Consider the following 70,051-nt stretch of genomic DNA (forward strand, 5'->3'; position numbering starts at 1 on the left):
CCTCATTAAGTGGACCCATTTAGGACATGCATGCTTTGCTGTCACGAGTCATGGGACCACAGATCTCAGGGAATGGAGTTCTTTCCCATGAAGATGGCAGCATAGGCAGGTCACTTGAGTGGACTTATAATTCCTCAAGACACTGGGTACGGGTCAAAGCTGTGGCTTGCAACCTGAGATTAGAGTGGTGGGGTGTGCTCTAGGAACACAGCTCTTGTGGGACTAGTTTTCCCAGTGAGCCTTGAAGCCCTAATCGGGAAGGGTGTTATGTTAGAGCTCTGCCAAGGAGTCAGTCTGTCTTTGCACTTCAAGGGATACTGAGTGGCATTTCAACCCCGTGAAATGGTAGTGCCTTCCTAAGGAACCAGACTTGGGAAACTTAAACTGCATGATGGATGTCACCTGGCTTGCTACCCTGGTCTGCCCAGAATTAAGGATTTGTGTCACTAATTCAATCCTCTGAGTCTACAGAAGCTGTCTGCAGGCCATTAATAATTAGCATGGCCCCTGGGCACAGTGGCATATGGTTGTAATCCCAGCCACTTGGGAGGCTGAAGCAGGGGGATTGCAAGTTCGAAGCCAGCCTCAGCAATTTAGTGAGACAATGCCTCAAAATTTTAAAAGACTAGCTCAGTGGTAGAGCTCCCCTGGGTTCAGTCCCCAGTACCATGCACACACACACGCACACACACAAAGTAATAGAAAGTGCATACAAGAGACGGTTACCTCTCCAGTTGTTTAAACAGGTAACTATGGGGATGTGGAGTCAAAGTTCAATTTTCTGCAGAATAAGGTGAACGATGTCTATGGGAGGGAGGAGCTGAGGTGTGGACAGCTCACAAAGGACACTGGGACTTGGATTCCTTTCCAGCAAACATTTACTTCCTCCGCAGCCTGGGTCTGCTGCTGCCACTGTTCCCTGACCTCTTAGACTGAGGAAGAGATCCAGTTGATGTGGTGGGTGGGGATGAGACCATACAGCAGAAAACCAAAGCTCCAAAATGAGTTACCAAAACTGCATTGGTTAGGAATGAAAATGGAATGACCGAGGCCAGAGAAGCCCCAGTTAGGATACAAGGGGACCTGTGAACCAGACATTTGAGAGACAGGAGTAGCTTCCTTTGGCCACAGATGGATGGTGGATGAGATGGGAAAGCAGTTCCTTCTCAGTCTTACTATTTGAGTTGGCGAATCTCCTGGTTGGCCCACAAGTTGCATACCAAGACTATCAGGGTCACGCCACCCTCTTGCCTAACCAGGAGCCTGGTTGCCAGACTGTAGGTGTCCCATGACACTGGGGCAATAGTGTGACTTCTGACAAATGTATAGGTGGTGGTCAGGGGAGGGGATGGCTTGTTCACTCAGGAAACTAGCTTTTTATTACAAAGGGCTTGTGATGGGGTGGTAGTGTTCGCTGAGACCCATATGGAAATTATCACTTCTTTGGTGCAATAATGCCTTCCAGTTGGGCCTGAAAAACAAAACAAACCATTAATGCTTGAAGCTTGCAGCCTAACACAAATAGCTGAGAGGTGATAAAGTCTCTGGGAAGAATAATCCAAATGCTGCCACTCCAAGTGTTCTTTTCTCCCTGCTTCATTCTCACTCCATATTTTTAGGATTAGCTGGTTTCTGGCTTGGCGTAGTCTTGTTACACCAGGAGAAACCAGAACTATCCTGGTTTCCATACAGTAATAGCTCAGTGTATAATATAAAGCATTGAAAAGGAAATTGAATAAAAGTTGTTGAAATAGTGGTTTTTTCGTTGCTCAGATTTCAGGCCTGAATGTGTCTGCTCTTTGGTTTAGGATCCTGGGATCTCTGCTGGGACTAGAGGTTTGGGAAGCAGCAAATTATCAGCCACTAAGTCAACTTGACACCCAATTAGAGAAAATTGCTACCAGTGAGTAGGGAGCTGTCCATCTTGTAGGTAAAGCTTAAGACACTTGGGAGTTATTTACCCGGCTTCTCTGGCAGCCGGTACAATAATTTACTATCATGGTATGTGAACAGATCTTTAAGTAGGTCTATCCTGGGGACTGCAAACACTGCTTTATTTGCAGTGCAGCTTTGAGCCAATAAAAGAAACTCACTTCTAAAGAATCCTTCACCCTGGGGATTACAAGGTTGCTCTTGAATGTTAAAAAGATGCTAAGGTATTCAGCTTCAGAGAACCATGGAACTAGGACTTACAACAAAGGAATATGGCGGATAAAGGAAGATGGCAGATAGGGAAGCAGCTTTCAGGGGTAGCTAGGTAAGTGATCACATTGCTGTGAAATTTTCTAGCTTTACCAAGGGTGCGGTGGCGCACACCTGTAATCCCAGTGGCTCAGGAAGCTAAGGCAGGAGGATTAGGAGTTCAAAGCCAGCCTCAGCAACTTAGTGAGGCCCTAGGCAACTCAGGGAGAACCTGTCTCTAAAATACAAAAACCGGCTGGGGATGTGGCTCAGTGGTTAAATGCCTCTGGGTTCAATCTCTGGTACAAAATAATAATAACAATAATAATAAAGAATTCTTGCTTTTCTTTAACTCTTTGGTAACAAGAATCTTTTCTGATGGTGGTTAATACAAAGGCTTCTTTATCACAAATAGCTGGCCTTTTTGGTTTGTGGAGCCAACACACCTGCTGATCTCAAGAATGTAAGCTCTCCTTGCGACTACGGAGGAGGCGGCCAGGGTTGTGGGAGAAGTGGCTCAATGTCAATAGGCTATGCATCTAAGAGAATGCCTAGGGTCTCAGCGGACACCAGGACTTCGGGAGGCCTTGTTGAAGTTTTCTGGTTCAGCAGATGCAGGGGGTGCCCAAACATTTATTTCCACAAGTTGCCCCCGATGAGGATGATGCTAGTCTGGGGGTCAAACCTCTGAAAATCTTTGGCTCAGTCAAGGAGCATAGGGTTGCAGAGGCCTGTGACTAGCCTTCTGTTGGACCAACCTTTCCCACCAGCATGGCTCCCAGCCCCTTATATAGATGGGAGCATGTCACCAGTTCTTGGACCCTAAGTAAGGAAGACCATCTACAGGGGGAGTGCTTGAGACCGAATGCCTGGGGAGGTCCTCAGCTTTTTTTTTTTTTTTTTTTTTTTTGATACCATGGACTGAACTGAGGGGCACTCGACCCCTGAGCCACATCCCCAGCCCTATTTTATATATTATTTAGAGACAGGGTCTGACTGAGTTGTTTAGCGCCTTGCTGTTGCTGAGGCTGGCTTTGAACTTGTGATCCTCCTGCCTCAGGCTCCCAGGCTGGGCATTTCAGGTGTGCGCCATCATGCCTGGAGAGGTCCTCAACTTGAAGTGGCTCTTCCTCCCAGGGGGCTTTCCTTCTCTGTGCACCCACTACCTTGGCCTTCTCTGCTTCTGTCCCAGACATGGAACCCCAGTAGAGGCCAGGAGGACAGCCAGCCCATGAAGGAGAACTCCAGCTTTGAGGGGAGGGCACCTCTACTTTCCGCCATATCCTCCTCTGGGGTTAGGCGACTTTTCCCAGGGCAAAAAGTCTTCTCCTAGAGAATCAGGCTGACGTGTCATGGGGTCAGAGTTGAGAATGGAGCCCGTCCAGAGCCAGAGGGATGGAGGACCCTCGTCATGGGCCTGCCCCACCCCAATGTCAGCTTCCTTTACCCCATGGAAGTGCATGTGGACCAACACATAAAGGTCACGGGGACTGTCCAGCCCATGAGGCTGGGGACCAGTGCTGTGGGAGCACTGTGGCCCAGGCCTCCATCACCTTCAGCTGCTGATTTGTCCGCTTCAGGAACTGAATCTCCTCATTGTGCTTCTTCTCCTCCACCTGTCGCCGCTCGGTCTCCCGCTTCTCAGTGGCCTCGCATTTTGCCTTTTGCTCGTTCACTTGCCTCTCCAAGTCTCTCTTTTCCGTTTCCAGTTCTGCAATCTGAAAGGGCACAATACTCATCCTGGGATGTTGCCCATGGATGGGTGGTGTGAGAGCCTGGGTGGTGAGGACTTGGGACACCACAGCTGTCCAACCTGACATTGCCAGGGTATATACTGCCACCAAGTGGGAGGTCAGTGACTGGCACGGAGCATCCTCAGGGAGACCAGCAAACCAAGATCACATATGTGGCTGGCTGTTACACCCAAGCAAGGGTCCTCCCTGAATGACAGGCCCAGAGTCATGAATGTGAGGAGGGCACCCTAGCAGCCAGAATGCAGCGCGGCAATGACGACAGAGTGGCCCTGGTATCAACAGAAGAGCCTGAGGGCCAGGGGGCATGGTAAACCCGACTCACTTTCTTCTCCATGTCTGACTTCCCCTGCTCAGCCTGCAGCGCCTTCCTCATGCCAAACGCCACGCTGCTCTCGTACAAGGTCTGGTAGGCAGCGATGGTCATGCGAATCTCATCCCGGACTCGCAGTAGCAGCAGCCCCCTCTCTGCACAGTTGATGGTCACCTCCCGGATCAGCTCATCTTCCAATATGCACAGCGCAAGATCAGAGAAGGCAGGGGCGAGGGGACATGCACCTTGCCCATGGCAAGCCACCCTTCCTCTTGGAAGAGCCCTAGGGTGTGTTCTCACTTGGAGCTGAGGTCTCAGGGAAGGCCCTAATGGAGGGCACCTTTACTGGCCCAAGAGTCTGCCATGCAGCCACCCTGTTCCATTTAGCACAAGGAACAGCACCCAGCCAGCAAGAAGGGGTTGGCCAATGCACAGGGAGACTAGGAACCCCAGGTTTGTTTGTGGTAGTGGGTCCCCCTCAGATAGAAACTGGGTACTAATGCAGAAATCTGACTTTTTCAGTGAGAAGATGGTGGCAATTTTAAAGCAGCCCCTTTGGCTGGACTGATCTGTGGCTGAGAACAGCAGGGTCTTAGAGCACACATAATCACCTTTTTTAAAATAAATTTTATTTTTTTAATATTTATTTTTTAGAAGTAGTTGAACACAATACCTTTATTTTTATTTATTTTTATGTGGTGCTGAGGATCGAACCCAGGGCCTCGCATGTGCTAGATGAACACTCTACCGCTGAGCCACAACCCCAGCCCTTATTTTTAGCTCTTTATTTTTATGTGGTGCTGAGAATCAAACCCAGTGCTTCACACATGCTAGGCAAGTGGTCTGCCACTGAGCCACAACCCCAGTCCACATAATCTCCTTTCTAAACATATAAAATCTCCTTTATAAAGCTGGAGGGTCAACCACTGCCTCAAAAGTGTAGAGGCAGGGCTGGGGATGTGGCTCAAGCGGAAGTGCGCTCACCTGGCATGCATGCGGCCTGGGGTCGATCCTCAGCACCATATACAAACAAAGATGTTGTGCCTGCCGATAACTAAAAAATAAATATTAAAAAAAATTTCTCTCTCCCTCTCTCTCTCTCTCTCACACTCTCTCTTTAAAAAAAAAAAAAAAGAGTGTAGAGGCAGTGTGCAGATTAGAATCCAGCCACTGGACACCTCAGGGTGGCAGATTTTAAATCCCTTGTGTCTACTGATGGACAACAGTATTATTTTTGCAACATTTTTCTGGACTGAGTACTGAATGCTGATGGATATAAATACCAAACATTAATTTTTCTGATTAAAAAATTAGCTCAGTGGAACAGCACTTGCATAGCACGCATGAGGGTCTGGGTTTGACCCCCAGCATTATAAACAAAAACAAAACAACAACAACAAAAAAAAACATGTGCTTATTGTGACTATCTTTGAAAAGGCCAAGATTTAAAATGGAAGCTCTTATTTGACTCCAAATGTGTGAGAGATGAGGAAACCAGATCATCAGAGTACAGCGACTGGCAGATGGGGGCCTGTTGGGACAGGTGGTTGGGAGGGGAAAGGAGTTCCACTTAGCAGTTATTGGGTGGGTCAAGAAGGGTGAAAAGAGGTGATTTCAACATGGGATGGGTTTCAGCTCAGAGGTGCTCAGAGTCAGATCTCTGCTGAAGGGAAGGAAGGAGGTGGGGGTTGTGTGGTACCCACCCCCACCTCGCCCACTCACCAAAACACTGTGAGTAGAGCTCCCTACGGACAGGGCAGATGCCCGTCTCCCTGGCTTGCCGCTGCTGCAGCTTCAGGTCCAGCTGCTCCTGGAGGTGCACCACGTCCATCCTGGTGCTGGGGGTGCTGGACACCTGCTGGATCCATAGCTGCGTGTCCTCCACCCACTCCCTGCGGCACAGACACAGCCACACTGAGCAGAATCCACAGGCTTGAGAGAGTTCTCAGGACATCAGCAGAGAGATCTCTGTGTTCTCGGCCTGAGCAGGAGTGAGGGGCAACTCTGCCACCATCCCACCAGAATCCCTCACTCCACTCCTGTGGTGTGGGTTCCAAAACCATACTTACTTTGCTGCCCCACAGAAAAGGATCTGGGGAACAGGGCAACGTCTACTCCCCAGGTGGTCTTCATGAAATCATCACCACTGCTGCAGATTTTACCCTCCTAACATGATTTACATTGTGTTGCCTGATCTGTGTGGAAGGCCCAGTGGAACTCTCCACTGACTTAAGGAGTAAGAGACACAAGATTCCATAAACCTTGTGCAAGCCAGAAAGAGGCAAGTGTGTGTGCAGGGGTTGGGGAGGATCTTGACGGGGTGTGCCTGCATGGGCTCCCCACGGGGAACTTCATGGTGGAGTAACAACCAGGGTCTGGAATCACCACATAGGAGATGTGGCGGAGAGAACTTCGGCGCCACTGGTGGGAGGGGATCAGCTGACACATCACTTCCCTCCATTGACCTCCTTCTCAGAGGAGATCAATCTCTGTTTGCCTGTTTCCTCTTTTCATCAAAGCCTTAAAAACTGCTGTCAATATGTTACATAAGAACAATACATTACATAAGAACAGTTGAGGGGCTGAAGATATAGCTCAGTGGTAGAGTGCTTGCCTCCCATGCACAAGGCCCTGGGTTCAATCCCCAGCACCACAAAAAACAAACAAAAAACAGGAAGGCTTCACCTGGAAGAAATGATATTTCTTCTGAGAGAAGAAATGAAGGGAACCAGATGAATAGAAAAGGAAGAGTCTCCTTGGAAGTGAGAACAGCAATTGTTAAGGCCCTGAGGTGGGAGAGTGATTGAAGTGCTTCAGAAAGGCAAGTGGAGACCCCTGGGGCAGTGAACAGGAGAGAAGATGGGGGATATCATGGGCCAGGCCATTCTACATCTTCGAAGCTACTGTAAGGACTTCGGACTTTACTCTGAGTGAGGTAGGAGGTCATTACAGATGGGGAAGACTTGGCCTGATCTGATTTATGTGGAGAACACTGTAGAAGCAAAGAGTGGAAATAGGGTTTTTAAACAGGCCATCGCAAGTAGTATGGGTGACAGAATCCAGGGACAAGATGGCAGAAAAACTTGGCCCAGGGAGATAAATTGAAGGTGAAGTCAAAAGAATTTCTTGAAGGATAAGACAGGTGGCGTAAGAGACCAAAAGCATTGAAAGGCAACCTGTGTCTCTAGCAGAAAGAAGACTGAGATGGGGCAGTGGAAAGAGGAAGAAACTGTGGTTTCATTTGGACATGCTGAACTTGAGATGCCCATGGGACAACTTGGTGAAGGCACTGAGGAAGAAGTAGACTATAAGGTCTGGAATTTAAGAGAGAGGACAGGGCCGAAAATACACATTTGGGATCCATCAGTATACAGATGGCATCTAAAGCCACCAAACTGGCTGAGAACACTCAGGGTAGATTTAAGATTTCCCACCACCCTCCCAGAATCCAGCCTTGTGCAAGTTCCAGGAGCTCTAAGAGGCAGGAAGGAGATCCCAGCCAGGAACTAAGGCAAAGTGCCTCTCCCTGCATTTCTAAATATTCTGGGATATAAAAGCCTGGGCCTTCTCCCAGTCATTACTCATTTTTTTTTTTTTTTTTTTTACCTTGGGGGCAGGATGGCATTCAAGATTTCTTCTGCCTGCTTTGTAGGATCTGGGATACAGGAAGTTGAGGGGAGCTTGGCCTTGGGCGGCTGTGGGACTGGACCTGAGGGTCCAGGCTGCTGGGGGCTGACTTTCAGAGGCCGAGCCTAAGAGGAAGGAACAGGAGATATTTCAGGGATTCAGCTCCACACAGCCTGGTCCTCTGGATTGCTCCAGGTCTTCTGCCAGTCTCTCCATCCCAGCCTACTTTTCTCATCTGTCTGCTCAGCAGAAATGTCTGAGCTGAAGCCAGCCATGAAGAGTCTCTGGTCCCAGCCCAATGATTGAACTGATGTTTCTGGCTCAAGTGGTCTGTCACTGCTATAGTGATGGGAAATCACTGCCTGATCTACTCTTGAACCCAGCTACCATGAATAAAGCCAGCTTCATCCATTTCCTTGTGACTTCTTTCTCATTCTAATCTCTGCTCTAGGGTCACACCCAACATTTGGGCCTTCTCTAGTGGTACTGGGGATTGAACCCAAGGTCTCCTGTATGCTAGCCAATTGCTCTACCACTGAGCTACATCCCCAGCCCCATGGGGCTTCTTGCACCGCTCTCCCACCCCTCTTCCCTGACCCAATTCCCTTTAACTGCCAATCTCTGCAATTCTTGTCCCTTGGGGTTCCCGACCTTCGGCTCTGAGATCTGTCTTTCCCCGTTGAAGCTTTCAGGTCCCCCATCCCCTGAAACCCGTCCTTACTTTGGGGCTCCGTTTCTCAGTGTTCCGGCTCACCAACACCGGGGTATCATACTTGAGCAGAGAGTCAGCAGGGGGAATCATGCCGGCGGCTGGGACGGCGGCTCAGCAGCTGGCCCTCTAATCCCGGCCTTGTTTACGGTCACCACGGAAACCCCCTGGCCGGGGCGGGGCTTCCGAGTGGGGCGGGGCCATCAGCGCGCGGATTTCATTCCAAACAGCCGGCTTCAAACCTCCTGTTCTTGGCTTCCCAGGCCTCCTGTTCATTGGTTCGTCCTGTACTTTCGGGAGCAGGGAAAACAAGGTTCAAGTTCCTACACTGCGTCTAGTTTGCTATTTGAATGGGATGGAGGGATCACTTTTGCTGAACCTCAGTTTTGACTACTGTAAAATGGGAGTCATCTCCTGACCCCTGAGTAAAGGGTTGGGGACGATTTCCGAAGAAGACATCGAGCATTTCCAGGTTTAAAAAAGTATTTTTTAAAAATTAAATGGAGCCGTGCGTTCGAGGCCAGCCCTACCAAATTAGCGAGGCCTTAAGCAATTTAGACCATGTCTCAAAATAAAGAATAAAAAGTGCTGAGGGGGCGGGGGTTGGGCTCAGTGATAAGCGCCCTTGCCTAGTATGCGTGAGGCACTGGGTTAGATTCTCAGCACCACATACAAATAAATAGAATAAAAGTCCAACAACAACTAAAAAGTATTTTTTTTTTTTAAAAGTGCTGGGGGTGTAACTCAGGGGTAGAATGTTTGCCTTGCATACACGAGGCCCTGAGTTCAGTCCCCAATACTGAAAAAAGTAAATAAATAAATGGAGAAATGACAGTTTCACATAAAGTTGAGGAAATAGAGGGAAAATATGCTCGTGATTTGCCCATGTGCTACCACATATGATTGCATTTCCATCTCTTCATTCCTTCATATTTCCAAATGCCAAAGTAATCGCAGTTTAAGCACAATTTTGTATCCTGCTTTTTCGTCTAAAAGTCAGGTTTTAGGGTTAGGAGCGTAGCTCAGTGGTAGAGCTTCCCCAGTATGCGCAAGATCCTAGTTTCGATCCCCTGTCACAAAATTAATTTTTTTTTATTTGCCATAGTTTGCAAATAGTATACTAATAACCACATTCCATCCAATAATCGACTAAATGATTCACTATTGCCATGCATTTGGGTTATCTCCATTTACAATTACTAATAACGGAGCAACAAAAAGCCTTGGAAAGCTTTATTGATTTATGCATACTATTATAATGAATTTCAAACGTAGAAACAGAAATAATAACAGTGGCCAAAATTTACTAAGCCTTTAAAACTGTGCCAACAATTATATGCTGACAGTTAAGTTTTCGTTATGAAATATAAAGGACTGGGGGTGTAACTTGGAGGTGGAGCGCCAAGGTCTACCTATGAAGTAGTCACAAGTTTGCTTTTGAAACTTAAAATTCCCTCCTCCCGAGATGGGCCAATTGCGGTCCCGCCCAAGAAGGAATCGTCACGTGCTCAGCTTCTCCGCCGCGAGGGCTTCTGGGAGAGTGCGCACCCGGAAGCGGAAGTCCGTTGGCCAAATTCGTCATTTCCTTCAGGGAGAAGAGCTTAACGGACCTATTTTTTCTTTCGCTCAACCAAACTCGCAGAATGAAGGAGGTGAAGAGCGAGAGGGAGCGAGGAAGCCGGCGAAGGCACCGGGATGGGGACGTGGTGGCGGCAGCGACGGTGGTTGTGAAGCAGGAGCGCCTCAGCCCGGAAGCCGCGCCTCCAATCCACCGCCGTTCGGACTTCTCCGGCGGCAGCCCGTCCCCGCCGCCCGGCGAGGCCGGCCGCCCCGGCCACCGTGGGAACCGAGCCCGAGGAGTTAGCCGGTACGTGGGAAGCAGCCCGAGTGGACCTTGGGTCGAGCTGATGGAGAAAGGAAGACAGAGCTAACGTCAGAAATAGGCCTCGAATGCCGAGCGCAGCAGCCTGGGCTTAATGCTGAGATGTTGGGAGTGACCCCGAGGTGCCCGTGTTAAAGAATGTTTACTCCAGCACCGGTCACTTGCATTGTAGCTGGATGTTGAGAGTCTAAAACTTATTACGGGCAGGATCCCGCCCCTTCATTCTTGTGTCCCCAGCCCTTAGTACAGTATGGCCCAGCGGGTAACTGGTCTTCCGAGTTGAATGGCTCCCCATCTGCACAAGAATGGAGGGCAGGTGGTGTCTTTCCAATTACCTGCCCCAAAAGATTGATAGGATTGATCCAGAATCTTGGCAGGGGAAACAACATGGGCAAAGAACCTAAAGTAGAATTGTCATTGTCTTAGAAGCTAGGGGGAAAAATGTATTTGGAGTCTAGTGATTGAAGCAGATAGAGTGTTAAGGAGGAGGCAGAGCACAGGACTTGTGATTATTGGGGAAGGCAGGATGTTGGTGGTGAGGAAAAAACAAAGAGGCCAAGAGCAGCTTCTGGATGGTGGTACCAATTAGAGAGATGACACAGACTCTGAGAAGAAAAGTTTTTGAAGGTTGAGAACCAAGAGTTATGTTACCCAAGTGAGAAAGTTCAGTAGGCAGTTAGTTATATATGAGTGTCTGGAACTCAAGGGAGATATCAGGGCTGGGAAAATGAAGCCTCTGACTCCATTGGAGCTCAGCAGAGATCTTCACAAATGTGGTGTTTGGGTTTAGGTGGTAAGCCTGATATTTAAAGCTAACTTATGTGGGGGAAGGGAAATTGAGATAAAATCCTGTGTGTACCATGCTCCGAAAAGGTCCCCAGCCAAAAAGAAAAACAAGTCTTCAGGGAGAAGAAGCAAGTCTCCTCGGAATAAGAGAAGCCGAAGTCCTCATCACTCAACGGTCAAAGTGAAGCAGGTAAGTGGATTGGGTGTTTGATAATTTGTCCAAATATAGAGTCACTTCACTTGCCATCTAGCTAAAGTGTATATGTGTGTGTTCTGCAGTGGGCTTCTAAAAGCTGGGTGTATTTGCTTTATTTTTTTTTTTTTCTGTTTGTTTTTTTAAATTAGCTTTTTGTTTTGAGTAATTGTTCATTTACATGTGTTGGTTATATTTGTCACAATTAATAGAAAGGTGTACTCCACCTTGTTTTTGCTAATAGTAAAATCTTTCAGAGCTATAATGCAGTATCACAATTGGAATTTTGTTGATACAGTCAAGATACAGCATATTTCTATCACCCTGATATTGTCCTTTTGTAACCACACCCATTTCTTTCACAGTTTTATCTTTATTTAACTCCAGGAGGCTTCTAATCTCTTCTGGAGGCTGCTAATCTGTTTTCCATTTCTATACTTTCGTTATTTCAAGAGTGTTACATAGGAGCTGGGGCCGTTGTTCAGTGGTAGAGCACCGGTGTGTGTGTGTGTGTGTGTGTGTGTGTGTCAGTCACTAGGTTCAATCCTCAGCACCACATAAAAATAAATAAATATGCGGCTGGGGATGTGGCTCAAGAGGTAGCGCACTCGCCTGGCATGCGTGCGGCCGGGGTTCGATCCTCAGCCCACATACAAAGATGTTGTTGTGTCCACCAAAAACTAAAAAATAAATATTAAAAATTCAAAAATAAATAAATAAAGAAAGATAAGATATTGTGTCCATCTACAACTAAAAAATATTTTTTGAAAAAGAGTGTTACATAGATAGAATCATATGGTATGTGACCTTTGAGATTAGCTTTTTTTCATTCAACAAAGTTCTTTGGATTTCATTCAGGTTGTTGCATCCATCAGTAGTTTCTTCATTCCTTTTTACTGCTGAACAGTGTTCAGTGGTATGGATTTAGCCATTTGCCTGTTAAAAAAAAACAGGTGCTTTTCAGTTTGGGGCTGTTAAACATATAGCTGCTGTCTGATCATTTGTGTATAGGTTTTTCTGGGAACATTTCATTTCTCTGGATTAAATGCCTACAAATGAATTATTGAATTGAATGGTAGTTGCATTTTTAATTTCTTAAGAATTGCCAAATAGTTTTTCTGGAGTGATTATTAATTTGCCAAGACTGCCATAAAAATATCATAGACTAGGTGGCTTAAATAATAGATTTATTTTCTCATTTTTCTGCAAACCAGAAGTCCTAGATTAAGGTCAGCAGATTTAGTTTCTTCTGAGACTTTCCTCCTTGGTTTACAGATGGCTGCCTTGATGTGTCCTCACACAACCTTTCTTCTGCACAGACTTACCTGTTGTCTTTTTTTTTTTTTTTCCTTTTTGTGTGTGTGAGTTGCTGGGGATTGAACCCAGGGCCTTGTGCCTGCGAGGCAAGCACTCTACCAGCCGAGGTATATCTCCAGCCCATGTTGTCTATCCTTAAAAAGGACACCAGCCATATTGGATCAGGGACCCACCTGATCCAATTTTTATAACCACACCCACTTCTTTCACAGTTTTATCTTTATTTAACTCATGGATTTAAATAAAGTTTGTTAATTATTATGAAATACAGTTTAACTTAATCATGTATTTCCAGACCTCATCTTCAAAAAATGGTTACAATCTGAGTATTGTGGTCTTGGAACTTTAATATATTAATTTTGTAGGACACCATTTAGTTCATAACCATGGCTGTACCATTTTACATTCCCACCAGCAATGTATGAGTGATCCAATTTCTCTGCCCATGCCCCCTTTTTTAGGGGCAGTTCTGGGGTTGAATCCAGGGCCTTGTTCAAGCCAGGCAAGCATTCTACCACTGAGCTACATGCCAGCCCTTTTTATAATTTTTGAGACAGGATCTCACCAAGTTGCCCAGGCTGGCCTTGAACATGGAGTCAGTCTCCTGAATAGCAGTCTTTTGGACGTGTGGTTTATAAATATTTTCTCTCACTCTGTAGCTTGTCTTTCATTTTCTTAACAGCTTTTTAAATTTTTTTCCAGAGCAAAAGTTTGTTAATTATTATGATACAGTTTATTTTTTTCTCTTATGGATTATGCTTTTGGAGGTCATGACAAATAACTTTTTGCCTAACTCTAGATCCTGAAGATTTTCTACTATATATTTTTTCTTTTTCTTTAAGACATACTAGAAACAGATTTATCAAAAATAAAAACAGTGATTCTTTTATACAACTACACACATGTAGAAAAACAGATTTTGAAAACTGAGAAGCAAATAAAAACTGACCATAAAGGAATAAACGCATCAACCCACAAAGACAGTAGCAGTAAACTAGACATGTCCTTATAATTTACAGTTTCTGCTTTAAGTATTATTAAGGAATGAAAGGTAATAAATAATAACTTGGCATTTTCTTTCAAGGGAGGCTACATTTTAAAACAGTGGCACTTTTTCCAACACACGATAGTGTTTATCACTAGGAGGTCCTTATTAAATAACTTTTAAAGAATGTACTTTCTGGAGTGGGAAATTGAAGCTACCACAAAAGGATGACATGCAAGAAGAATTGTTGTCCAACGATCTGAGTTTACAATATAAGGCCATAAATATTCTCTGGGTTACTTGGTGTACTTGCAGCAACCCAATAACCAGCTGCCCTGAAAAGCAAATAGACTAATGTAAGCCTGCAACATAAAGTTAGATGTCATGGAGAAAGACCATCCATGATAGCTTTTGATTAGGAGCAACATTACCACTTAGATGATTGAAAAATCCATCAGACATATTTGCTATTTAATATAAATGCAGCAATACCACCACTGAGACCCCTAAAGTATGTGTTATCTTCAAAGCTTATCAAGGCTAAGGGTGTCATTTATTGGACTTCAAATAAGGAATAGGAGATAACATTCAAGTTTAAACAGAAGGTATTGTGGACAATAGAACTTAAATACTATTTTTTTTTCCTTTTCAAATTTCCTACATAATCGTGAGAAAATGAAAACAATTCTAAAGTATAATTTTTTTAAGTACTGCAAATATTTAAATTTTCTCATAAATAAATAAACCAATGATTAAATATTCACATTTTATAAGTTTTTTTGCATTGCTGGTGGGATAATAATAAAATTATTTTTCTGGATATATATCCTCTGAGTATTTGAAATATTATTAAAATTATAATTTTTAAGCAATTTCTTTTAGCAGGTCCTGAACACAGGCACTAACTAGATGTTTTTTCTTAAAATTCTATATTTAAGTCCATTATCTATTTTTAGTGTCTGTGTGGCAGGGTGATAGAACCCAGGAGTGCTCTACCATTGAGCTACATTCATAGTCCTTTTTATTTTATTTTTGAGGCAGGGTCTTGCTGAGTTGCCCTAGCTGGCCTCAAATTTGTGATTTTCCTGCCTCTGAGTCCCCAGTTGCTGCGATTACAGGTATATGCCACCACATCTGGTTTAAAATTATATATATATATATATATATATATATATATATATATATATATATATTTTTTTTTTTTTTTTTTTTTTTTTTTTTTTTTTAAAGGAAGTCTTAGGGGCTGGGAATATAGCTCAGTTGGTAGCGCGCTTGCCTTGCATGCACAAAGCCCAGGGTTTGATCTCCAGCACCCCATAAAAAAGCTAAAAAGGAAGTCTTTTTTTTTTTTTTTTTTTTTTAATGCCTCAGCTTCCTGAGCCACTGGGTTACAGGTGTGAACCACTGCAGCCGGCTATAACTTTATTTTTTAAAAAAATTATTCTTATGTGGTGCTGAGGATCAAACCCAGTGCCTCACATGTGCAGGGCAAGTGCTCTACCACTGAGCAACAACCCTAGTCCTTTTTTTTTTTTTTTTTTAATTTTAGTTGTAGATGGACACGGTACCTTTATTTATTTTTATGTGGTGCTGAGGGATTGAACTCAGTGCCTTATGTGTGCTAGGCAAGTGCTGTACCACTGAACTACAACCCCATCCCCTATAGTAATATTCTTGATGGGAGAGAATGAGATCAAGCTCCCTGCTATAGGAATTAGTTTTAGATAGCAGCACAGATAGTTCATTTTTGGTCCCAGGAATGGGGGGAGGGAAGATAGAATATATGTGTGTAGGTACTGTTGGATAGATAGATGAGGGAAGATCTGACTCTTTAAGGAAGGAATGGGGAAGAGTTGTTGGAGACTGAGGAGAGAGAAGGAGTGAAACAGTCATTAAGGGAAATTAATGGATTAGAAAAAGATAGGGTAGTTGCTGAACATCCTTAAAAGAGGCTTGAGTTGGGGGCCGGGAGCAAGATGTATGCATAAGTAAGCAGTCTTGCTTAACTCTGGTCTAGTTGATCATTCTTTCTGTTCTGGTTCTAGGAGGTGGCTCTGGAGAAGTCCTTATCACCTGATAGGGCAGTCTTCATTTTCTGGCTTTGTATGTTTGCCTGTCAGATTTGTGATCCTGAAAGGGGGCATTTTGGTTTCCATTATATGATTGCTCCTGCTTGGTTGGGGGGCAGTCTTATCATGGGACAATGTGTCTGCAAGGCTCCACTGTTCTTAGAAGGTGTAGAGGAATGAATAAGGACTTGTAGATGCTACTACAGGGGTCTGAAACAGCATGCTATATTGTCCCTATAGATCTTGCATCTGTCTTGAAGAAGGACAAGATAGGTAAGGTATAGGGATGATAAACCTTGTATTGTTAGTTTTGGATTGAACACTCCATAAGTGTTTCATATGCCTATGTGCAGAGCAGCAGGAAACTTACTCAAAGTTTAAATTAATAGAGGAGACAGATAATGAAGGTAAAGATGCCAGGCTTTATCCTGCTTTTAGTTACACATTGGGCATCTGCAAGCCTTAGAGTCTCTGCTTTTAGCAAAGGCAGCCTCTCTAAGTCACTCTTATATTTGGATCAGTCAGAGTGATTTTGATTTGATTTTTTATTTGATTTTCAGCCATATTTATTTATTGGTGATGGTTGTGGTTTTGCCAAGAGAGTACAACAGAACGGCATGGGGACAAGAGATTTCAGTGTGCATGCAAAGGAGAGACCATACTGCTTGGCTGTGGAGCTTAATGGTAGGCTAGAAGGGAGTTCAGAGGTGGGAGACTTGTGCATAGGTGATAGAATCAAAGGTTTGGCTTGCTGGGATAAGAGCCATTGGAGTTGGGATAAAATGTGAGCTGGAAAGAATAATGGTGGCCAGAAAGAAGGTTCCTTGAAATTAAGACTATAGTGGGGTTCAAATTGCTAGAAATGAAAAAGGTCTATTGACGAGAGAATAGGTTACTGAGGTGAAGGAGAGACAAATGGCATTCTTGGAAGAGAGGAACTCACTGCCTATGTGTTACCCAAGTCATTGAGGCTAATGTTGGAGAGGGTTAGAGTAGTGGGTGATAATCGTCTGTGAGATTCAGAACGGGGGGTTTGGGACAGGCATGGTAGCATATGCCTGTAATCCAAGCTGCTCCGGAGGCTGAGTCAGGAGGAGCAAGTTCAAAAACCAGCCTCAGCAACAGTGAGGCACTTGGCAACTCAGTGAGACCCTGTTTCTAAATGAAATACAAAATAGGGCTGGGGATTTGGCTCGGTGGTTGAGTGTCCCTGAGTTCAATCCCCAGTACCAAAAGAAAGAAAGAAAGAACTGGGGTTTGGGGGTAGAGAGGAGGGTTTGGATTGTGTATTGCATTGGCAAGGAAGATACCTGACTTATTATATCCAGGCCCAGAGATGGTGTAGGAAGGAGGAGGGGTTGGGTGGGGGGAACTACTGCCATTTGAGAGCTGTAGGGGAGCACTGTCCTTGGAGCTGAGGGAGGGTTCTCTTTGAGCAAAAGGTGAAGGGAACAGAGAAAACATTGAGAATGTAGGTTTTGCTGAGCTTTATGTTCTAGGGAGCATAGTGCAGTGCAGTGGTTTCAGGAGTTAAAAAAGGGTGGGATTTGAACAGAGGAGTATTGGAAGTATAGAGCCTTGTGGGAGTATAGAATGCAAGGAGGTGGGTATATATGTATAATAAGAATTATTAAAAAGAAAAAAGAAAAAAAAAAAGAAGAATGCAAGGAGATGGGGTTGATGCTCTCTCTTTATTTTGTTTGTTTTTTTTATGTGGTGCTGAGGATCCAACCCAGTGCCTCACACATGCAAGGCAAGCGCTCTACCTCTGAGCTACAACCCTAGCCTGCATCCTAGCCCTTTTTATTTGTTAAGTCAAGGTCTTGCTAAATTGCTTAGGCCTTGCTAAGGCTGGCTTTGAACTTGAGATTCTCTTGCATTAGCCTCCTGAGCCACTGGGATTACAGGCATGCACCACCACATCCAGCTAGTGACTGATAGTTGTTAAAATCAGGGATAATGGGGTATTGTGGTGTGTTCCTGTAATCCCAGTGACTTCGGAGGCTGAGATAGAAAGATGGCAAGTTTGAGGTTAGCCTAAGCAATTTAGTGAGACCCTGTCTCAAAAAATTAAACAGGGCTTGGGATGCAGCTCGTTGGTAAAGTGATCATTGGTAAAGATCATCATCATCATCATCATTTAAATGATAAAGAACATAAAAGATTAGTTCTGGTGAACTCAAGGCAGGTACCACCTTGAATAACGTTTGCAGGTATGAGGGGGATCGGTGTTTGGGTATACCTCTGAATACTTATTTTTAGAGGCTAGGAAATCCAGAGAAACTTACTCTGAGCATTCAGGGTACATTTGATCCCTCTTTGTGCTAGAGAGAAGGACTTGGGGTGGGGAGAGACCTTTTGCTGCAGTACTCAGAAGTTCCTCCTCATCCTCTCTTGAGGTTATAGCTTTGCTCACATTGTTCAGGGTTCTGTCCCTCTTGACTCTGGACATGTTTAACATCGGGGGAAAACAGGACATCAGAATGATTATGCCCATGCCTTCCCTACCCTCCTTGTTCCCTGATGGTAGGGAGACTTCTTTTTATTCCTTTGCTTCCAAAAAACTCCCTGACCCCCCCCCCCCCAAAAGGGTCTTTTTGCTTTGATGTTTTGCAGCGTGGTTACCATGTACTTAAACAGCAATTTTTTTTCCCTTTTGGTACTGGGAATTAAACCCTGGGTGCTTTACCATTGAGCTATATTCACAGTCCTATTTATTTATTATTTTGAGTCAGGGTCTTAGTTGCTTAGTTGCTGAGGCTGGCCTTGAACTTGTGATCCTTCCACCTCTGCTTCCCAGGTCATTGGGATTATAAACAGTATCGCCATCCTAGAGGCAAATTTCTTTTTGTTTACCCACTTCAGGATTTTAAAATCTCTGCTTGCTGCTTTTTCCTTTTTTTTTTTTTTTCCTTTGGAGTTGGAGGTACAAGATTTTGAACATGTGTAGGCAAATGCTCTGCCACTGAGTTACATCCCCAGCCCTTATCTGGGTATTTTTGTTTAACTTTTTATTGAGAAAAATATAAAGCATATTTGATGAACCTTCATGTATCTGTCACTTAGCTTAAATAATTATAATTAGTCAGCATACCGTGTCTATTCCTATCCACTTCCTTCTTTGCCCTGGATTGATTTAAAGCAAGTTCTGGATGTACCATTCTATCTGTAAATATTTTAAGCACATGTCCCTAAAAGATGAGGATTGAAAAAAAAAATAATGATAACCACAAATCCATTATCCCACCTAATGTTTTATTTGCTTGCTTATTTTTCACTATTGGGGTTTGAACGCAGGAGTGCTGTACCACTGAGCTACAACCCTCACCCCATTTTATTTTGGTTTGAGAAGAGGTCTTGCTAATTTGCCCACACTGGCCTCAAATTTGCAATCCTCCTGCATCAGCCACTTGAGTCACTGGGATTACAGATGTGTACCATTCTGCCCAGTTTAAGTATTCTAATTTTGGGAAAAATATAAAATTCACTCTTAACTTTTTAAAGTATACAATTAATAGTAATAAATACATTCCCATTGTTGTGTAGCCATCAGCATCATCCATCTCTAGAACTCTGTACCAACTAAACAATAATTCCTCTCTCTCCCCAGCCCCTGGTAACCACCATTCTACTTTGTCTTTATAAATGTAGCTACTTCAGGCAACTCTCATAAGGAGACTGATGTATTGTTTGTCGTTCTGGGTCTGGCTTATTTTACTTATTCTATCCTCATGATTCGTCCATCTTGTAGCATGTGTCAGAATTTCCTTTTTAGGGTTAAATAATCTTACATTGTATGTATATACCATATTTTGTTTATTCATTCATTTATGAATGGTGTGGGTTACTTTTACTTTTAGGCTATTGTGAATTATGTTGCTGAGTTCAAAAGGATTGAACCACATGTACAAATAACATTTTTTTTTTTTTTTTGTACCCCCTGGTTCAATCCTTTTGAACTCAGAGGCACTCGACCACTGAGCCACATCCCTAGCCCTGTTTTTATTTTATTTAGAGACAGCGTCTCACTGAGTTGCTTAGCACCTTGCTTTTGCTGAGGCTGGCTATGAACTCCTGATCCTCCTGCCTCAGCCTCCCAAGCTGCTGGGATTACAGACGTGCCCCACCACGCCTGCCTACCAATAATTGTTTGAGATCCTGTTTTCTTTTTTTTTAATACCGGCGATTGAACCCAGGGGCGCTTAACCACTGAGCCATATCCTCAGCACTTTTTTATTTTTGGTTTTGAGACACTTTTTTATTTTTGGTTAACAAGACAGGGTCTTGTTAAGTTGCTTAGGGCCTCCCTAAGTTGCTGAGGCTGTCTTTGAATTTGAGATCATCCTGCCTTAGCCTCCTGAGTTCTGGGATTATAGGCATGTGCCACCATGCCCAACTGCAAACATTTTTTTACATAAATATGCTTTATATTCTATATCTTACTAGTACAATGTCTGAAGTCCTTGGGGATCTAAATCTATAGGAGTTGTTTCTGTTGTTCCTCATAAACATAGGCTTGTTTCTTTGTGTGTCTAGTGCTTTTTAATTTTTGAGCTTATGTTTAGTTGATCCCCCCTCCCAAAGATTTTCCCTTGCTTTCTGTGAGTTTTACAATGTTTTATCTGATATTTAGTTGAATTGTAGTGGGAATACCCCTCTAAGTATCTTACCTGCTGAGTGGAGATTTTTCTATATATTGTGAAACTTATCCCCTTCTCTTTTATTTTAGGTATACTGTTTTGGGGATGGGGAGGGTATTGGGGATTGAACCCAGGGGCTCTTAACCACTGAGCCACATCCCCAGTCCTTTTTTTTTGTACACGGGTCTTGCTAAGTTGCTGAGGCTGACTTTGAACTTGGGATCTTTCTATTTCAACCTCCCAAGCTATCTCCTTTTTTTAATAACTCTGAAGTAACCCTTTGTATGAATATATAGTCAATTTATTTAACCATTTTATTATTGTCTTCAGTTTTTATTACTACAAATAAGATTGCAGTAAGCATCCTTACATATTTATCTTTGTGCATTTTTGCCTGGTATTTCTATAAATAGATTCCTGTGAGTTGGATTACTGGTTGGTGAAATCAATATTGAATACTGCAGTATTGCCCTAAGTAGGCTGTACCGGTTTGCATTTGCAATAGCAGTGACTGAGGATATCCCATTTTCTTTTTTTGTCATTAGCTATTTTTATGATCTTTTTAAATGAGCTTTTTAATTTTGCTGATCTAAGAAAATTCATATTACTTTTAGAACTTTTGTTGTTTGGTTATTAGTGAGGGTAAACATCTCTTCAAGTATTAATTAGACATTTCATCTGAAAATTGCTTTTTTTTAATGCCCATTTTTCTATTGAACTTACTGTTTATTTTTAATTGTATATTAATATATGGGACTGGTGGTGAACATTTTCTGGCAGGATGTTTTTCAACACTTGTTTTTCATGAAATTATGATATGTTTATCCATTTTTTCAGGTCTTTAATACATTTTTATAGATTTCTTTTATCTTTCACGTTTCTTGAGCTTATTCTTCAATATTGAGTAATTTTTATTACTGCTGAAGTAGGATTTTTGAAAAATTAACTATTATGGTTTCATTTTTGGCAGAAGAGAAAGGTAGTATTTTCTTTTTTGAATCTTGGATATGCTATTTAATTCTTTGTTCCATTTTCTGTATATGCTTCCCTGCAGGTTTGCCTGTAGTTAAGTATATTCTGAAAGGGAGGGTATTACTTTTTCTTCTCTGTATATGAATCAATCTCTTGATTTTAGGACTATAGCCATGAATTTGTGCTGTTAGGGTTGTAGTTGAGCAGCAGCATGGCCTCGTGAGGGAACATAACCACCACACTGACTGCCCAAATCCAGAGGACAAATGACTTTTTGAATGCAGCTTTTTAAAAAATAAATTGTGGACTGCCTTTGATTTATTGAGTCCTTTTGAATTTTAGGAGCGGGAGGATCATCCCCGGAGAGGACGGGAGGATCGGCAGCACCGTGAACCATCAGAACAGGAACACAGGAGAGCTAGGAACAGTGACCGAGACAGACACCGGGGCCATTCCCGCCAAAGGAGAAGTTCTAATGAGAGGCCTGGGAGTGGGCAGGCCTCTGGACGGGATCGGGACAGCCAAAACCTGCAGGCTCAGGAGGAAGAGCGGGAGTTTTATAATGCCAGGCGCCGGGAGCATCGCCAGAAGAATGAAATCAGTGGCAGTGCTAATGAGGCTCAGGAGGTGATTCCTCGACCTGGTGGCAATAATAAAGACAAAGAGGTGCCTGCTAAAGAAAAACCAAGCTTTGAACTTTCTGGTGCACTTCTTGAGGACACCAACACCTTCCGGGGTGTAGTCATTAAATACAGTGAGCCCCCAGAAGCTCGTATCCCCAAAAAACGATGGCGTCTCTACCCCTTTAAAAATGATGAGGTACTTCCAGTCATGTATATCCATCGACAGAGTGCCTACCTTTTGGGTCGACACCGCCGCATTGCAGACATTCCTATTGATCATCCCTCGTGTTCAAAGCAACATGCAGTCTTTCAGTATCGGTAGGTATGCCTTCAGAGGAAGAACCTGAAATGCCAGCAGAAACCGAATAGCTTCCTTAGTTAGGATTACTAAGATTTGCATCATGTATTTGCAGAAGAATCCAGTACCCCTCATGTCTAATATTAATTACCTTTCCCCCCTTGCATCCTGCCATGCTGGGAATAGACCTAGGGCCTCATGCATGCTAGGCAAGTGCTCTACCACTGAGCTGCATCCCCAGCCCTAATGTTAATTTTAAAGAGTACTGTAAATCTAAATGCACATTTACTAATTGCTTATATGTGTAGAAGAGCTTGATCCTGGTATCAGAAATCCAGATTTAAAATTCTGTCATTGCCAGTTACAAGTATTTGACCCTGGGCAAGCTTCTCTCAGGGCCTGTTTCCATCTTCCTTACAGGGCTGTTATGAGGTTTAAATGGAAATATACCAAAAAATGCCTGGCATATATGTTATCTAAATCTGCATCTTAATAGCTTGCATAGTGTATCTGTGACCATTTGATTCTCAGAATAATCCTGTGAGGAAGATAGGATCAGTATTAATAGCTCCATCTGACAGATGAGAAAACTAAAGCTCAGCAAAGCCAGGTGACTTCCTAATAAATAATTGCCATCATAGAACTCTGGCTCAAGTTTGGCTCCCTTGACTTTGATGTCCAAGGCCATAGTTTTCTCCATTTGGAATGAAGCTAAAACATATCAAAATATAGGTTTAAGAAGCATTTTATTGATTAGAAACAACAGGGAAAAAAATTTTCTTTTTCATGGCAAAAGACTTGAATTCTGCATTTCAAACTTTTGATCTACCCCCCAAGAATGAACCCAAATGTACATTCTTACCTTTCTACTAAGTATATTTAAGCTTCTCCCAATTTCCCTATCCAAGGCAATGCTTTCCCCCTTAGTTTCCTAAAGTTTTAACTTGAATCATGTTTCAGCCAGGTTATTGACATCATTAGCTCTAGAGAAGGCTAGATGATCTGAGGCAGGATTTTCCTCATAGGCTGTCTCCTTTCTCTCTTGCTAGGCTTGTGGAATACACCCGTGCTGATGGCACAATTGGCCGAAGGGTGAAGCCCTACATCATTGACCTTGGCTCAGGCAATGGAACCTTCTTGAACAACAAGCGCATTGAGCCACAGAGATATTATGAACTGAAAGAAAAGGATGTGCTTAAATTTGGATTCAGCAGCAGAGAGTATGTCTTGCTTCATGAGTCATCAGATACCTCTGAACTAGACAGAAAGGAAGATGAGGATGACGAGGAGGAGGAGGAAATAGTGTCTGACAGCTAGCAAACTTAACCAAACCATTGAGACGTTTTTCCTTCTTGGAAGACTTTAGGATTGCCTCAAAGAGCACGGTGGTGCTCTCTGTAATGCCTTTTATTGCCTTAAGTCTTTCCTGTGTTGCTGACCAGCTTATTTTACAGTGTAAGAACACTGACTTAGGTTCTGTTGAACTTTTTTCTGTGGCACATCAGCCACGTGTCTGTGCCATTTGTTTTCAGAAGAGTCTCACCGATTACAACACGTCATTTTAGTAGAAGCATTGTGGCTTTAGTTGGTGCTTTCAGAACTGCTGCCTAGGAAACTAACCCTTATTTGAAGGGGAGTCATGGCTTGTTCTCTTTGTATAGTTACTTTATTATTTATTTAGTTGTTAAGCTTTGTGGACCAGGAGTTTTTGTTTGGGGGCAAACCCCTAAACAGAATCTTCATAAGCTTTGGTTGTCACCAAAACAGCCTCCACCAAAGCTTTGACCTGGTTGAGCTCTTGAGTCATAGAAGTTGATTTTGCACTTAGCTTTTTTGGGGGTGGGAGAGGAGGGGGTTTACCGTATGACCTCATTAGTGACTGTTTAACTTAAACAGATGCTTTATGGCACCTGCTTAAGTACATGACTGTACAGGAAGATCATGGCTACTACCAACGGGTGCTGATTTAATATCATGAGAGGCTGAAATGCATTGTGGATCTGTTTCTTAAGAGAAAATTCCTGATTTCTTTTTAGAACATGTATATAACAATTTTGATCATCTTGTCTGTTCTAAAGTTTGCCTTTTTGTTCAAATGTTATTTCCCTTTTTTTCCCCCTTTGAGTAATAACACTGTTGCTAATGTGGCAGGATCCTTATTCTAACAACATGTATATATGTCTAAAGGAGATTGTGTAGCTTACATGTTTCTACACATTTCATCCTTAAAAAAATTGTTCAAAGGTTGTATTTACCATCCAAGTCTAAAAATTAAGGGGACTGTCCAGTTTCCAAATTTTCTACCAGAGGACTATGTGTAAGTAGGAAAAAAGTCTTTAAGTACTTACATATAGTTTGTGTGTGTATGTGTGTGTGTGTGTGTGTATGTATGTATGTATGTATGTGTGTGTATATATATACACACACACACAAATTGTGTTAAAGAGCTGTGTACCAATTTTCATAAGACAATGTTTTGTGATATAAATGTAATACCACATGATAGGCAAAGGCCTCCCTGCATTTGAAGAGCAGGTTTTTGTTTATATGTATTTTTGGGATAAAAAATAAAATTTGTAAATATAGCCCCATTTCAAAGGGTAATACTTTCCTAGCATAGAGGGCTGTGTGTATATAGGTATGTTTGCTGCTGAAGGAGTCTTTGTATCCAGTGTTTTTAAGGTAAAAATAGGTAGTCTTGTTGAGTACCACTGAGAGAGACCAAGAACTAGTGAAGAGAGGACCTACATCTGCCCTGGAATCCAGTCTTCAGATCACAGTGAGTGAATATTGGTTACCTTGAAGCAACGGTACTTTTCTGAACTGGCAGTGAAGGGTTTTTGCATCCTAGAGTATTGAGAACTTAAGGCAGGTTAGGTGTAATTGGCCTTTCACACAGTGAAACACCATCTCTACCATTTCGTCCTCACGTTGTGGGGGTGCTGGGCAAAAGGAGATGCAGCTCACTCAGTGCTGCTCTTGACTCTCCTAGGTTGAAACTTAGACTGCTGTTGAGTTAGATTCTCTTCTTTTCCACTGTTTTTACATTATGGTATCACATATGCAGGTGTACTCAGGGGTAAAGTTTGGCTAGAGCAGGGAGGGGCAGCTCTGACTAGTGTTTATTCAAAAGAAATTGAAAGATTCCCTTTGAAGAGTGACCACTTAATAAGGCCAATTAGATGAAAGGTAAGATTAAGGAAAACTAAAGCAAACAAGGGAATGACAATTGCTACTTCACATCCCATGTGTTTTACACTGGCCCCTACAATTGCTACTTAGTGCCATATGTCAGATAATACATATGTGCATGTCTTAAAAGTAGATTCTATTTTGATTAATTTTTCTCTTGGGGCTGGGATTGTGGCTCAGCGGTAGAGCGCACGCCTAGCACGGGCGGGACCCGGAGTTCGATCCTCAGCACCACATAAAAATAAAAGCAGATAGGTTTTCTTTCTGGGATTAGGTTTTCTTTCTGGGATAATCTTACTCCAGGGCCCCTTTATTTGGTGTTTGTTGCTAAATTTGCTCCTTGGTAGCCTTGAACTTGGCTTCAAAACACCTTCCTTGTGGGCACTGTGATAGGCTGCTTTGCCTACATTATTTAAAAAGAGGTCCCAATTATATAGTGAACTTCTGCTTTAGTGGAGGAATAACTTCCTAAATTAAGGTATTTTCCCCTTCCTTGTTGAACGTGGTGGCACATACCTGACTAGGGAGGCTGAGGCAGGAAGTTTGCAAGTTTGAGGACAGCCTCAGCAATTTTTCAAGGCCCCAAGCAATTTAGTGAGACCCTGTCTCAAAATAAAAAAGGGGTAGGGATATAGCTCAGAGATAAAGTGTCCCTGGTTTCACTCTCTATTCCTAAAGAAAAAGAAAGAAAAGAAAAACACTGTCTCCAGAACTTAGAAACTCCTGTTCATCTTGGCTATTTGCTGCTTCTTCATTCTTTCTCCTCTGGGGCTGGCTTTTCTGTGAATCATTGCTGTCAAAATCAAAGCTACATGCAAAACAGCCCTTTGCTTCTGAGCCCCTCTTCCAAGTCTTCTGTGGTCATCCGCAATTCTGCAGAGGTATGAGACAAAATCTTCAGATTTTCCCCATTGGGCCTCTCTTTTTCTTTTCCTCTCTAGTGCCTGGGATTGAGCCCAGGGGCCTCTACCACTGAGCTATGTCCATAGGATCTCACTCATTAAGTTGCTAAGGCTGGCCCAGAACTTAATCCTACCTCAGCCCTCAAATTGCTGAGTTCATGGAAGTGTGCCACAGTGCCCAGCTCCCATCAGTCTTCTAGCAACTCTAACCCACTCACTCATTCTATTATTGACAAAGGATAGCTCATTAAGTGCCATTGGTGATGTAACTTTATATTACTTTATTGTGTGCTGGTGATAAGATGAAACAGAAGTAACCAAGATAATGATAAACTTTTAAGAAAAATTTTTATTGTTTTGAGTGTGTTAGTATACAATAGCTTAGTTTTAAAGAACTTAGAACTTAAATATGTATTTCAGGTTGAGTATCCTTTGATATGTTGCACAGGTATATTTTTTAACATCCTTCCTGTTGTGAAAATGAGTTGTGGATCTGAGGAACAAAATGTCCTGTTAATTAGAGTCTAAATGTGGCACACAATGTCAGCAATGCCTATTTAAGAAATAATGTTCTGGTTATGTGAGTTTATATCAAGTGCAAAGGCTACTTGGTTTAAATTAAAATTATGGATCTTAAAGCTTCAGTGTATTTATCAAATGGGAAACAAAAAGACAGTTGCTTAAAAACTCTTTTGAGATTTCCCTTCCCCAACAAGCACATTTTATGATGGAATGTCGATTTTTTTTTTTTTTTTTTTTTGAGACAGGGTCTCCCTAAATTGCTGTGTGTGTACCACTGTGCTTGGTGGTATTCCACAGTATGTTAATTTTAAAAATTTAAAAGGGCTGGGGATGTAGTTCAGTGGTAGAGCACTTGCCTAGCACTCCTAGCAAGGAGCCAGGGATAATATAACCCCCAAGGGCATGTATCCAGTGACCTACTTCCTCCAGCCACATCCTACTTGCCTACAGTTACCATCCATTAAAATTATTAATCCAGCTCTGTGTGGTGGCACATACCTTGATCTTCAGCACTGCAGAAATACGTAAAAAAAGTAAAAAGTGGTTTTTTCATTAAAAAAATAGAAGTGAATTTGTTTATACTGAGTGAATTTCCCATCAGCAGATGCGTAGTGTGCTAGCAGTTAGTTTATCACTGTAAGTCAGACACAGGGAGCAAAAATTTGAAGGTGAACTGCATCTTGTAGAAGAGATGATGTGTGGTTTGGATATGAGTTATTCCCTGAAAGCTTCTGTGCAGGGATGTTCAGAGGTGAAATCATTTAATTATGAGAGAGAACTAATCAGTGGGTTAAACCATTTGCTGGATTAATATATATGAATGTGTGTATATATATATATATATATATATATATATATATATATATATATATATACACATACACACACACACACACACACATATATTATTATTATTATTATTATTATTATTTTGTACTAGGGATGAACTCAGAGGCACTTAACCACTGAGCCACAATCCCAATCCTGTTTTGTACTTTATGTAAAGATAGGGTCTCGCTGAGTTGTGTAGTGCCTGGCCATTGCTGAGGCTGGCTTTGAACTGGCAATCCTCTTGTCTCAGGCTCCCAAGCCGCTGGGATTACAGGCATGTGCCACCACACCAGGCTGGATTGATAATTTTAATGGATGGTAACTGTAGGCAAGTAAGATGTGGCTGGAGGAAGTAGGTCACTGGGTACATGCCCTTGGGGGTTATATTATCCCTGGCTCCTTGCTTGCAAGTTCTCTTTGCTTCCTAGCTGTCAAGAACTGATCAGCTTTCTTCTGCCACGCCCTCTCTACCATGATGCTTTGCCTCACCTATGGCCTAGGGCTATGGAGTGAACTGACCATAGACTGGACTAAAATAAACTTTTCTTCCTCTAAGTTGTTTTTGTCAGGTCTTTTGGTCACAGTGATTCAAAGCTGAACTAACAGATGGAATTTGAAATATGCCTTAGAGGACAGGCTGATTTTGGATTACTGAAGAAGGCATGTGAGCCTTATGTGAGTCTAGGGAGCAACACCCACAGTGGGGGATTTTGGAAAGGATTCTATACATTGTTTGCCTCAAGTTCCATAATGATAGTGAGAAATCATGCAGTCCTGGTTCAAGTGATCTTTCCTCTGTACTCTTGGTTTCCAACTGCAGAACTTCATAAAAAGAAGTCAGATGATTCATTAAGCTGCCCATTTCACAGGGATCTCAAGGAAATCAGATTAGATGGGACTTCTGGGGGTACAGAAGTCACCCCCAAACTTACATCACCAAGTCACAGCTGGAGCTACTTGGAAATGATCTTGTTGATTCATAAAAGTTTTCAGTAATTGAGTGTGGAAGAAGTGCTATCAATTGAGACTTTAATAATAAAGCTGGCTGGGATTGAGGAGCCCTTTCTATTAAGTACAGAGCTAAGCATGTACTAACTCTCATATGTACTCTTAATTCATCTTCATAACTCAGATGAGGCAGGCTTCAACCATTGTTCCATTTTGCAAATGGGAAAACTGAGGCATAGAAGGTTACGGTCATATAATGGTAGGCAGTACTGGTATTATTCAAACACTCTTTTCTTTCTGAGATGGGCTTTTGGTATGTTGCCCAGGTTGGTCTTCAACTCCTGGGTTCAAATGAGTGAATCTCAGTATCCCAAGTAGCTAGACCTTTAGCGTTAAGATGTACAAAGGCTGGCCCTTGCAGAGCCATAGAGTCAGCCATATACATCAATAGATGGAGGACACATTGGGGATTGTTTAAGTGAAAAGTTGGGGTTAAGGAAGTCTTATGAATAGAAGAATGAGGAGTTACCCAGAACAAGCCAAGCAATGGCACCAGAAATGCTAAAGGAGGCTTTGGGAAAACTTGAAGTTCAGTAGGGGAATTGAGGTAGTGAGATTTCTGGTTTCTTTTCACAATGGAACTACATTATTTTGATGAACCCACCTGCAAAAACTTAAAGGTAAAATATGAACAGAAAAAGTTCTTGATGATTCCAAGGACAGACAAATTAGTAAAAAGTTATCAGTCAAGCCAGGCATGGTGATGCATATAATCTAGCAACTCAGGAGACTGAGGCCAGACCCTGTCTCCAAAACAAAACAAAACAAAAAAACTGGGGATGTAGCTTAGTGGTAGAGTGCTTACCTAGCATGTGGGAAACCCTGGGTTTGATCCCTGGTAGCAAACACAAAGTTAACAGTCAAAAGTGAAGATAAAGCCAGGTGTAGTGGCCCATGTCTGTAATTCCAGCAACTCAGGAGGCTGAGGCAGGAGGATCACAAGTTTGAGGCCCTGTGTTTTTTAAGGGTTGGGGATGTGCGTTGTGGTTTAGCACACCTGTGTTTGATCCTTGGAACCAAAAAAAAAAAAAGAAGAAGAAGAAGAAAATAAAGATAAAAAATAATCCAGAAAGAAATGGAGTACGGATGCAATGTTGGAGATATCATTGAGGGTATGGTGTATGCTAGGTAAGTACTCAACCACTGAACTACACTGCTGCTCAACCCCAGCCATGTAAACCACATTTGACCTAAAGGAAAACCATGTTTGATTCTAGCAAATCAGATTTCACATTGAGTGGGACAGAAATCAAAACCCAAAGTCCACATATAATGGGGAGTCTGTTTCATTTTTAAACAAAAACTGGCATACCATACACCTTTCAGAGTAAAAGAGTAGATCAGGAATAAAATCTTAAGGATTTACAACTCAGGAATTTAGGAATACTCAAGCTATGTTCCTATATTGTTAGTGTCTTGGATATCTGATAGAAATAAATGAAATTACTTTCTAGAAGAATGGATTTTCTAATCTATTTCTATATTCTTTCCCCAGAGACAGTTATTTTTATTCTTTTTTTGGGGGGTGGGGTACCAAGGATTGAACTTAGGGGCACTCAGCCACTGAGCCATATCTCCAGCCCTATTTTGAATTTTATTTAGAGACGGTCTCACTGAGTCCATTGCTGAGACTGTTTTGAACTCTCGATCCTCCTGCCTCAGCCTCTCAAGCAGCTGGGGTTACACATGTGAGCCACCATGCCCAGCTCACAGTTATATTTCTTAAAACACAGGAAAACATACCACCATAATCTCAGGTAGTTGGTAGGCTGAGGCAAGAGGATCTCAAATGTGAGGCCAGCTTGGGCAACTTAACCAGACCCTGTCACAAAAAGGGCTGGGGATGTGGCTCAGTGGTAGAGGGCTTGCCTAGCATATGTGAGGTCATGGGTTCAATCTGCAGTACCCCACAAAGAAAAATCTGTAACCCATTGTATCAACAGGCTACAGAAAAAAAATAACATGATCATGCCAACTGATTCAGGAAAAAAAAACCTTGATAATATTCAATGGTAATTGGTGATTCTAGGCATATAGAAGAACTTTCTGGCCTTGATAAAGAGCATCTACAACACCTCTTAACAGCTAACATACTTCATGGTGAAAGACTGCTTTTCCCCTTTGAAAGAGAAAAAGGCAAATATGTCCACTTTTATCACTCTTAGTACATGCAAAAGTCCTCCTACTCAGCATAATAAGGCAAAAAGGAAAATAAAAAGCATTCAGACTGGAAAGGGAAAAAAAATCAACTTCCCATTTGCAGATGAAATGACTCTACAGGGGGAAAAAAATGCCAAGGAACAAACACACCACACACACACACACACACACACACACACACTTTCTCTCTCTCTCTCTCTCTCTCTCTCTCTCTCTCTCTCTCTCTCTCTCTCTCCAAAATTAATAAGGGAGACCAGCAAGATGCCAGGTTGTATTGTACTGACACAGAACAAATTATCCAGACTGTTGTAACAGAGACAAAAAGAAAATGCAGACAGTTAGTTAAAAAAAAAAAAAAATCTTATGTCTGAATTACAGGGGAGAGAAAAATGAATAGGCATTTGAAGAAAAATGACAGAATTTTCCAGGATTGATGAAAGATACCAACTTCAAGATTAAAGAAACCCAACAACTTCCATGCAAGGGAGGAAAATAGAATCTCACCTAAACCTGTTGCAAAATTGCAAAATATTCAGAACGGGGCTGGAGAAGTTAGATGGGGCCAACGTTAACAATGTTGGACCTAATGACAAAAACTAATACATGATCCTTTTTATTTGCCAAGCCCCTTACATACATCAAGCGATTTATTCCTTACAGTATCATGTAGGTTCTATAATAAGGGAGTTGAGATAAGTTTAGTCCTTGCCAAGGTGGCACAGTTTACGAATGTAGAGGAAAGATCTTGAACAAGGTAGTTCTGGCCCCCATTTGTGCTCTTACCAGCTATACACATTTGTCTCTCTAAGACAAGGGGGAAGCCGTTAAAAACCTTACCCAAGGGAGGGACATCACATTTGTTTTCGGAAGATCATCCTGGATGATGGGATTGAATGGGGCCAAAGATAGAGGTGTGAGACTTTTGGAAAATGGGGGCCCAAATAGGGAGGGCCTGAATGAACTAAGGAAGTGATAAGAGGGGCAGACTAAAGTGAACGGGTTGCGAGATCATCTGGGGTGCAGTCCACGGGACTCGGTTTTGGATGGACCTAAATCAAGGGTGGATTGAGGATGGTACCCAAGTTCTGACGGGCAATTCCGAGAACAGTGAAAGGCATTCACCGAGGCGGGACACACAGGATTCTTAGGAGGCTTAAGGAGCTTCTTGGCTTTGGCACAGTACAGGCGTGGCGTCCGCAGACCCCGGCCGCAGAAGCCCGATTGCCCCCACGCGGCGAGCTGGGCTAGGAGCACGCGGGCGCCTCGCGGCGCCGGAAGCCACGCGCGCAGGCGCAGTGCGGCGGGCGCCCCCTGGCGGGCGGCGGCGGCGCGCAGGGACCGCCCCCAGCCTCGCGCCGCCGCCGCCGCCTCAGCCCAACATGGCGATGCACAACAAGGCGGCGCCACCGCAGATCCCGGACACCCGGCGGGAGCTGGCAGAGCTCGTGAAGCGGAAGCAGGAGCTGGCGGTGAGCGGCTGGGGCCGGGACACCGGCCTCGGCCCCGCGCCCGCCGCCGCCCGCCGCGCAGGCCGTTGGTTACGCTAGGGCGAGCGCGGCGGGCTGGGGCCCGGAGCGCGCTGCGCGGCCCTCCGGCAGCTCTGCCGCCCGGGCTGCGGAGCCCGCGGGGAGCGGGAGGCGCGGGGCGGAGGCCGGGCGGGCTGCCGTGAGAGCGCCGGCTGGCGGTGCGTCAGGGCGGCCGCGGTTGCGGCCGCGGGCGTCGCCTCGGTGGGCGTCGGGGTGGGAGGGAGGCGGCGGTGGGAGGGTCTCCCGGCGCCCGGTCTGGCCGCCGAGGGTGGGGAAAGCATGTCCATTTCTGTGCTGGGAGGTGGTGGCTGGGGATTTTGATGGAGAGGGATGTGATGTGTTTGGGAACATCTGAAAGGTGACAGGCGAGGGGAGAGGACCGGGCTAGGGAATTCGGATTGTGACGTGCACCCAGGGTCCCACGCATCCTGCGGCTCGGCCCCCCTGCCCCCCGCGCTTTGGCTTGCGCAACCGGGAGGCTCACCTCACCTGAAGCTGCCCTTCCAGGTTTCCATAGCAACTGCAGCCCGCGCAGAGGGGAGCCCGTGGACGCGGAAAAGCTGCTCACCCTTGGCTCTCCTGGTAGCGACACCTTTAGTGAGTGGGAGTGGAGACTGCCCACGTTTCGTCTCAGACCTGTTCTTGACACTCAGGTTTCCCTTTGGAGTATATGCAGAATTTTGCCTGTGTGTGCGTTTTTCTGAGGACAGGCTCTATATATTCCATTCTGTTCACCAAAGGGTTCATCATCCCCAAGAGGTCTGGACTGTCTTTGGCTTGGACTACCTGGCACTCCCCATATCATCCCTCTCTCCACAAAAATGTGTCCGTGTGGACGAGCTTGGCTTTACAAGGTTGATATCAGGATTTCATATTATCCTTAATAGCCACATTAAAAAGACTTTCTGTGACCTTGTTTTTCCATCTCTAGGAAACACTGGCAAACTTGGAGAGACAGATCTATGCTTTTGAAGGAAGCTACCTGGAAGACACTCAGATGTATGGCAATATTATTCGTGGCTGGGATCGGTATCTGACCAACCAAAAGTGAGTGTCAGAAGCCAGTAATGTTCCTGTTGTGCCCTAGTAATATTTGTTTGGAGAACAGTGTTCTTGGTAGCAACTTTGCAGAGAGGCAGTAGTAAAAATGATGGTATGAAAAGAGGTCTGGGGGGCTGGGGATGTGGCTCAAGCAGTAGCCTGCTCGCCTGGCATCCGTGGGGACTGGGATCGATGCTCGGCATTACATACAAAGATGTTGTGTCCACCGATAACTAAAAAAATTTAAAAAATAAAAATAAATAAAATTCTCTCTCTCTCTCTCTCTCTCTCTAAAAAAAACATAAAAGAGATCTGGGTTTGAACTTGGCTTCTGGCTCACTTCTGCCACTGCCACCACCTCACTGAGTAACCTTGGACAGAGCCCACATCTGTAAATGGGGAAGTTGGCCCTATCAGCAAAGTTGTGTGAGGTTTAAATGAAATACAGCATATGCCAGTACCTTATACAGCAGCACTCTATTGGTATTTTCCACATTTCCACCCTCAGTTTGCCATACCTGTATGCCAATTTTACCACTATTTACTTAATAATAACTATTCTGTAAAAAATTTCTAAAGTTTTGGAAAATTTTCAAACCTAGAAAAATTGAAAGAATATGGTACATGAACATTTTTTATCCTTCATCTATACTCACAAATTGTTAACATGTTACCACATTTTTGGCTGTTATGTGTTCTCTTCTCCTTCTGTGATATAAACACCTGCATATACTTAAGATTTTTAAAAAAATTTGAATGATATTTTATTATTTGAAATAATTGTAGATTCATGGGAAGTTGCAAAAAAATGGTATACAGAGGTCTCATGTACCCCTTCACTCAGTTTTCCCCAGTGGTTGCATTTCATGTAACTGTAGTATATTATTAAAACCCCAGGAATCAACATGGGTACAATGTGTATATATAGTTCTATGGCATATTATCACATGTGTAGATTCATATAACCACAGTCAAGGTACAGGGCTATTCAGGGCTATTCTATCACCACAAAGCTTTCCCTCATGCTATTCCAGATATCATGAGACTTTGCACCTAATTATGTCAACGGTTACCTCCAGAGAACAAGAACATTTCTTCCATTGTATGGCTACACAATGATCATACTTAGAATATTAACAATGCTAATGTATTATTAACATTATATGTAATGTTAGTAGTATCATCTGTTAGAGTCTTTCTTCAAATTTCCTCAGTTGTCCTGAAAATGCTTTGCTTTAATCCAGCATCCAGTCAGTATTTCAGTATTTGTGTATTGCATTTGGTTATTAAGTCTCTGTAGTCTTAATATTTAGGAGTCCCTGTTTTTTTTTTTTTTTTTTTTTTGGTACGGGGATTGATCCTAGCAGTGCTTTACTGCTGAGCCACATCCCAAGGCCTTTTTATTTTTTGTTTTGAGACAGGTCTTACTAAGTTGCTGAGGCTGGCCTTGAACTTGTGATCCTCTTGCCCCCTCCCAAGTTGCTGGGATTATAGTTGAGTACCACTGCTTTTGGTGCTCTCACTCTTTTTGTAGTGGTAGTCATGACATTGTCCCATAAAATGTTCTAGTCCACACTTTTCTTATTGTGACCTCATGAGCAATCCTTTAAAGATTTTTGGCAAAAACAGTGTGATTTGTGTGCCTTTTATTATGTGTCTGTGATCAGGAGACACATACTGCCAGATTGTCTAATTATTGGTGCTCCTGAGATTGGGCATATAATATCTCTGCTGTAAAAGTTACCTCCCATGGTGATTAGAAGGTTACTCTTTAAGATATTATGAATATATTGCTTCCCCCAAGTTTTTATTCAGTAGTTTTACTATATATTACTGATTTTTCCAGCATTAGTTTTTTTACTGGAAGTTGTAAAATGATGGTTTTTTAATTTTATTATTCCCTTTACATTTTTTGTTTCAAAATATATTTTTTAGTTGTCAATGGACCTTTATATTATTTATTTAAAATGGTGCTGAGAATCGAACCCAGTGCCTCACACATGCTAGGCAAGTGCTCTTCTACTGAGCTACAACCCCAGCTCTCCCTTTATATTTATTGTTGGCATTCTGAAAGAAAAGTCTTAATTTTTTTTACTCTGTTCCTTTTGTTCTCTCTCTCTTTTTTTTTCCCTCTTGGTACTGGGGATTGAACTCAGGGGCACTTGACCCCTGAGCCACAATTCCAGCCCTGTTTTGTATTTTATTTAGAGACAGGGTCTCACTAAGGTGCTTAGTGCTGTGTGGTTGCCAGGGCTTTGAATTAGCGAAACCCCTGTCTCAGCCTCCCAAACTGCTGGGATTACAGGCATACATCACTGGCCCGGCTCTCCTCTCTCTTTTTTGATTAATAGAGTCATAATTGAAACAAATTGGCCATATGTGGTACACATTTTGCTGAGGCAAGAGAATCATAAGTTCGAGAGTCTGGGCAAATTCAAGAGACCCTGTCTCAAAATAAAAAATAAAAAGGTCTGGAATGTAGCTCAGTGGTAGAACACCCCTGGGTTATATTCCCAGTACTGCAAAACAAACCACACAAAAAGCCAAAGTGAATCAGTGTTGAAATCTAGTATTGTCACTTTTCTCTCTTTTTTATAGAGGCTTATTTTTAGTGAAATATATACAAATAAGTACCCAAGTCTTAAGTATACCACTCATTGCTTTTACATAATGTATACATACTCTTTGTTACCCTTTTTGATGTTTTCTTTGTCCCAACTATAGAGCCTTCTTGAAATGCTTCTTTGTCCTTTTGACATAACTCTATTATAGTCTCTGAGCATTTGTACTTTCTGGCCCAAAAGAGGTCCTAGACTGACCATGTCCTTTTCTTGCCCTAGCCATTTCTCTAAGGAAACTGTTCTTATAATTTAGAAAATTAAGTTTATTTAATAAAGATACTGCATATCACTAGCGTGTGCTGGATTGTGTTCTTTTTCTTTTTTAGTGGCATTACTGGTGATTGAGCCCAGGAATATTCTGCCTTTGACTTAGATCCCCAGCTCTTTTTATTTTTTGTTTTGAGACAGGGTCTTACTAAGTTGCCCAGGCTGACTTTGAATTTACAATCCTGCCTCAGCCTCCTGAGTCGATGAGATTACAGATTTGTGCCACCATGCCTGGGTCTGTGCTGAGGTGTTTTTCTTTCTTTCCTTTTTTTTTTTTTTTTTTGGTGCTGGGTATTGAACCCAGGGTTGTTTAACCACTGAGCCACATCCCCAGCACCACCCCCCGCCCTTTTTTTGAAACGTTTTATTTTGAGACAGGGCATTGCTAAGTTGCTGAGGTTGGTCTCAGACTTGCAATCCTCCTGGCTCAGCCTCCCAAATTGCTGGGATTACAGGCATGTACCACAGTGCCTGGCTGTGCTGGTTATTTTTACTAATAAACATTTAAATAAATACTAAAGTAAAATGGGGAGAGGGGTTTGGCTGGGTGGCCACCAACCACATATTGGCTGGGCATTAGTACTCTGTATTTTGATGATAGGCAAGACATGCCTTAAATGTGCTCCAGGCCTCTGAGCCCCTTAAAAGATAGATAGATAGATAGATAGATAGATAGATAAAATGAAAATATTTGTGAAGCAACTAAAGTAATCTCTCTTCCCATAGTGAGGCATATGTTATACGTTGGGAAACATTGCTATCTACTTAGGCATTCAACATAATAATTGTTTGTGCCAATCCAAAAGGATTGGAGGCATTCCTGTAAGGAACTCTATTAAAAAAAAAAAAAAAAAAAGTCTTTTTATATTTGCCCTGGACATCCCCAACTTGAGCCATGGACTTAATTTGATGCTTATAATGAATTTCTTTTGTGTGCTTTTAGAAACTCCAATAGCAAAAATGATAGAAGGAATCGGAAGTTTAAGGAAGCTGAGAGGCTCTTCAGTAAATCCTCAGTTACGTCAGCAGCTGTAAGTGGTGGTGGTGGTGGCTTGGGGGGGCAGTGTGTGTTTTCTGTGGTATGTAGTTAAGGAAGGTGAGTTTTCTCTTTCCCTTTCTCTCTCTATGGAAATGCTCTCCTGAGGTCTGTGGTCACTTTTCTAGTAACTGGTGGCTTTTCTTTTAGGCAGTAAGTGCATTGGCAGGAGTTCAGGACCAGCTCATTGAAAAGAGTAAGTTTATGTTTTCACTTTCCTTGTCGGTTTATTTTTAAGCTGCCACAATCCCTAAATTTAACTTGTATCCAACTGTGTATCTGTGATCTGCATCACTTAATGCTCTGCCCTTTTCTTTCTAGAAGTTGGGAAGCCTTTTGAGCATCTTTAATCATGCCTTTCTTTGGAGGAAGAAACTACTATGCCCTTCTTGCCTCTTCTGTCACATGAAAGTTGACTTTATTGCTCAGAGACACAAAGCTATGTCTTTGCTCCTATAAGTCTTTTAAATTCTTAGATATTTAAAAAAATTATTTTATATTTTTTTTTAATATTTATTTTTTAGTTGTAGTTGGACACAATACCTTTATTTTACTTATTTATTTTTATGTGGTGCTGAGAATTGAACCCAGGGCCTTGCACATGCTAGGCGAGCACTCTACCGGTGAGCCACAACCCCAGCCCAGGGATTTTTTTTTTAATTAAAAAAACTTTTATGGAAAGTTGCATAATGAAATCTTAGAACTCAACCTAATAATTTTAAATAAATTCTAAGTAGTACCTATGTTCTTAAATATAAAATGGGAAATATGTACCATTTACTTTATTTAAAAATTCCACTATTTTCTGTGTGTAAGCCAGATGGTCTAATTTTGTTCTAATTTTTAGTGATGAGACAGATCTGCACATTTTACTTGCTGAATCAGGCTCTCTGTAGCTGAATTGGGTGTCCTCTCTGTGCATGGGATCACTTTGAAATATAACCTTTTTTTGGTATTGTACCTGTGTACTTCTTTCAGATGATATATCTTGTTGTAGGATCTAGTTCTCTAGTTTCCCTTGGGGCAGTGTTTTGTGGAAAAGGAATTTTGGTATTTGGGAATTATAACTACTCAGTGACTTCAGTTTCTCTTGTCTTATCTCATACACCTTTCCTGAACTTTAATCCTGCCTTTCCTTTAGACATTTCCAATTGGGTATTTAAACACAAACATTTCATCTAAAACAGAACTATTTTGTTTTCTTCTATTGTCTGCCTAATTTTTTTGTTGTGATACTACTGTTCTCCCTCATTCAGAACTCTTTGACTCCTTTCTGCCATCCTTATCAATTGTACCAAGTCCTTTTGATTTTTCCTTTACTATGACTCTCAGCTGAGTCTTATTATTTAATTTTTTCAATTAATACCACCTCTCAAGTGTAGAGGAACTTTGTAGAGTACCAAGACTAGTTAAAGAATATGCTGGGCCTCTCTTCTGAGTTGAGATGGAGTGATGTTGGACTTCTCAGTTTTCACAGGCGCCTGTAATTCTTCCCCTGCTTATGTGATAATTCAGTATGTGGCTCTGTACTTATTTAAGGATATCTATGCCCAGGCACTTCTCAGGAAAAGAATCTTAATTTAAGTCACTCCTTTCAGAAATTTGACTGAGACAAAAACTTACGTATGAAAGATTTTCTAAAGTGTACGCAGGCCATTCATTCCCCCCAAATCTTTGTTCTGGATGGAGCCACCTGCCTGGGTTGCATCATAATTGCTTTTCTTAGTTTTTTCCCAAAAAGTTATTTTTTGCAAAATTATATACTTTGGTCCCTTAAAATGTCATTGTGTTGTTACAAGGACATTCCAGATGTTGTTTATTATCAAAACTGACTCCTGTAGGAATAGTTCTCCCTGGCTGGGCACAATGGTGCACGCCTGTAATCGCAGCAGCTTGGGAGGCTGAGGCAGGAGAATTGCAAATTCAAAGCCATCCTCAGCAACTCAGTGAGATCCTGTCTCTAAATAAAATATAAAAAAGGGCTGGGGATGTGATTCCCTGAGTTCAATCGCTGGTACCAAAAAAAAAAGGAATAGTTTTCCCTAAATACTTGTTTTTTTCTTTTTTAACTGAAAAATCTCTTTTATTTTAATTTTTGTGGTGCTAGGATTGAACCTAGGGCTTGATGTGTGCTAGGCAAGCACTCTGCCAGTGAACCACATCCTCAGCCCTTTAAATCTTGTTTGATTGTTTCCATTTGTGTGGTCACTAAAATTCATAAAGCCAAATTTGTGGTCTACCCCCTAGCCCAAGCAAACAAGTAGGAATTTGTAACATGCATTTTGGGAATGAATCTCAGTGCTATATCCAGCTTACTTTCCTCTTCTATTTATCATTGCTTTACTTATTCATTTATTCTTATTTTATATTTATTCTGTTGGATTGCATTATATGATTCTTAGTAAGCTGCCTTGAATTCCTTTTGGAGGAAGGCAGGGTATACTGAATTAAATGAATAATGGAGTTCATTAATTCAAATGGTCAGAGCCCTTTTACATAACCCTCTTTATCCCCATATTGGGGATTGAACCCAGGGGTGCAAACTGAGCAATATCCCTAACCCTTTCTATGTTTTATTTTTGAGAGAAGGTCTTTCCAAGTTGTCCAGGCTGGTGTCAAGCATCTTCCTCCCTCAGCCTCCCAACTAACTGTAGTTACAGGTGTGAGCCACTGCTCCTGGCCCTTTATTTTTATTCTATGGCATTCTATTTCACCATTTTCACCATTATCACTTTCCACTGCTAGTTTTTAAAATTTTATTTTTATCTAGATTTTCTGCAGTTAACTACCGTGTGTTTAAATGTAAATTTCTTATTTATCTGGATGGGTTTCTTTTATTTTTTAATTGGTCCATAGTAATCACACATTTATTGGGCACATTTCATAATATGTGTGATATTTCATTATGTTTACAATGGGTAACAATCAAACTTGAGTAATTAGCATATCCATCACCTCAAGCATTATCAAAATCCTTTTTTTTCTGGCTATTTTGAATAATACATTGTATAGTACATTAATATGAATACCTAATATTATTAGTGAACCATAGTTACTCTACTGTGCAGGAAAATATGAGAACTTATTCCTACTGTCCGTAGCTTTGTACATGTTGTCCAGCCTCTCCTCAGCCCCGCTCCCCACCCCACTCTGGTAACCAACTTTCTGTTTTCCAGTTCTATGAGATCAACTTTTGTGATACCCAAATGAATGAGGTCATGCCTGATTTGATTTTCCTCTGTGCCTGGCTTATTTCACTTAGCATAACATCCTCTAGGCTCATCTATGTTGCCACAAATTACAAAATTGCATTCTTTTTAATGGCCAAATAGTATTTCATTGGACTTCTTAAAACGGTGGTTTGGTATTTTTTATCATTTCTTGAAAATTTCATCTGTTACCTCTTCAGAGATTGCATTTGCCCCAAGCCCTCTTTACTTTCCTTCTGATATCTGATTAAATGTATTTAAACCTTCTTGTTTTAGCCTTTATTTATTATTTTTTTTACTATCTCTTCTTTCATTTTTGCCTCTGCTCTCTCATGAGTGCTTTTTTCCCTGACCTATCTACCAGTTCACTAGTTCCCTTTAACTGATCTGTTGTTAAACCTTCCCTTGATTTTAAGTCCTTTGTTTTTGCAATTTTAATTTCCTTAAGTTCTACTTATTTAAAAAAAAATATTTAACTTTTTCATATCTTTCTCTACAGCTATTTTATTTTATTTTTGGTGCTAGGGATTGAACCCAGTGCATGCAAGGCAAGCATTCTACCAACTAAGCTATATCTCCAACTCTCTCTACAGTTATTTTTAAACTTGTCTTTACTCTGTGAAAATTGTCAGAATCACAGTGGAGTCACTTGTATCAAGCCCTGTCAACAACAGAAAAATAAAGCCAAGAGGTTATGAAAGAGGGGATCTCATGTACATATGTTTGAAAACAAAAACTATCACAAAAGACTTCGAGAACCACAACCTTGCAGAAAGGCCACCATAACCTTACACAGAAAATACTTCTGCGAGGACATCTGTCCAGGAACTGTCTGTCCAACCTTAGACTGATGCCACCCTTGCTATTGATCCTTGTAACCAAGAATAGTTGATCCAGAATCCTCCTCATTTTGCCTTTAAAATCTCCCCCTTGCCTCATCCTCTTTTCCAGTCAACCTAGGCATTAAATTTAATTATTTAATTTTGACAGTCCTAGGAATTAAACTCAGGTCCTCAAGCATGCTGGGCCAGCACATAACCACTGAGCTGCATTCCTAGCTCTTTCTACATCTCCTTGAGTATGCTCATATGACATATACCATGTCACACATCTTCCCATTGTAGGCTCTTCTGTCCTGAATAAATTTATTAATCTTTGGAGAATCTTTTTCTGTTTGTTATTTAGGATGACAACCTCTTTAAGTATATTAAGCATTGTCACTTTGTATTCTGTTTAATTTAAATCTCTGAAGTCTTTATGAATCTGTTTGTGTCTGGGCCTAGTGGTGCCCACCTATAATCCTAGCCGCTTGGAAGGTTTAGGATTGAGAGATTGAGGCCAGTCTGGGCAATTTAGCAAAACTCCTCCAAAAAAACAGGAGCTTCTTTCTGATATCTGTTGTTTCTGTTGGTTATTGTTTGTGAAGTCTACTTTCCTTGTGTACTACGTAATCTTTGTGTCTGCTCATTTTAGTTAAAAATACTGTGTTTTTTGGTATATGTCAGAATCCCATTCCAAGACAGACCTAGTATACTAATATCCATGGATATTCAAGTTCCTTATTTTAAATGATAGGGTATTTATATATAACTTCCACATATCCTTCTGAATGCTTTATTTATTATTTTGTGGTATTGGGAATTGAATCTAGTTCCTTTCTTATATATGTTGTTTTTTTATTTTTATATTTTACAGAACTGGGAATTGAACCCCAGGGGTGTTCTACTGCTGAGCTCTATATCTAGACCTTTTAATTTTTTTTTAACATTTTTTTTTTTTTTATATAATAGTTGAACACAATACCTGTATGTGGTGCTGAGGTTCAAACCCAGTGCCTCACATGTGCTAACCAAGCACTCTACCAACTGAACTACAACCCCACCCCTAATTTTTTTATTTTTTAGACAGGGTCTTACTTAGTGCTGAGGCTGGCCTTAAATTTGTGATCCTCCTGTCTTAGCCTCCTGAATAGCTGGAATATCATATATATAGCCTGGTTTCTTGAATACTTTAAATTGTCTCTAGATTACTTATGTTACCTAATGCAATATAAGTGCTGCAAAATTGTTTTTGTACTGTATTGTTTAGGGAATAATGACAAGGAAAATAGGTCTTTGTGTGTTTAATACAGATGCAGTTTTTTTTCTGAATATTTTCTTTTTGTGGGGGCATGCTGAGGATTGAACCCAGGGGCATTTAACCACTGAGCCACTTAACCAGTCCTTTTTTTTTTTTTTTTGTATTTTATTTAGAGACAGGGTCTTACTGAATTGCTTAGGCTTTCACTAAATTGTTGAGGCTGGCTTGTGATCCTTCTGCTTCAGGCTCCCAAGCTGCTGGGAATTCAGGGGTGCACCACCATGCCTGGCTGTTCTGAATATTTTCTGTCTGCAGTTGGTTGATTCCTCAGAAGTGGGACCCAGGAATGTGGACTACATTAGTGAAAAAATTTGAGGGCTAGGAAAGGTACTGTCTTCCAGAGAAGACTTGTGTTTGCTTCTGGTTGGTGCTTGGGCCTCTTTAAGCCAAATTTAGTGCTTGAGGGTCCCTGGAAGATCTAGATGATTCAAACCAAGCTTTAATTCCACGAGAAGAATTGTCCACTTTCTCTTTTATCCGCCCCCCGCCCCTTCTTTTTTTTTTTCTGTAGCAGAGATTGAACCAGGGGTGCTTTACCACTGAGCCACATCCCTAGCCCTTTTTTAGTTTTTTATTTTTGAGACAGGATCTCACTAAGTTGCTAGGGCCTCACTAAGTTGCTGAGGCTGGCCTTAAACCTGCAATCCTCCTGTCTCAGCCTCGGGAGCCACTGGAATTATAGGTATGCACCACCAGGCCCATTTTACTTCTTTTGTTTTATGTAGAATCCCTCCAGTGCTTCAGAATTTCTGAGAAACAAGTCTGGTGAGATGAGTTTTGTGTTTTTAATGCCTTTGATTTTTGATAGGAATGAAATAAACATTCTTTTAGAATTTTGCCTTGCATATTCTTTTTTTTTTTATTTTTTATTTTTTAGTTGTAAGTGGACACAATACTTTTATTTATTTATATGTGGTGCTGAGGATCGAACCCAGGGCCTCACCCATGCTAGGCGAGCACTCTACCACTGAACCGCAACCCCAGCCCCTTGCCTTACATGTTCTTAGATGTCCATGATTTTGGAGTTTTGCACTTTGGAAATTTTATTTTAAACCCTTTTGAAAAACTTCCTCAAAAAATGTGATACTTGGGCTGGGGCTGTAGCTCGCTGGCAGAGTGCTTGCCTGCCATGTGTGAGGCACTAGATTCCATCCTTAGCACCACATAAAGACAAATAAATAAAATAATTTTTAAAAATGCAATACTTGAGGGCCTGGGGTTGTAGCTTAATGGTAGAGCGCTTGCTTAGAGCAAGGAGGCCCTGGGTTCGATCCTCAACACCACATAGTTTAAAAAAAAAATGCAATACTTGACGGGTGTTGTGGTGCAAGCCTGGAATCCCAGTGACTTGGGAGGATGAGATATTAGAGTCTCAAGTTCGAGGCCAGCCTCAGCAACTTAAATGACATCCTGTCTCAAAATAAAAATAAATAAAAAGGGCTGGGGATGTAGCTCAGTGGTATAGCACCCTTGGATTAAATCCCTAGTACTGTCCCCCAAAATGCAATGCTTTCTACTATCTTTGGTTTCATATGTATCCAGGCTAGAAAGAAAGTATAATTGCATCGTCCCTAAAGAGGACTTTTTGCAAATTTATGAAGCATTCTAAAAAGAATAAAGCAGAAGAAAAGGAAAATAGGCAGATTTGCATCTGGTTTCCTTTGAAGGATCAACAATCTCTACTATTTGTTTTACTGAGCTTCTCTGAACCAGATCTCTCTTCAGCATTTATTTACATCATTCAAGTAGGTAAGTATGATTCTGGATAGTTTTTCTTCTCCTCTAGCCTTTTCATGCTGATTAGAAGTTACACCTTTAATAGCCATTCCCTTCTTTTAGTAGCTAGACTTTCTCATTTGTAGATTTATTTATTTATTTCGGATAGAATGCCTTTATTTTATTTTTTAATTTTTTTATGTGGTGCTAAGGATTGAACCCAGTGCCTCATACATGCTAGGCAAGCACTTTGCCACTGAACTGTAGCCCCAGCCCTCATTTGTAGATTCATTAATCAAAATCTGATCTTTGTTCAAAGAACAAGTTGCTTTTAAAAAATATGTTTTGAATTTTTTCAATTGTTGTTGGACAACAATTTATTTATGTATTTATTTTTATGTGGTGCTGAGGATCGAACCCAAGGCCTCACACGGGCTAGGTGAGCGCTCTACCTTTGAGCCACAACCCCAGCCCCACTTTTTTTATTTTTAATATCAGTGAGAAACACATGTTCATGTCTTGCACAGTGACAGCGTCATTCAGTGGAATGATTGACTTTCTGCTGCACTTGGAGGTATTGTGACCTGCTCCTGTTACGAGAATGCTTCTTGTGTTTCTATGAGCTAAAGAAAAATGTTTTTCTTATTTTGTGGTCTTACTTTGTATTTTAGTAGCACTTAGTCTCCCCATCCCTTTTATAAACCACTACCAGCCTAATAATCCTACAATACAGGACTGTACAAAGAGCTGAATATTGATCATTTTATGTCATTCAGAAATTCCTGGTAGCTTTCCCTTGTTCTGTCACAGTTGTTTCACTACATAGAGTCTTCACTCTATTTAGAGTTTGACTTGCACGTTTGTAGATCTCAAAGGTATCGAGATTTGAGCACTTACTAGGTTCCAGACTCTGAGCAGATTCTTTTGTTTGTTTATTTATTTTTTAGTTGTAGTTTCACACAATACCTTAATTTTACTTATTTATTTTTATGTGGTGTTGAGATTCCAACCCAGGGCCTTGCATGGGATACCTCTGAGCCACAACCCAGGCCCTCTGAGCGGGTTCTTTACTTGCATTACCTTCTTTAATTCTTAGAGCTGCTTCCTGAGGATAGGTGTGGATTGCAAACTCCATGAAAGCAGGGACTGTTGCCGAAGGACTGTGTCCAGCTAGTTCCTCGCCCATGAGAGAGATTCAAGTGTTTGCACATGAGAGGAAGAATTCCTATTTTGCTGTTGGGGGAACAGGCTCAAAAGGTTAAGCAAAAAGTCATTTCTCTTCTCTGTCACCTTATACTGTCTTCCTAGATGAAGTTATACTGTCTTCCTAGATGAAGTCTGACAAGTATGACTTATTAACCTGTCTTTCCATTTTACCTTCCATTTCTCAGGCTCTCTATTTAATTCATTTGTCCCTTGTGTTTTCTTACCTATGTACCTTATCTTGTGCTTTTTTTTTTTTTGCTTTTCATTTTTCAAATTCTAGGTGTTTTGTTTTGTTTTGTTTTGTTTTTTAATATTTATCCAGGCCCTCAGTTACAACTAAGCTATATCCTCAACCTCAAAATCCATTTTAAATTCTAGTCCCTCATTGAAACTTTTTCTGAACAATACACTTTTCTCCGACTACTATGGTATTTCATGTCCATATGAGTCCTTTGAGGTGTCTGTTATTGCCTCAGGTGTTATCTTTTCAGAGACGGGACACAAGTGAATTCTCCATCATAGGACTTTGGTAGGATTGAAACTGTTTCCTAAGTGTACTTATAGAATGTGAGTGACACATTCATTTACTTAGTAGCGCCACAGCAGCTTGCCCCAAATGAGAAAACAGTTGGGTTTTCCTGTCAGTGTCTTTAATAGAATTGCAGCATGGACAGAATTTGCTGTGTCTAACTTGCCTTTCTTGCCTGTCTCTTATATTTCAGTTATTCCTTTTCTCTTCCTGTATCCAGCCCACTTACTTACCCAGTCCTGTGTCCCTTCTGCCATCCTGTTTCTGATATAAAGCTTTGTGGCCTCATGCCCTGTCAGCCTTCTTCTCATCAACCAGTGCTTTCACAGAGTTGTATTTTCAGAAATGATTTTTTTTTTTTTTTTTTTGTCTATGGGAAAGGAGGGCTGTCTTGACCATCCTTCTCCTTAAATTCAGGTTTTATATTTCATTAGGTTTTTTTTTTTTATGTGGTACTAAGGATTGAACACAGGGCCTTATGCATGCTAGACAAGCACTCTACCAATTGAGCTATACCCCCAGCCCTCATTAGATTTTTTTAAAACTACAAAAGTAACCCCTTCTTATTGTGGTAAGTAATTTAGTCATGTAAAAAAGTTACTCCTACTTCCATCCTAACTTTGTGAGGTAACTGACAATAACAGGTTGGTGTTTAGCCTAACACATCTTTCTGAATGACTTATTGGTCATTTATATATCTTTAGAGAAATATCTATTCAAATTCTTTGCTAAGTTATTTTAATTTAATTTTTTAATACTTTGCCCAGGCTGGCCTTGAACTTGTGGGCTCCAGTTATCCTACCTCAGTCTTCTGAGTAGCTGGAACTGGGGGCCCAACTTTTCCACTGTGCCAGGCTCCTTTGATAATTTAAATTTCACTTTGTATATCTTTTTTTCTTTCTTTTTTTTTTTTTTTTGGTACTGGGGATTGAACCCAGGGCCACTTTACCACAGACCTATATCCCCAGTTCTCTTTATTTTTTATTTTGAGACAGGGTCTTGCTAAATTGCTTAGGGCCTTATTAAGTTGCTAAGTCTGACCTTGAACTTGCAATTTGTGATCCTTCAGTCCTAGCCTCCCAAGTTACTAGAATTACAGGCATGGGCCGGAGTGCCCAGCCCTGCTTCATTCTTTTGCATGTAAATATTTGGTTGTCCAGCATTGTTTATTGAAAAATTTTTCATTGAATTGCTTGCCTTATTGCTCTTTTCAAAAATTAATTGACATTAAAGGTACAGTTTTGTATCTGGATTCTGAATTCTGTTCCCTTGATATATGTGTTTATCCTTCTGCCACTATCACACACTGTTGATTACTGTAGCTTTGGTAGTAAGTTTTTAGAATCTTTTGGTAATATTTACTTATTTAGGTATTTACGTGGTGCTGGGGATCGAACCCAGGGCCTCAAATGATAGGCAAGTGATTTACCAATGAGCTACCACTCCAGCCCTCTTTTGGTAATTTTTTCTCCCCAGTACTGGGGATTGAACCCAGGTCTGTTCCACTTCTGAACTACATCCCAATCCCCCCCTGCCTTTTATTTAATTTTAAATTTTCAGCAAGGGTCTCAGTAAGTTGGTGATGCTGGCCTCAAACTTGGGCTCTTCCTGACTCAGTGTTCTGAGTAGTTGGAATTACAGACAGGTGCCACATACCTAACCTTTTGCAATGATTTTTTTTTGTGTGAAATCAGTTGTGAATTTTAGAAGGGTGGGATACTTTTTCTGGTTTCATAGCTCTAGAGCTCCCTCTTCTGTTGCGTTTATGAAATGTGTTCAAAATAGTGCATGATTTCTGAGATCTGGCTGTTTCTTCTGATATTTTGGGAATTTTTTTCCCTCTACTTCTGGTGTGCTTTCCAGACAACCCCTTCTGACAATCCAAAAAAAAAATTTTTTTTGAGGGGGGGATACTGGGGATAGAACTTAGGAATATTCTCCCTCTGAGCTATATCCCCAGTCTTTTTTTTTATATTGAAATAGGGTCTTGCTAAGTTGCTGAGGCTGGCCTTGAACTTGCAGTCTTCCTGCCTCAGCTTCCTGAGCAGTTGGAATTATAGGGTATGCATCACTGTGCCTGGTCCTTTTGACAGTTTTTAGCAAGAGATAATGCATTTATTTATGGTCCATTGATGGTTGAGTAAAGTGAAAATCTTTCCTCTATCATTCCATTAAGTTTCAAGAAACACCTTCCTGGGGCTGGGGATGTGGCTCAAGCGGTAGTGTGCTTGCCTGGCATGTGCGCGGCGCTGGGTTCGATCCTCAGCACCACATACAAATAAAATAAAGATGTTGTATCCACTGAAAACTAAAAAAAATAAATAATAAAAAAATTAAAAAAGGGCTGGGGATGTGGCTCAAGCGGTAACGCGCTCTCCTGGCATGCTCGGGGCGCTGGGTTCAATCCTCAGCACCACATAAAATAAAATAAAGATGTTGTGTCCACCGAAAACTAAAAAAAAATAAATATTAAAAAATTCTTTAAAAAAAATTAAAAAAAAAAAAAAAAGAATCATTCCCCATTATTTAAAAGAAAAAAGAAACACCTTCCTTCTGGGCGTGCTGACATACACCTGTAATCCCAGTGGCTTGGGAAGGTGAGATAGGAGGATTGCAAGTTCAAAGCCAGTCTCAGCATCTTAATGAGGCCTTAAACAACTCAGAGACCCTGTCTCTAAATAAAATATAAAAAATAAAAAAGGGCTGGGGATAGGGCTAAGTGGTTAAGTGCCATGGGTTCAATCCCTGATACTAAAAAAAAAAAAAGAAGAAGAAAGAAAAAATTTTTTTCAGGAGAAACTAGTATATATTAAAAGGGAAAAAAACTAGTGTGTTTTTTTCCAAGAAATGTTTAATTTATTTTTAAAAAATTTCCTTGGGCTGAGGATGGAATTCAGGGCCTTGTATTGCTAGTAGGCAAGAGCACTACCATTTAGCAACATTCTTAGCCCTAAAATCACCTTATCCCCATACTGGGGATTGAACTCATGGGCACTCTATCACAGAGCTACACCCCCATCTTTGTTTGTTTGTTTGTTTATTTATTGAAAGGATCTCACTAAGTTGCTGAGGCTGGCCTCAAATTTGTGATCCTCTTGCCTCAGCTTCCTGAGTTGCTGGGATTACAGGCATGTGCCATTGCACCTTGCTAATTATACTCTTAAGAATAAATGCGTACTTAGAATGTTCTTGAGCTTGATTCTGTTTAATTAGTATAACAAGTGAACTTTTAAAATAGGGCTCGTATGTCAGGTGAAGAGTAGTGTTACTGCTTTTTCAAAACATTCTTGGATTGGGAATGTAGCTGAGTTTTAGAGCACTTGCCTAGCATGTGGGAGGCCCTGGGTTTGATCTCAAATACCACCATAAATAAATAAATAAATAAATAAATAAAAACTTACGACTTCTTGAGGTAATTTAGGGAATGGACTCTTCTCCCTTTTTGGTATGTTTTTCGGGGCAGGGGCCGACTTTTCGTGATAGAAAGATTTTCTGTATGATTTCGGTAAAGAATCAGGGCCAGCTGTGGGCAATTTTGTCAAGATCATCCCTTGTCTCCTGGAGACCTATCTAATATTATCAGTCACACTTTTTGTATAATTATTAACCCCATTATTGTATTCTATGTTTAAATAAACTTTATTCGGGTAGGTTATCCTGGTTGTATGTTCCCAACTGTCCTTAAACCTCTTGCCCCTGGTTACAGATTACATGTTTTTTAGGAACTCTGGTAACTTTGTATCTTCTCTGTCATTTAGCATGTATGCTCAAAAAACTCTTTGCAGATAATGGACCAGTTGTCTGAGGTTTTTTGGGGATTTGTGTTTTATTTCTTCCAGGGGAGCCAGGAAGTGGGACAGAAAGTGATACTTCTCCAGACTTCCACAATCAGGAAAATGAGCCCAGCCAGGAGGACCCTGAGGATCTGGATGGATCTGTGCAGGGAGTGAAACCTCAGAAGGCTGCTTCTTCTACTTCCTCAGGGAGTCATCACAGCAGCCATAAAAAACGGAAGAATAAAAACCGGCACAGGTCAGTGACAGGGACCCCATTCCCAGAGCTTCCGTGTACTTTCCTAGAGTAAAACACTATAGGATTGTTTCAGAGCCTTCCACTGTGGATGGGCAAAAATTCCTTTGGGCCAAATGAAATGGGCTAGTGTTTTCTCTCAGGGAGGACTTGGTGGGTATCAGAGTAACCCTGTATGATTCAGGTCAAGGGTCAGGGCCAGCTGTGGGCAATTTTGCCAAGATGGACTTCAGGGCATCCTTTCCACTATTGCTAGTGCAAAGTGTTATTCTCTGAAAATCTTGTTTAATATGGTAAATTTGGAATCCTGTGAGAAGAGAGAATGGGGAAATAGAAATGGAATCTATGTAATGTAGTTTGAAACATGACACTAGGAAGTTTTGCAAAGCTGTAAAGTTAGAGGCTTTTCATTCTGATTCCTGCCTTATGAGAACCGATGTGACTCGTCTTTTTTCTATTCTAATTACAAGTTTTTTTGATTGCTTATGTTTTTTCTGTTTTGGTATTTCTCTGCAATATGCTAACTTCAGATATTGGAAAACAATATAAAGCCTATAAAATATGACAGCGCCTTCTTAGAGAACATTTGTCCACCATGTTTTTTTGCAGTACATAATGAGTTAGGCCTGACATCAGTGGACAGAGAGGTCAGGTGTCTTCTAGAGAGGATTTTTAGCTTTCATTCTCTCTGGGGTTTGTATGACAATGCTGGGGCCTGTTAACTCAGATAATTGGAATTTACACAGCTTCATTAAGAGAGGGTAATAAATAGTTTCTACAGTGAGGAATCTCGTCCTGGCCTCATACCTTCTGAGAGGCATGGAAACTGGATTTGCATTGACTGGCTTTGTCCTACTGTCCTTGGAGGCCTGCATGCAGAAAAGGTGAAAGGGGCATGCAAGTGATGAGTGGGGTTCCTTGTCCTCCAATTGGCTTCGATATTGTGTTATTTTAGAAACCTGTAGGATATTCCTTCATGCACCCACAGTATTAAAACTGTTGGCTTTAATGAATATGGATGGGGATATGTAGAATTGATTCTCACTGGTTTGAACCTCTCTGGCATTAGCTGATTCTTTAATTCACTTAAGAATGTTTTTTTGTTGGTAATGGTGAAATAGTATTTCCTGCAAATAGTGGACAAAGGACATTTTTCTGCAAATCAGAAGTCACCATGCCAGCCTCAAAGCTGAAGTAGGAAATAGCAAAATTTGCTTTTGCTTTTTTTTGGGGCTATGGATTATTTGACCACCGTGATGGTATTGGTGCTGGCTTCTAAACAGCAGATACTTATACTCTTAAAAAATTCATTAATTTATTTTTTGTTGTTGGGATCAAACACAGGACCTCATGCTTGCTAGGCAAGCACTGTTACACTCCCCTAGCCCGTTAAAGAAATATTTTTTAAATTGTCAAGATAATTAAATATTATGCTTTATGTTGCTTTTATTTAATTTACTCCAGTGGGTTTTTTTTTTTTTTTTTTTTTTTTTTTTTAATGTGTGTGTGTGTATGTGTGGTACTAGGGTCCAGTGTCATTTTAAAGTAATTCTTTTCCTATTTCAGAGTCTAGAGTAGGGACAATATTCTTGAAAAAAAAAAGTCTGTGACTTTTTCCATTACTGATAAGTTTACTCTCTAGACAGCTATTTATTTCAGGTAATAATTCATTTTCATTAATGACCCGACCATTAGTGACTGAAGATTGATAAAAGGGAATTGGAGAGGCATGAAACTTAATTAACTTTCTTCTTGAAGTTTTCTAGTAAATTTCCATAGGATCTATATTTCTTGCTTTTTCTTTCCTCTGCTGGCCTAGGAACTAATTCCTCCCAGAAAAACACTAGCATTTATAAAGATTTTTGTGTTAGTTATTGCTTTCATCAATGATGTCTCCAGTTCAGAGAGCAGCAGGGTCCTAATTTTTATTGCTTTCCCTGTCTTTCCTTTCTCCTTAAGGGTTTATCTGCCTGAATGAAGCGGGTACCTGATTTGCTTTCTTTCTTGGGAAACCAGGTTCAGGACACCTTAGTACACCTTAGGGGCCAGTTAAGATGCTTGCGTTCCTGCCATCTTTAGTGAGGAATTGTATCTGGCCCAAATCCCTTGCCCCTGGTGGATGGCTTAGTGGTGCTGACCGATCAGGGTGAAGATGGAGTAGGTCATCTAGGCATATTGGTAGGTCAGCACCCGGTACATAGTTGTTTCTCCTCCAAGGTGCTGATAGTAGACTATTTTAAGAAATGTTTGAGTATACTATATGCGAGGCACTGTCTAGTGGTGAATTAAGATGGTACTTTAGCAGAAGGAAATAACTTGAATTTGCCCTCTTCTGGAATATGAAAATTTATCAGTTTTTCAACATTCATAAATGATCAAATGAATGCTTACATTTATATGTTATCTGAACAATAATTAAGTCCTAGTGTCTTTAAAGAAAAAATTGAAAGAATAACTCACAGCTGTTAGAGTTTTACTACTATAGCAAGCCCAAGTTTAACCAAGATTAACCAAGTACACTCTTATTTATATATTTATTTCCAGTGCTAGGGATTGAACATGTTAAGCACATACTCTACCAATGAGCTACACCCTGTTTTTTAATTGTCTTTTTTTTTGGCAGTGGGTACTGGGGATTGAACTCAAGAGCACTCAACCACTGAGCCACATCCCCAGCTCTATTTTGTATTTTATTTAGAGACAGGGTCTCCCTGAGTTGCTTTAATAACTCGCTAAATTGCTGAGGCTGGCTTTGAACTCATGATCCTCCTGCTTCTGGCTCCTGAGGCTCTGGGATTACAGGCTTGTGCCACCGCACCTGGCTTGTCTTATTTTTTTATTGTCTATTTTAGTGATGAACAAAATTAAAGTCAGGCTGAAAGTAAAATATTTTTAAATTCCTGGTTTGTACACTGTATGCTTTCCCAAATGTCATAAATGAAACTATTGCATAAGGGATATGGCAGTTAAACTTCCAATTTCACTCTTGTAAACATGGGCTAGAAGGAAAGCTCTTTGCATATTGTTTTGCCCCTTTTCTACAGTGTGAAAGGCACTGGAGTCAGCTGTGGAGCTGGTGTCGTGCTCCAAGTTGATGTTTGCTTTGGGGCTCTGCCCGGACCATCATCTGTTACAGCAGTGATGGCACAGAATGGCCTCCTCTCTACTGCTCCCTTCCAGATCCTTGAGGCTGGGGTGCTTATGGATGCCAACTTTCCTTTGTTTTAAAAAGGGTTCTAAAAAAAAGGGGGCGGGGTTCTGCAGACTTTGGTGTTAAATGTCACCTTGATATAAACAATTAATTGTCATCACCATCTTATGGGGCCGAATAGTGTTTTACTCTTCAGTTTCTGGAACAAAACTCAACCCTACAGCGCGTTCATTCAACCCCTGACTTCTAGGATGAGTGCAATGGAGCACCAGCTTCCTGGACAGGAACATAAAACTTTAGAACATAAAAATTGAGTACAAGTTGCAAAATGTTTTCCTTTTTTTTAAAGTTTAAAATGTTTTTGTCATCTTACTTTAGCGAAAGCCTATTATGCTGAGTTTTATAAGCACTTTCATTATATGACTAAACCTTTCTTTCTCTGTTTCTTCTAATGCCCTAATTATATTTTATGATACAAATATTTTGAAAGTTCTAACTCTGAATCTGGCAGCTAATAAAAAGGCTCCAGGTGTCTGTAGTTTTCTAATGATATAACTTTTTCTTTCATAGTCTATTCTTTTGCTGTGGAATCCGTTGAGGGAAGGGATTCTTCTGACCACAGAATCTTTGGTGCTTTCATGTTTAAAACTTATGGCTTAAGATCTTAAAGCTGGTTTTGTTTCTATAAATCTTGCTAGGGTGGCTAATCGACTAATTTATTCAATTAGTGTATTAATTTCTATTGCTTTCTTCCTTTCAAATGCTGCCCCTCAGCCCGTCTGGCATGTTTGATTATGACTTTGAGTAAGTTTGATTTGAATTAGTATTTGTGCTGTGTTTTTTAGTGTGTAGACACCAGTATGCCTTTTTGAGACCTTTCTAACCCATAGTTTATCTGTTTAATTGTAGGTATGTATATTAGGTTAGGCTGGGAAGTTTTTTTTAAAAACAGAAAAACGTGATGGAGGTAACATTTTATTTAATAACTTAAGCAAAATTAAGTAAACTTCACTTTAATGCATTTTAATTTCTTTTTAAATAGATAACCTTTAATTCATATTTAAATTGATTTTCTGGCTTTGCTTCATAAGGAGATTAATAGTTAAAAGATTATGATATTTTGCTTTGGAAAGATTTAAAAATTGAAATTCATGTAATTTCTTTTGTGTTTCATGTCCAGAAATACAAACTCCTAGTCTCTCTTCTATTCTTAATCACCACATGTCTCAGTAATTTTCAGTGATATAGTTATAAAGCTAACATATTAACATAGAGCATGCCTTCTTAATCCAATCTCTTTAACATGTAACTTTGGAATATTTTTAAAAGATTAAATGACTTTTGCAACTGCTGTATATTTCTTTTTAAATTATCCAAGTTTACCTTATGGCAAAAGTATCTGCTCATATTTTTTAATACTTGCTTAATAATATCTGGGTAAACAACTAAATATGACATAGTCTAATGAAGAATGTGGATTTTACTTAACCAAATAGCCTTTGTTATAGCTTATGCCCTATGCAATAGCTAATTGTTGGACCCTTTTTCTGTAAATTAAAATGCAAATATCTTTTATCTTTCCTATCACAGAATTGATCTGAAGTTAAACAAAAAACCACGAGCTGTAAGTATCAGCCAGACTACTTCAGAAAGGCTGGAAATTTTGTAGATGATTAGGAAAATGTATCATCTTCAGAGTGTCTCTAATCTGGGTCACACTCTAATTTTAAAGTCTGGGATGTCCATTTGTATATACTGCAACTTTTAGATAATATTTGCTTTATTTTGGAGAAAGAGCAGTTGCACATATTTTTACTGAAGAAAAATTCCCTCTGATTAAATAACAAGTTGTTGATACTAACTCCTTTTTTTGGGGAGGGCTGGTGAGTTTAGGTCTAGCAAGAGCAGAGTTGATGTTTCAGTTGATTTTTCTTATAGACTCAGAAGACAGGCCATTTTTCATTGTGAAATGTTCTACATTACATTTGAGATATCTTGGAGTATAGAACAATCCCCTAGCACAGTTGTTTGTGAGATTTTTTTTTTTTTTTCTTTAGATTGATATGAGTGTTTTGTTGAGTAAGTTGAGATTTTTCTTTCTTTCTCTTTAGGACTATTAGAAGACTCATTAGTGCAGAAGCCTCCAGGCTGTAGAGCTCTGCTTCCCTTCTCCGACCTCATACAGATAAAGATAAACATCCCTCACCTGAGTGCGTGGCCATCCACCTCTGCTCTCCCAGACCCAGTGCCTGTGACTCTGAGTAGTTTGTTCTAAATGTTGTGACAAACAAGTCATTTCTGTAAGACATCGGATCATTTGCTTTGTGTCATTTTTAGTAACAGAGCTGCAGGAAGACCAAGACATGGTTATAATTGCAGCAAGTTGTTAACTGTGCATTTCTCCCTTCTTAGAATGAACATTTTTCCCCAAACTGGCTGCTGCCAGCCACATCTGTGATCCCTGTTGAGAAATATTCTCTGGTTTTCTTTTATGCTAAGTAGAACACAAGTCACAATGATGTAGGCTGTAAATATCTGGCATTCTCTTACTTTGTTGTGTTTTATTTTCTGTTGTTATTTTACCATCTCATTTTCTTTGGGGATTTTTTGTAATGCCTTTGTACAGCTCATACCTTCCTGCCAACATATCTGGTAATCTATTTCATGCAGTTGCCAATATTCCAACTGAAAATAATGTGGCTTACCATAGTAAAATGGGAAACTTGGCTCTTTGTTTTCTTGCAGGAGGAAGGTAAAGAGTGTTTATTTAAAAATTACTTATCTTAAATCTTTGAGTTGAAAGCAGTTTCATGTTCAAGGAACAGGAAAAGCGGAAAAACACAAGTTAAAATCAGTTCTTTTAAAATAGATATTTTTATTCTTTTGTATAAATAAAATTTCACAGGCTTTGACTTCTCATGCTTTACTTTTAAACCTGAGATTGTTTTTTTACTTATTTATTCATATCATGCCTTATTGGAAATTTCTTTTTTTCCCATCTTTTTGTTAGTAATCACCTGATTAAATATTGCTGTAAAAATCACCAAGGCAATGGAAAATCTCAAAATTCCACCAGAAGCTGATAATGTAAGGTTCTTGAGCGGAGTGAAAGGTAGCATCAGCTGAGCCAGCACTGCCCCAGGGACATTGTCCTTGCAGGGGTCAGTAGGCAGAGGAACTTGCTGATGATTGTGCTTGATTCAGTGCAGTGGTCACCTACTTTGGCAGCAGATTGTAATCACTAGGAACCCTAAAAATGCTAATGTCTAGGCCCCGCTCCCAGAGACCCTAGGGTCCATACAGCCTGCTTACTAGGATTTCTTTTCAAAGGGTCCTGGTGATGCTGATAAGAAGCCATGTGGAGAGCCACTGCATTAGGAAACTGAATATTTTGATTAAGTGCTATGCTGTGAATCATTCTAAGATTTGGGCCTTGCCTTTCCATGACTCTATTTAGTCATAGTCCTTTATGTATGCCCATCTCTTTGTAAGAAGAAATATGTTCATTGTGATCTCAGTGGAGCTGAATATGGATGGCATCTGTTATCAGAACAAAGCTGCCTTGTCAGGTGTGCAAAAGCTTTCACTTTTGTTCTCAAATAAACTTTTTTTTTTTTCTCTGTGATGATTTAGACATCTTTGGCTATGTCTTTGGCAGCAGAACTCCAATGTTGCAATGTTTTAAGGAAATAGTTTCTTAGATTGTTCCTTTAAAACAAAAACCTTGAAGTATTCTGTGTCCTTCTTTGTCAGTTCATCTCCTTTTCCAAGAGGGAAGAGTGGGATTTCCTGCACTTTCCTTACCTCTAAGGAAAGAGCTGAGCTGACTTTAAAATCTCTCTGACACTCAGAGTTTGGCATTTGCTAGAGATGCAGTAGTATTGTTGTTTAAAAGGTATGTTATTTATTTTGTTTTATCTATGTTTACAATGCTTGGGGTAGAACCAGGGCCTCAAGCACATTTTACTGCTGAGCTACACTCCCAGCCCTTCTAAAGATATTGTTTAAAAGATATCTATGCCAGGTATGGTGATACACACCTATAATCCCAGTAACTCATGAGGCTAAGGCATGAGGATCACAAGTTCAAGGCTAGCCTCAGGAATTTAGGGAGGATCTGAACAACTTAGGGAAACCCTATTTCAAATTTTTTAAAAATTAAAAGGACTTGGGGATATAGTTCGGTGCTAAAGTGCCCCTGGGTTCAATCCCCAGTACCAATAAAAAATAAAAGTGTATCTATGTGATTACACCTGTGTGTATATAAAAATCATGATTATGGGCAGGCTACTGGCTTTATAGCTATATAAAGTTTAACTGCTGATTAGCAGACCTCTATCAGTTTTCCTGTAAGTTGGCCAGGGATACTGGTCTGAGAGATTACTTAGTTTCCCTACATGGGGATATTTTAGAAAAAAGCACTAAGGGGTGCACCATTGTGTTGTAATACTTAACTTTGGTTATTAGTTAGATTGCTTGTGAGTGAATGTGTCAACCTGAAGAGACATTAATGTCAGTGGATGGATAACATTGGTAGCATGTGCAAGGCTCTAGGTTTAGCACTGAAGAAAAAAGCAAGTCCACTGGGTGGCCTGTGTTCTCCCACTTTAGCCCTGCTGTAGCCTCTTAACTGGACCTTCTGTGAGGACCACTGAGAAGATGCTTCCTCCCAGGCCGCCCTCACTGGCTCAGTTTTTTAAAAAAATATTTTTAGTTGTATAAGGATGCAGTCCCTTTATTTTTATGCGGCCCTGGGATTGAACTCAGTGCCTTACATGTGCTAGGCAAGTGCTCCCAGCCCTCAGTTGGGTTTTGAGTAGTGCTTTGCTACACATTATAGGTTACTGAACAAATTGGTTTAAAGAACTAGAGCTGATTGAGGAAGCTGTGTCCTGGAATATGTCCTTCCTTCTTCCCTTTTTTCCTATTCCAGAGGTACTAAAGTGGGAATGGGAAGACTGAGGGGGCTGTACATGTTTTTTTCTGCCATCTGGGTACACTTTCTGTACTTTACATTTCTCTTAAACGTGGGAATAGGTTTTCCTTTGCTCCTCTTAGTAGATATGACATTAGAATAAAAAGTCAAGGCCCTTGTAACATTTTTGTCTCCTACTAGGAGCATAGTGCCAGTGCAGAGTTTCCTGGGAGTCTCAGGTGAACTCAGCCCCTCTGAGGACTGGGAAAATGGTTCATTCTATTTAAATGTAGAATGTTTTAAACCCATCATACCGAACAAGTTGAAGGTGGAGAGCAGGAGTAAACCACAGAGTAGAAGCCTAGAAGCCATTTGGGGCCTAGGGGAGGGCTATGGGCAAGGCCAGTGGGAACCGATAGAGGCCTTCAAAGCTGCTGTGGTGATCTGGAGAGGCCATATATCTTAGGGGCCTTGGAACACAGAAAGAAATTGATCAGTCATGACATGGGTCAAACATTTTCCCCATAAATGGGTTCATACTATTTGCTTAGAAGATCCTTTGTTCCATAAGAGAAGGAAGCAGTATTTCTGCCTCCACACTTGAGCCCTTGGTTTCTGGGTACTGTAAGTACTCTAAATATCCTGTGAAGAGTGAGCTTGACATCTTGACCCATGCAGTAAATAAGAGCATTGAAATAAGTGTTAAATAGCCTACACTTGCTTGCAAGTGGTTACATGTATTGTTGTTTTGAAATACCGTTTTTCATTGCATAATCATCACAGATTTTATGCCAAAAAAATTTTTTTTAAACTGGGATGCAACTTTATGTGAAGCCCCTCTCTCTTTTAAAAAAGAAGTCATGCTCGTATTAACTTAAAAACTATTTATTACTAAACTATCTTTGGTGTAAGATTAGAATGCATGGGATACTCGTGAATATATGTTACTGCATCAGTGATGATTATGTGGTGAAATACAGCACTCCTCGTTTTTGTATTCTGACTTTTCTGTCCCTCAGCCTTCTCTGGATTTCTGAAGCAAAGTCACATCTGAAGTCCTGACTCCATGCTGTTCGGGTAGGAGAAAGTACAGGACTGTGTTTTGTGCACCTTTACTTCTCCAGGGTGGTGTATTCAGTACCTAGGAAGGTGATACAGTGGTGATGGGAAGGGATTGGAATTTTCATTCTATGACACTCTAAACGAGTATTATCATGTCTGAATCTTCTAAGTGGTAAACTTCATGATTTCAAACAGTTTTCTGGAGTAAAAGTTGTCATTACTGGTAGGGCTGTGTGCATTTGGTGTTGATCCTCAGGGTAGTGGTCTCCAAGGGAGAGGGTATGGAGGATGGCCGGGGGGTGTGGGAAGGAAAGATTAGGACTTTGATGTGTGCTTCACTTTTGAGATCAGCATTATGTAGTTCTTCACTTTGAATGTGTTGTATAATATGAGTAAATATTAGCTCGTTACTACATGTAGATAATTTATAAATAAATATTAGGTTGAACCACAAGAAATTGCTGATATTCAAATCATTTTGATCTATTAAAAATGAAAGTTATTGCCAGGCACAGTGGTACATGCCTATAATCCCAACAACTTGGGACACCAAGGTAGGAGGATCACAAGTTCAAGGCCAACCTCAGCAATTTAGTGAGACTCTGTCTCAAAAAATAAAAAGGGCTGGGAATGTGGCTCAGTAATAGAGGACTCCTGGGTTTAATCCCCAATACCACGAAACAAACAAAAACACCTATCATGGTTTAATAACACATACCTGTTATAGATGTATATATTCCAAAATTTTTTGCACTGGAGATTGAACCCAGGGGTGCTTTACAACTGAACTACATCCCAAACCCTTTTTATTATTATTATTTTTATTTTTAAAAAAATATTTATTCTTAAGTTTTAGATGGACACAATATCTTTATTTTACATTTATGTGGTGCTGGGATCGAACCTGGTGTCCTGTGCATGGTAGGCGAGCGCTCTACCACTGAGCCACAACCCCAGCCCCCCTTTTTATTTTTTACGATAGGGTCTTCCTAAGTTGCTGAGACTGGCCTAGAACTTGGGATCCTGCTGCCCCAGCCTTTTAAGTCACTGGAATTACTAGTATCACTGCACCTGATCCACGTTTGACCTTTGGCCAGTATAGCCCTCCCTACTGCTACCCACTTACTGGTAACCCCAAAACTTATTTCTGTATCCCAGAAAGGGGGACATTAAAATATTTAATTTTTTTTTTAAAGAGAGAGTGAGAGGAGAGAGAGAGAGAGAGAGAGAGAGAGAGAGAGAGAGAGAGAGAGAGAGAATTTCAATGTTTATTTTTTTTAGTTATCGGCAGATACAACATCTTTTGTTTGTTATGGTGCTGAGGATCGAACCCGGGCCGCACACATGCCAGGCGAGCGCGCTACCGCTTGAGCCACATCCCCAGCCCCTAAAATATTTAATTAATTTGAATTCATATGTCAGTCTGTTAGGACTGCTATAACAAAATTAGCATAAACTAAGATGGCTTATAAATTGTAAACATTTCTCACAGCTCTGGAAGCTAGTACATCTAGATCCAGCTACCAGCAGATTCAGCCTCTGGTGCAGGCCTGATTTCTGGTTCTTAGCCCTTCACATGATGGAAGGGGAACAAGCTCTTTTATAAACATTAATTCCATTCATGATCTGATCGCCTCCTAAAGACCTCCCTCTCGACACCATCTCCTTGGGGTTTAGAATTTGGGTAGAATTTGGGGGAAACACAACATTCAAACCATAGCAACATGAAACTAGCATACATTTAAATGGTCCTGAAGTGTATTCAGTGGAAAAGCAAGTCCTCCTGTCCTCCAGCCACCAGTTTCCTTCCCAAAGACAACTCTGAGGGTCTTGTGTTCCTTCAGAGGAACTTGGTACATGTATGAGCAGTGTACACACATGTGTCTATTTACAAAAATGGGTAGAGGAAGTAGTAGTGTAATATGCACTGTTTCTACCCTTGCTTTTTAAATTTAGCAATCTAGCAAGAAGTGTTCAGCTATTTATTTTTACTGACTCCTTAATGTTCTGTTGCATGTGGGTATCAGAACTTATACAGCCAATGCCCTGTTGCTGACATTAATATTGTTCCCCATCTTTTGCTGTGTCAGACAGTCCTGTAGTAAATAGCCTTAACACATGTAATTTTGCAAATGAGCGCCTGTGGGATAAATTCATAGCATTGGTATTGCTGAGTCAAGGAGTATGTACCTCTCTCTATGCATGCTAGGCAAGTGCTCTACAACTGAGCTATATCACCAATCTGAGATTTTTTTTTTTTTTTTTTTTTGTTACCTGGAACAGTCAAAACCTTCTGGAATTTTAGACTGTAGAAGGTATGACAGTAACCTCTGGTTGCAAGTCATTAAGAATCCCCTGTTTTAGCCAAGTAGTGGTGCATGCCTGTCATCTCAGTAACTTGAGAAGCTGAGGCAGGGGGATCACAAGTTCAAAGCCAGTTTCAGCAATTTAGTGAGCCCCTAGGCAACTTAGTGAGACCCTGTCTCAAGATGAACATGAAAAGGGCTGGAGTGTAGCTCAGTGGTGGAGTACTTGCCTAGTACACACTAGGCCCTTTCTTCTATCCCCAGAAATGAAGAAGAAGAAGAAGAAAAAGAGACCGGCATAAACCAGGCAAGGTGGTTCATGCCTGGTTCACCCCACTGACTCAGAAGACTGAGGCAGGAGGTTCGCAAGTTTGCGGCCAACCTGGGCAACTCAGTGCGACTCCAGTCTCAGGAAAAAAAAAATCCTGCTAACAAAGAAGGAGTTCCCTGCTTTTGCTTTAGCATGTCATTTGCCATATTCTCCTAGATTCTTGTTTCCAAGGCCCATCATTCCAGGCCAGTGCTGGTCATCCCAGGGAGTAGGCAGGGTTTTCCCCAGGCAGTAGTGCCAGGAGGCACCAGCAGGTGGCAGGCAAGACACCACATGCCTTCAGTGAGCCTCCTCTGGAGCGCTGCCAGAATGGAAGGCTTTAGGTGGTTTCCAGGGATCTGACCTCCCAGCAGCAGACCTGGCTGAATGTTGGGTGGGGTGCCTGATCCTGTCCTCCCACCTAGTCTTGCTGCCATTTCTTAAATTGGTGAGCAGTTTAAGTTCACTAGCAGCTGCCTTGAGAGGAGCTCCAAGAGGCCACACCCAGAGGTGCCAGGCTGGGCCACCACCCGCTCCAGGAACTGGCTGGAAGCATTTGCATGCCGTGGCCTGGCATGACTTGGGTTTCCTTAATTGCAGGGCTCTACTTCCTGTCTCTTTCAGCCAAATCTCCCACACCCTTCCCATGAACTAGGAGGTCCCCAGAACAGACATTTACCACTTGTACTCCACCCACTTTGCTACGGGCTAGGGAAAAAGAATGAGCTAGAGGTTGAGCAGGGCCCTGGACTGCCTTACCTGGGAGTCAGGGCTCAGGCTGTTGGCCCCGCCCCTTGCGACTCCTGTTTCCTCTGCTCAGGCAGTCTGGTAGAGGCCTGCCTACCACTTCCCTTGGGTCCAGTTAGAGGACATGTGCAGGTTGCCCTTCAGTGCCTGGGGGGGCAGTCTTGGGGAAGGAGGGAGAGCAGAGGACTTGGAAGTGGGATGAAATACCACAGATGCTAAGTGCTGACCCCTTCCCAGCTACTATCTGGTCTCTTGCCCCGCAAGAGACTAGCAGTATTTGGGGATTAACAGCACTGGGAGGGCTGATCCCCTCGAGCCCAAAGCTCTCCTGCCCTTAGTTTAGGTCTCCCGATCTTCAGAGACTGCCCAATTTCCCCTCAGCCTGAAGGAGTATAATGGGTTGGAGTGGGCAGGGACATAATGAGCAGGGAAGTTTTATCTCACTGTGGGCTGATGAGTCTCTGCTGTGAGGGAGGCCCAGGAGGCTGGAGGTTTCCTGTCTTACAGGCTTACACACAGTCTGTGCCCCAGAGTAACTCCTGCAAGACAGAGCTTGCAAGAAAATTCAGGGTCAGCCCCTGCTGCTGATGAGAGCCTGAGGGCTGGGTGGGGACCCATGGTGGGAAAAGGTGGGCAGGCAGCTGTCCTCTGTGGCTCCCCAGGGTCATTTCCCAGCATGCACGAATTTGCATATCTCTGGTTTCCCCATCAGTTTCTTGGCTTGTGGAACCAGGAAAACAAGAAGAGGAAAAAGCAAGTGGGGCAGCTACTTGGAATTTGATCCATTCTAGTCCGTGCCTCGTGGCTTGAGCTTTGGTCTCAGGAATCATATTCTCTCCGTGTCTGTCACCCTCTCCCTGGAAGCTCACGTGGAGCTGGGTGGGCCAGGCAGCTGAGGCCCTAAGAAGGGAAATAAGTTGTCTTGAACAGTCCATGAGTGGTGCTCGAACCCAGGTCTTCTCCTGCTGCCACTACATGAATTGAAGTATCAGATTGTCAAATCTAGAAAAAGACAAGGATCACTGTGTTCTTTTATAGGTGGTGAGGCTGAGACCCCGTGAGTGAATGCCACCTGACTAAGCTGCTTGAATAGGCAGTGGGGCAGGAGGTAGTAGGAGAATTTTGGAGTTAAAACCCAAGTCATGGGAAAAAAAACAGCCTTGGCATTGGACCTGGCAACTTGAGTAACTCTGCCCGGAAGCCAGATTGAGGAAGAGGCCCAGAGGGGAGGCTCTAAACACTGGACGGCAGGCCCAGCCGGGCTGAGCCTGTCAGAAAAGTGCAGGATGCTAGCATGGGTCGTTGGCGGTGCTGAACTGACCCAGCCATCCCGAGGGCTTGGCCCTGGCTGGTGCCTGCTGCACAAGCCCTCCTTGGTGCCCGTCTGAACCAGCAAGGCCAGACCCAGCCTCCTGCCATTAGCTGCAGCCGGCTGGGACTAACACCACTGCCCACTTGCCCCGGGAGTACTTGGTTGCTGCCCTCACACCCACAGAGCAGGAGGGCACATGAGCACAAGTTCAGCTCTGGTTCAGGAACAGGTGTGAGAGAGTGCCCTACTTCTTCCAGGCGACCCCTGTGGCACACACAAGACAAGGCTGTGGCACCTGTTGCTGAGCGGGTGGGTAGAGTGACCATCCCACCTGCTGCCAGAGAACTCATGGGAATGTTGTCAAAGTCAAGGGCTGAGGGCACCCTGTGTCCCTCCAAGGCCCAAGGTGCTGCAAGCAGGTGCCAAGGCTGCCCTTCCTCAGGTGTAGGGGCCAAGGACTAGTGTTCAAGCCCTGGCCCAGCCAATCCTCCTCCATGGGACCTTGGGCAAGTCACTCAACATTGCCAAGTGGCCGATAATGAACTAGATGGTCCGGTATTTTAGCTTTCTGCCCAAACAGGCCCATAAATAGCCTTTTAATCTGGAATACAGTCCTTTATTTATTTTTTACCTTTATTTTCTTCTACCTGTTTTTTTTTTTGTTGTTGTTGGTGCATTAGTTGTAAGTGTTGATAGGATTTGGTGCTGCATATTCCTGTATGCACATGGTGTGACCATATGATTTGGCCAGTTCCACTTTCCAGCACTCCCCCCCCCCCGCCCCCCAGAATACAGTTCTTGATTGGAAAAAAATAAAAATAGGGCGAGGGCATTTCCCTGTGTAGATAACACCTGAGCCGCCTGGAAGGAACAGCCTTGAACAGCACTCAGTGGGAGACTGAGCTACTGCTTGCCAAAGTCCTGAGTGCCGAATCCCTCCTTGATTTCTGTCTGGAAGCGCTGGCTTCCAGAGCTGCTCCAGGGTGAAGAAGGTGGTGAGGCCCCAGGTACAGGGCTGGCCACGGTGGCACTGTCTCCCATGTGCTTTACAGCTGTTCTGTGCTGAAGCAGTTCCTCCAAAAGAAAATGCAAATACTATAAAAGCCTCATGACAAAGTACAAGTCAGGTGAGATGTTCAAGACACAATTATTAAAACTGCATTTTATCCATTTTACCTGACCAATAATGTATGTTTGGAGAATCATTTGATGACCTTTTGCATTAAAAATATTTAATATTCAGCCAGGTGCAGTGGCTTATGCTTGCAATCCCAGCAACTGGGAAGGTTGAGGTGTGAGGATCACAAGTTTGAGGCTAGCCTCAGCAACTTGGCAAGACCTTCAGCAACCTAGGGTGACTGTCTCAAAATAAAAAAATAATTTTAAAAAAGGGCTGGGGATGTGGCTCAGTGAAAGTACTCCTGGTTTCAATTCCCAGTACCAAAAGGAAAAAAAAAAAAAAATTCACACTCATCTTTTCAACTGCAAGGGAAAGGGATAGAGGAAGAAAAGAAAGGTCTCTTTCTGAGGTCAGATGAGAAGTTAAGACTGGATGAAGGTGGAAACTCTGCGAACGTAGCAGTGGGTCGGTCACTCTAGAGGCCTCTTAAAGAGCAGTTGCTATGTGCCAAGTCTGGGGTCACACACCTAGCATACATTATCTCCTGTAATCCCCATGACAACCCCAACTTAGGTGCCATTATTATCCCCATTTCATAACTGAGGAAACTGGAGACCCAATGAGGGCCAATCATTTGCCCCAGATGATAGTCAGTGGCAGAGCCAGTTCTTGAGTTTGAGAGTAGACCAGGCCTAACCTGGAAGACCCCCTGGCATTGTCTCTCCAGCTGCTGCTGCCCAGCACTCCTCCCCAACTCTGCAGCCCCATTTCTAGAGCAAGGCAACATTTAGAAGATAGGGCCAGCACTGAGCACCCAGGAGCTCCTCTACACCTGCTCCAAGCCCCCAGAAGCCACCATCTCACTCCTTTGCCATCCTCAGCTCTGGTCAGCACACAAAAAAGGAGAAACCCAATCCTATCCCCTCAGAGCCATCCCTCCCCATGCTGCAGCCACAGGACTCTAAACCCTTACACTTCTGCTTAACCCCCACATCCTGTCTCAAACCCTTCCTGTGTGTCAATAGCCACCTCCAACAGAGGACCAGCCGGAGGCCGCAGGAAAGATGCCTCATCTCCAAGAGACCCAGCACTCTTGGAAACCTGCCTTCCAGAGGAGGGTCAGGGCATGGCATAGCATGGTTCCCTTGGGAGGCAGGTCAGCTTGCCCCCCCCCCCCCATGAAGATGATCACCTCCAGAAAGGGCTCACATTGATTTTTATTGATGTCTTACAGGTAAGGACATCCCACCTATATTTCAAATTTATAACTGTACACAGCATACACATGTCCCCCCACCTTTGGGGAAGGGCGCAGAAGACAGGGTGGGGACAGAGGCCCTGGAGCCCTGGCGGGGGTGGTGGGGCAGGTAAATAGAGTGGGTAGAGGTGGGTTTTAAGAAGCATCTTGCTTACTGACATGAAGCCTCACGACCTGCAAGGGGTGCAGATGAGGCCTCATTGGCTTACGGGAGGGGTGTTGGAGGGCAGGCACACAGTGCCCAACTAGCCGGCCACACCGGCGTCCCAGGGACGGGGTGGAGGTGGGGGCCCTGCCAGGCCTCTGTTCCCCCAGGCCTCTCTCCCCGCCCTCTGAAAGAAAAGAGGGTTTGGGCCTCAGCCACGGACCAACGGCCTAATCGGCAGCGTCTCCTTAAACGAGATACAATGTGCATCAACGGGGCGATCGCCTCTGGCCCACAGGGCAGGCTGCGGGTGCCACTGCGCCAGAGCCAATCCTACAGGATCTTAGGTGGGGGTCCCTTCCCTACTAGAACTCTCCCTCTGCCCAGCATCCAGGTGGCCTCGGGGCTGGCTTGGGAGCCCCTTGCGGGCCACGCCGCTGGCTCACTCAGTGAGGTGCTGCGACTTGTAAGAAAGGATCTCCGCCGCCAGCTGCTGGGGGTCCAGGAGCTGCGGGAAGCGCCCCATCACGGCCTCCACCAGGTGCGGGGGGAAGACGCCACACAGCTTGGTGTACACACTGGCCCGCTCCTTGGCCAGGCCCCCCGCCCCGCCCCAGGGACCCCCGCCAGCCCCTGGGCCCGGCATCGGGGCCTCCTGGAGGACTGGGGTGGGTGGGGGCAGCGGGTATGGCTCCGACCAGTACTCTCGGGACGGGAATGCGCGTGGTGGGGGCGTGTAGTCAGCAGGGACGCTGAAGTGGCCGGCACCCATGGCGCGTCCAAAGGCAGGGAAGGCAGGCACAGCCTGGAGCTCGGACCCATAATGGCGGTAGCCAGAGTAGAGGCCCTGAGGGGGTCCCGGCTCACCAGGGCCTCCCGCCCGAACCCCCCACAGTTCTGACATCTGACTTTCCAGGGAGCCGATGCCTGAGTCCAGGCAGTCCTGGGAGATGTATGGGAGCGAGTCCAGGGTCTGCGGGAGCCAGTCTGTGGGCCCCAAGTGGCCGCCGCTGCCTCCGCTGGGTGGGTGGCCCCTGCCCGCAGGGGCAAAGGTCTGCGTCAGCCCCTCCTGGCGGGGCCCTGAGGGTGCTTGGGCCCCCAGCTTCTTTCCCTCCTGGCTGCTCTGCTCACCGTCTGCAGGCAGAGAGCCAGACTGAGAGGAAGTGGAAGGCCGCTGGCTACTTTTGTCCTTGCCAGGGGCCCTGGGGGGTGAGAGGAGGGCATTGGCGCGGAGCTCATCAGCCACGGAGCGCTGGGGGCGGCTGGGCCGCTCAGGGTGGAAGAACCGGCACTTGACCCCGTAGGTGCATTTCCTCCCTGCAGAGGGGAAGGGAGGTGGGCTGAGTCGACCAGGAGGTGGTGGTGGCAGGGAAACTTGGGGCTGGCTGGTCCCATGAAGGTGCCACCCAGGAGGAGGCACCTAGGGCACAGGTGAGGGGAGGGCAGAGCTGGGTCTCACCATAAGGGCACGGCTGTTTTCTGTGCTCAGAAGGAAGTGGCTTCTTACGCAGGAAGTTGTCCAGGCTGGGTCCGTGCCGGCCCAAGGGGTCATCCGGGGGCATGAACCTGTAGAGGGCAAAAAGAACTCTCAGGAGTGGGATACACAAAGGGGGACTTCCAATTGCTGAGGACATCCAGCCTTGCTGAAAATCCAGCCATAAAACTGGGGCCTATCTTTAGGACAGAACAGCGCCAAAGTAGAAGGGGGATCCCCCAGCCCAGGGGCCACAGCTCAGGGGCACCTAGGGCAACTCCCAGGCTAGGGTCTTTCCAAGGTCATCAGGAAACCACAACAGGTATCCCAGCCTCGGGCTGCTTTCAAGAGAAATAGTGTGCAGCTGGACAGGTTGTCCTGGACGCTGACCACATCCTGTCTCAAGTGCTACTTCTCCATCCCTGAATCAAAGAACACCTGTCCCACCTAGACCCAGCCGGATATCTGCTGTCCCTTTCACTCCCAAAGCTGCCAGGAGCCCAGGTGGTGGCTCCCAATGGCCATAGGACCCAGCAGAGCCTGGTACCCTCCCAGAGCCAAGTTCATTGGGTCCCCCAGAACATACTTGTCATTGACAAAGGAGTACATGAGCAGTCGCTCCTCGATGAAGCGCTTCCACTCCTGCCGTTCGCCCTGGAGGTCCCGGTAGGTGTCATTGGAGACCACAACCCCATCCGAGTCGTAGGCGAGCTTCACGATGAAGCGGTCATCATAGCATACCACCCGCTTGCCTCCCACGCGCCGGGACGGTGTGAACACCAGGATCTTCTTCTTCTCCAGTTCCCGCAGAATGTGCTGGTCTGGGGGTGGCAGGGAACAAGTCAGGGCCCACTCAGGACCCAGAGCCAGGCCACAGGGCTCCCTAACCTCCCAGTGGCTAGGCTCTGGGGCTGTTAACCCACATTCACAAGGGTGGAGACCCGTTCTGCAGAGGCCCCTGCTGGTTTGCTGCCTGAAGACTATGGACACCTGAGCCCAGGCTGCAGAGGGGCTCTGGGCACAGAACTGGCCCTTTGGCTTCTCACACTCTGACATCAGGCCTGCTCAATCAGAGGGGTTTGGCTTTGGCTGTCAACCCAGCCTGTCCTGTAGGGGTCCATGAAGAAGTGTCCTAGCTCTGTCCCTGGACAAGGGACAGAGTTTCTGGCAAGGCCAGAGTTCCATTTGGAAGGGGCCACTCCTCCTGGAGCTCACAGCCAGACAGCCTGCCCCTGGATCTCCAGACTCCTGGAGAAACGGCGGTTTTAATCTAGGCTGGGGCTCGAGAGCGTATCCGTATCGGCCGGGGTTAGCATAGGCTGATACCCACCAGGCACCAGGAGAGCACCTCTAGATTAGCTCACAGGTCCACAGCAGGTGGGAGGAAGGCTCTGTACCAAACCCTGCCCCACCCGTTTTTCAGATGAGGAATGAGATTTAGAGCAGGGCTTCGGGATCCTTGCCTGGGTCACAGAGCCAGGAATAGACAGTCAGAATGCCAGGCCTCACTGTCCTGGCCCAGAGCCCTCAGCCCTAACCACTGAGACACACGGCCCCTCTGCCACTGGGGATGCTGAATAAGTGACATACCACCAGAAGGACGAGGGAGGCACCCAGTATCTAAGGCCCATGCTGAATGAATGACATGCCACCAGAAGGACGAGGGAGGTACCCAGTATCTAAGGCAGAGACCTGGACAAGGTGACATCTAATGACCACTGTTTACAGCAGGGTTTTGGGGATACAAAAGCCCCGGAAAGAGATACTGATCCCTGGTCTCGAGGTCTAGAAGTTGTCAGCCCTGCCCAAGGGGTCCCTCTTGAGGAGAACCAGGGCTGTGGGACAGTGATATTGGTCACCTCCAGAGGTCCCACACACCTGTGATGGGCACGTCGGGCCGAGGCTGCTCCTTCCTCCAGGACGGTACGAACACTGTGATGTCGGTGTGGCCCCGCTCTAGAAACCAGGTCA

The 70,051-nt window shown here is 42.7% G+C and overlaps 4 protein-coding genes across 9 annotated transcripts in view; 2 read left to right on the top strand and 2 right to left on the bottom strand.

Moving 5' to 3' along the window:
- Positions 1 to 1,435: 1,435 nt before the first annotated feature.
- On the bottom strand, positions 1,436 to 8,674 carry Dnali1 (dynein axonemal light intermediate chain 1). Its single transcript, XM_076863259.2, has 6 exons — positions 8,594 to 8,674; positions 7,852 to 7,997; positions 5,968 to 6,137; positions 4,258 to 4,436; positions 3,735 to 3,899; positions 1,436 to 1,471 (listed from the first exon to the last, which is right to left on the bottom strand). Exons 1-6 carry the CDS (start codon positions 8,672 to 8,674, stop codon positions 1,436 to 1,438), a joined length of 777 nt encoding a protein of 258 aa, XP_076719374.1.
- A 1,505-nt stretch (positions 8,675 to 10,179) lies between these two features.
- On the top strand, positions 10,180 to 24,210 carry Snip1 (Smad nuclear interacting protein 1). The gene is made up of 4 exons (XM_076862946.2): positions 10,180 to 10,448; positions 11,337 to 11,439; positions 21,768 to 22,366; positions 23,396 to 24,210. Exons 1-4 carry the CDS (start codon positions 10,225 to 10,227, stop codon positions 23,661 to 23,663), a joined length of 1,194 nt encoding a protein of 397 aa, XP_076719061.1. The 5' UTR covers positions 10,180 to 10,224; the 3' UTR covers positions 23,664 to 24,210.
- Positions 24,211 to 32,314: 8,104 nt separating this feature from the next.
- Positions 32,315 to 55,980, top strand: Meaf6 (MYST/Esa1 associated factor 6). 5 transcript variants are annotated; one of them, XM_076860728.2, is made up of 7 exons: positions 32,315 to 32,430; positions 33,419 to 33,534; positions 37,360 to 37,447; positions 37,603 to 37,648; positions 50,091 to 50,283; positions 55,022 to 55,055; positions 55,543 to 55,980. In XM_076860728.2, exons 1-7 carry the CDS (start codon positions 32,341 to 32,343, stop codon positions 55,549 to 55,551), a joined length of 576 nt encoding a protein of 191 aa, XP_076716843.1. In that variant the 5' UTR covers positions 32,315 to 32,340; the 3' UTR covers positions 55,552 to 55,980. The 5 variants fall into 5 exon arrangements, with proteins under 5 accessions (XP_076716843.1, XP_076716848.1, XP_076966051.1 ...); XM_076860733.1 differs by lacking the exon at positions 55,543 to 55,980 and adding an exon at positions 54,002 to 54,061 and having other exon boundaries at positions 55,022 to 55,056; XM_077109936.1 differs by lacking the exon at positions 55,543 to 55,980 and adding an exon at positions 54,341 to 54,398.
- A 10,433-nt stretch (positions 55,981 to 66,413) lies between these two features.
- Zc3h12a (zinc finger CCCH-type containing 12A) overlaps positions 66,414 to 70,051 on the bottom strand; it is a 24,112-nt gene continuing 20,474 nt past the window's right edge. For both annotated transcript variants that reach the window (XM_076862950.2, XM_076862949.2), the window contains exons 3-6: positions 69,959 to 70,051; positions 68,667 to 68,901; positions 68,066 to 68,172; positions 66,414 to 67,923 (exon numbers count right to left, since the gene is read on the bottom strand). The exon at positions 69,959 to 70,051 is cut by the window's right edge and continues 47 nt beyond it. In XM_076862950.2, the coding sequence (XP_076719065.2) occupies positions 67,049 to 67,923; positions 68,066 to 68,172; positions 68,667 to 68,901; positions 69,959 to 70,051 (1,310 nt within the window). In that variant the 3' untranslated portion in view covers positions 66,414 to 67,048. The remainder of the gene's footprint in view (positions 67,924 to 68,065; positions 68,173 to 68,666; positions 68,902 to 69,958) is intronic.

The sequence above is a fragment of the Callospermophilus lateralis genome, chromosome 7, assembly GCF_048772815.1.
Source record: "Callospermophilus lateralis isolate mCalLat2 chromosome 7, mCalLat2.hap1, whole genome shotgun sequence".
Classification (NCBI taxonomy): Eukaryota; Metazoa; Chordata; class Mammalia; order Rodentia; family Sciuridae; genus Callospermophilus; species Callospermophilus lateralis.

Excerpts from the sequence above, each read along its gene's own strand:
- Snip1 (XM_076862946.2), top strand. The coding sequence starts at position 10,225 with ATGAAGGAGGTGAAGAGCGAGAGGGAGCGAGGAAGCCGGCGAAGGCAC. Across the intron at positions 10,449-11,336 it reads CGAGCCCGAGGAGTTAGCCG|GTCCCCAGCCAAAAAGAAAA; the intron begins GTACGTGGGAAG and ends TGCTCCGAAAAG. Across the intron at positions 11,440-21,767 it reads CAACGGTCAAAGTGAAGCAG|GAGCGGGAGGATCATCCCCG; the intron begins GTAAGTGGATTG and ends TTTGAATTTTAG.
- Meaf6 (XM_076860728.2), top strand. The coding sequence starts at position 32,341 with ATGGCGATGCACAACAAGGCGGCGCCACCGCAGATCCCGGACACCCGG. Across the intron at positions 32,431-33,418 it reads AGCGGAAGCAGGAGCTGGCG|GAAACACTGGCAAACTTGGA; the intron begins GTGAGCGGCTGG and ends TTCCATCTCTAG. Across the intron at positions 37,649-50,090 it reads GGACCAGCTCATTGAAAAGA|GGGAGCCAGGAAGTGGGACA; the intron begins GTAAGTTTATGT and ends TATTTCTTCCAG.
- Dnali1 (XM_076863259.2), bottom strand. The coding sequence starts at position 8,674 with ATGATTCCCCCTGCTGACTCTCTGCTCAAGTATGATACCCCGGTGTTG. Across the intron at positions 6,138-7,851 it reads AATGCCATCCTGCCCCCAAG|GGAGTGGGTGGAGGACACGC; the intron begins GTAAAAAAAAAA and ends TCTGTGCCGCAG. Across the intron at positions 4,437-5,967 it reads GCTCTACTCACAGTGTTTTG|ATGAGCTGATCCGGGAGGTG; the intron begins GTGAGTGGGCGA and ends GCATATTGGAAG.